This window comes from Vicugna pacos, chromosome 14 (assembly GCF_048564905.1).
Source record: "Vicugna pacos chromosome 14, VicPac4, whole genome shotgun sequence".
Taxonomy (NCBI): Eukaryota; Metazoa; Chordata; class Mammalia; order Artiodactyla; family Camelidae; genus Vicugna; species Vicugna pacos.
The window spans coordinates 69,330,131-69,401,803 of record NC_133000.1 but is presented as its reverse complement, the minus strand read 5'-3'; the positions used below and the strand labels follow the sequence as shown (position 1 = coordinate 69,401,803).

Genomic DNA, 71,673 nt, shown 5'->3' with positions numbered 1-71,673 from the left:
AACTGCCAACGTGGGTTGAGAGGGAGAAAGGACATAATGATGAAAGGCTTTCATACTCCAGTAACATAGGAAAAGGTGATGTGAAGACAGAACAGAGATTTGAAGATACTGGCAGAAGAAATGTGACTCTGTCAACACTTCGATTTTTTTTTTTTTAGGCATACTGATTTTGGATTTCTTCCCTCTAGGATAAACTTTTGTTGTTTTAAGCCATCCAGTTTGTGGTCATTTGTTCCAGTGGCTACAGGAAACAGTTGGAAAGAGAATGGGGCATTTATAGTAGAGTAAGCATATGTAAGTTGAAATAACACAGTACTTAGGATGGCTAGTAGTGATATATTTACCTGTATTAAGAGACAGAAAAATACGGTATGGCACCAAATGTAAATGTCAGTTAAATATTTTAATTTGAAATGAAATGGTGGGGAAGTTAGACAAGGATTTTCTTTCAGTCAGTGAGAGCTTGTTCCCAGTTGATAAGATAGAAAGCTGATTTAATTATGGCAACGAATTTTTTTAAGCTTTCTGGATATTCGTGATATGACATTGTGTGAGGTGGCAAGAAGGACAAAGGCTAGAAACAAGAAAGCTGCTGATGTCAGTGAAAAGATGGGGGCTTGAATTGATAAGGTGGCAGTAGAAACAGTACAGAGAGAATAGGTAAATTTGGTGAGTGAAAAGGATATACAGAGAGGGAAAGAAGAGGAACAAGGAAGGGAAAGCAAAGGCGTGGTAGGAACCAGGGAAGACCTGCTGCAGTCATGCTAACAGCCAGGGATCACCAGGCGTTCAAGGAAGACTTTCACAGAAAGCAGTGGATATTGAACAAGACAAACAAAAGAACTGACTTGAAGGAACAGAGCATATGGGATACAGAAGATTAAAAGAACCACATCTAGAAGAGTAATTTTTTGTGAAAATTTAAGAAATGAATGGTAAAATCCCGAAGGCATCAGGTTTCTCTTTTGTCAGTAACATCCATCTCACCACAGCTCAGGAGGACTGATTTTTGTACCTAGTATTTCATTTTACCTTAACTATCGGTTCCTTGAAGCAAATGTCTGTACTTTAGGTAAAACAGAATCTCAGAGATGTTATCTAATGTTAAAGTCCCCAAAATATATTTATATTTATATTGACTATAAGGATAATAAAGGAGAATTAAATTGAGAAGGGGGCTAGAGGGTGTGTGGTGGTATGAATTCTCTTTCAATGGGTAGTTAATGATGTCCCACAGTAATAGTATATATCCTAAGGAGGTAACTGTCAGAATAACTAAATAACTATGGTCCCTTGGGGGAGGAAGAGGAATTGCTTTTTTCAATCCTTCTGTTATTTTTTTAACCTTGTATATGAGTAACACTAATAATATAGTTTGCTAAGAGTCAAAACTAACTACATCAAATTTCTTAATTTTTTTTTTTACTCATTGTTTAAAATGGGACTTAACATTATATTTGTTATGGAGGGGAAGGTGCATCAAAGACTTACAATTGCAAATGGCAGAGTGGAACAGGAGGGTGTTTCAGAAGGTTAAAATGCAGCAATTCACATTTCCAAGTAGAGGCATGTTTCCTAATTGTAGTTTTTTTCTCATTCTGTCCCATCATTCCTATAATCATTCCCCATAACATTATTTCTATCTTTGGATTTTTTTTTGTAAAAATTCATATATATTGCAAATAGTAGTAGATTTTCAGTATCCCTGTTTGCTAAATAAACTGCTGTTAAGGACCTTGATCTAGAATTATGGACAGTGTAAAAGGAGGATGCTTAGAAAAGTAATTTTGAAAAAGGCAGCGTAAGATCTCCAGGGAAAGGGGGATAGAAGATACTGGGAGGAGTAAATAGACCCTTCTCCTATAATGCTGTATTTTGCTTTTGTGTATTTCATCTCACTAATCATTCTTTTGAGTGGGGTAAAGGTTGAAAGACTTTTTGAGACCCAACAAGTCCTGGATGTAGTGGCTAGGAGGGCCTGCCCCAGTGTGGTTGACTTTCTTTTGGCTTCCGTGATGTCCACCACATAAGGAGAGCTTAGTGTCGCTCATCTGTGTGAATACAAATGTACATACCCTTCCCCCGTCACTTGAAATAATGCTTTCTTTTGCATACATTTGAAACAAAAGAGGGGACAGGAACAATGGGTAATATTCTCCAGCAAATGGGGTCAACAGGAACGAAGCAGCATTTCAGACAATTACTGCAGAGCAAGGCGCGGGGGTTTGGAAGAATACCTAGCAAGTAGGGTGCAGGGTCAAACCGCTTACAGATGGATGGGCAGTTTTTCATCTCCTGAAAGTCACTATATTAAAATGAAAGATGACTTTGATTTTTCTCAACTAGTGCTTTTTTTATATATAATTTACTTTTATTGTCAAGATTTATCAATTCATCAAGACATTCATCAACTTCCAGTTGAGAAACTTTCTGTGACTTTCAGTTCAACATGGTTTTCTTATTTTAGAGCTAAAGTAACTTATTTCCTTCTTTGGTCATTTAGGCCCTCAAATATTTTTTGTTTGGTTTTGAAGGGTAATTTCCAGCATTTATAAAAGTATTGCACTTTACAGTGTGTTCTCTCATTATCTTACTTCATCTTGTAATTACCCTGTGAGATAATTGCTCTGTGATCATTTCATATATAGATATAAAATAAGGGTCACAGAAATTAAGATTTTTCTCAAAATTATTGAAGAAGCTTAAAGACCAGGTATGCACATCATAAAATTCTTTTTTGTTTTACAAGCCTTAGGGGTGTTAACTTTACAACTAGGGAGCCTTCCCCTCATATTAAAATTGCTAAAAACTTACTTTAACTTCTGAGTCTTAATTTTTATACCTATATTGTGTTATGATTCCTGTACGACGCAGTTTATTCCTTCCCACTCCCTTTGCCCCCTGGTAACCATAAGTTCTCTATGTCTGTGAGTCTGTTTCTGTTTTGTAGACACATTACTTGATTGACTTTTAAAAATCATTCCATTATCAAGTACCTCTAGTAACACTGTATGCTTAGCACCAGGGATAACACTATTAGCTATAGTCCCAAAGAAATTACAGCTCCCCCTCTAAATATATACACTCTTCAATCTCCTATGTTTGTAGACTTAAATGTGAGACTGAACCTTGCCTTTTTCTTTACTCAATCTAAAGGCAATTTCAGTGTAGTAGAAATAGTATTTTCTGTCAGTGAAGGGAATTAACTTCTTAAATCTTGTTTAATTTTTTGATTAGGTAATAGCACATGATTCAAGTTTGTTTTTAATAGCTACACAGTATTTTCTTTTATAGATCTTCCATAATTTAATAGTTCCATATTGAGTATTTGGGTTTTTCCAGTCTTTTACAAACCATGTTGCAATAAACTTGTTCAATTTTGCATGCATGCAAGTATATTTAAAGGATAAATTCCAGAAAATTAAATTGCTGGATAAAAGTATTACAAAATGCAGTTTAGGGTAAAGAGTGCCAAAGTACTTTTCATGAATTTCTCTTACTGGTTGACGTTGTGATGTTCATTTCAAACCCTTTACTCCCAAAGATTCTTTCTAATCTGCTTTCCTAGGTGCTGAGTTAGAGCCTTAGGGAAAAGTGAGTGTGGGGTGTTGATACAGGTAATAGTTTCCTAAGCACATGCACACACTCTGAACCTTTACCATATGCCCCGATTCAATTGCGTGTGCCATTCCCTTACCCAAATGTGTTCTGATTTATGAAAACTGTGGGTAAAGTAATTGTCATATGAATTTACTAATGATGAGTAGCAGGTAATTATTTCTTGTGTAATTATCAGTATCTAAACAAGAGAGAGGTCTTTTAAAACGGACCCTGACATACAAGTGGGATTTCAGTAGGAAAGCGTGGCATGAGCTACAGAGAGGGGGAGGCAGATAGAAAGGGTCATTTAGGAGAGAATAGTAGAAACAGAGTTGGAGCCAGATTATAGAAAGTTGTAAATACGCTAATTTAGGAGGTTAAGCCATATTCTGTGCACATTGGAAGTTTGAGGGCAAGAGAGCGCAGTGCTCAAGAAAGGTGAGGCTAGCAGCGTTGTATGGAATGGATTGAAGGGCAGAGACTGGAAACGAAAGCGTTTCAGGTCTGCAAGAGATGTGGGTCCCTGAACTGCAATGGAAGAAAACTCTAGATGAGAGAATATAAAGGAAGAATGAACAAGTTTAATGACTATTTGGTTGTGTCAAGGGAAAAGGTGAAATAAAGCAATACTATATACTCTTTGGGTGGCAGTAGGTAAGACAGAAAGGGCTAATTTAAGGTTAGGCTTGAAGAAGTTTAAATCTTGAACTTGCTGAATTTTGAAGACATTGAAGAAATTACCCAGTTGAATGTTCATCAGCCAGCTGGAAATGTAGTTTAGGAGGATGGTATGAGAGAAGATGTATCTCAGCTCTCTGGTGGGTTTTCCACCTTTTACAAGGATAGAAATATATGAAAATCCACTTTTCCATCTTGCCTGCTCATCAAATTCCCACTTTTTAAATTTTGGATCTTCTTCATCTCTGACCTTACTTGATTACACTGGATTCGCTCACTGCCTGTCTTTCACCTTTTATGCCTCATAATCCGTTAGCTTACACCCTCTCCTGCTCTCTATCCCTCATAAAGTAAAACAAACCTCTTTATGTGGTAGTGGTGGTGGGGTTTTTTTTAACCCCCACAGGATAAAATTTAAATGTTTTATGTTACATACCAGAATTTGTTACTTTTCCCATGTGTCCTGCCATAAACCCTGTAGTTCAGTCACACTGATTTTTATTATTCCTGAATAGAAAAACCTGTCACTGGCAACAGACATGACTGGCCTGGTGGAGGACCTTAGCCTTTTGAACCTTAGTGTGTCATGTGTGGGAGGAGGGAAAATTTTTAAGACTCAAGTTGAAGTGAACAGAAGACTGAATAAAGATAAAGTTCACTAAACCTACTATTAGTTTTTTTGATCGTCTAGGAAATTTCAGTAGAGTAATGGAGATGGAAGCAGTAAGTTTTTAAAATTTAACTTTGAGTGGAAATAGACATTTGAAGGATGCAGTGATGTTTTTTAAGATCAAGGAAGAAGACAACTCTGATAACATTAAAAAGTCAAGAGTTAGAGCAGGTTTTCTCAACCTTGGCACTATTAACTTTTGGGGCTAGATAATTCTTTGTTGTGGGGGGCTGTCTTACACATTGTAGGATGTCTGGTAGCCTGTCCTCTACCCACTAGATGCCAGGAGCCACCCCCCAGTTGTGACAGCCAAAATCACCACCACACACTACCTGATCTCCCCTGGGAGATAGGAGTAAAATTGCTGCTGGTTGAGAATTAAGGAAGTGAGCATGGTATCTTTGGGAAAGGAGAGACTTGATGAGGAAGGAACTCATGCGAATGGCTTGAATTTTCTTGGTAAAGAAGGGAAGTCTGTAGGGAACACAGGAAGGGATTTTGTTGCTTGAGACTGAAGGAATTGAAAGCTTTGCAGAAATTAATTATATTGGTGTCTGTTTGAAATTAGGTATCATTTTATAGCCAGCCAGGTCAGAAAGATTTCTTATTACTTTTCTCTCCAGAAAAAAATTTAGTATTCTCTTGGTTGTATATTGACAACATAATGTAGCTCCATTGGAGATTGTGTGTATAGTTTCTTGAATGCCTTTCTAATGGTACATTTAGTTTTGGTAATTAGTAGATAAAATGCTCTGAAAAATTCATTCTTTGATTCATAATTGAGAGTTTATTAATCTGGTGCACCGAAGGTGTAGATAAGAAAGTAGTAGAACAAAATGTATACTGATCTCTAGACATGGTTTGTAGAAACTTTGTTTTCAGAATGTTCAAGTGCATTCCTATAATTTGTTCGTATACTTTACATAAAAAACAAAATCAGGAAATGTAGGAATACTTAATTAAATTAAGGAGTTCTAATTCCTCAATATTTTTTCTTCTGTCACTTTTTGTGTCATCTTAGGCAAGTTTTCTTAAACATATACTTCTGTATGCTCCTTTTGGTTAACTTGCCACCTAATTTCCAAAACATTACTAATAGAAATGAAATTCTGATTTTTTACTTTTAACTTTTAGGCTGAAGAACAGTTGAGAATTGTTGAAGAACAAAGAAAGATTCATGAGGAAAGGATGAAACTAGAACAAGAGCGACAACGTCAACAAAAAGAAGAACAAAAAATTATCCTGGGCAAGGGGAAGTCCAGGCCAAAACTGTCCTTCTCATTAAAAACCCAGGATTAAATTGCAAACTCTGAACTTTTTACAAAGAAAAATGGAAAAACTTTGTATGGTAGCTTCATGTTGAAGTGGTTTTTTTGTTTCGTTTTTGTTTTTTTAATTTGGAAAATCTGGAAAGTTAGCTTGTTCTAATAGGGGCTATGCTCTGCAATTCCTTTTCCCCCCTCCCCCCACCCCCTTAACTTCCATTAAGTCAAATCCTTATCAGATCATTGTTATCTTCTAAAAAAGTGATATATTTTTCACCTGTTGGATTCTGTAGTAGTGGTCTGAAGAAGAGCAGATCACTTTGTAAGCTATGGATGGTCTGATAAGGCTTTTACTGACCCACTGACTTCAGAGTTATACTCTGTTTACTACATCATAATGCTGGTTTTGCTGACTTTTTGTTTTTTTATATATTTATAAAAAAAGAAAAAGTTGGTAATTGCATTGGAAGCGCCCAGGGTGTCACTGGACCTTTGTGTGGTGTATTGTTAGACCAGTGTCCTTGCGACACTGTTGCTCTTGACGTTCCCGACACAGGTAAGGAAACAGTCGGTCAGCTCTGATACACGATATATATACAGTGCAGTATTGTCTCTGTTCAGTTTGTTCTTATTTCATTGACAAAATCAAACCAGCATTCCCCATTGTGTAAATAAATGATTTTGCTGAATAAAGTAAAGTCTTAAATTCATATGTTGAAGCAATTTTTTTTAAAGTTCTGTTAAGTCTTAAAGAGGGTGGTTTACTTTTTGATGGTCAACAATCTAGAATTCCTAGAACTATGCTATATATTTCCTCTCATTTATACTTTTAACATAGGATTTATATGTACATTAAATATACTTGAGAATTAGTATTTAATGGCTATTTTTACAGATATTGAATTTATGCTGATACAGCAATTATGACAACAGTATTACCTTTAAGAAAGACTGAGTACCCAGAAAAAGATTTAAATTCTCAATCCTGTGCCTCTGTTTTAGGATATAAGTATTATCACCACAAATTATGCTTAATAAAGACAGAAAAATGCTTCTAAAAATTTATAGTACCTTAGATTATTTTCAAAGTGGGCCATCAGAAAGAACTTAGCTTTGTACTTTTACAAAAGGCTAAGGGTAGCCAAATCATCTTCAGTGTAGGGTACCTGCACGTTTATTTTTGGGACAAACACATTTAAACTTAGAAGCTTTTGTTTTTGCATGTAATATCTTATGAATGACTCTTATACACTAGAATCTGCCTCATTTATCTTTACATATGTTTGTTTGAAGTCTACTGGTATGAAAACATTTATTCAAGAAAAGGATATGGATGAAAAATGCTGCCTGAGATGCATAGACATGTCATCAAAGTAGAGAAGCTTTCCCCAGTATTTTTGAGACAGTTTGATCAGTCTTTAAAGTGAAAACATGAGTTAATGAGATGACTAAATGATAGATTATTTTTTGTGTGCATGCTAAGAAAAATGCTATTACTTTAGTTTGAGCTCTTCAATGAGTAATTGTGGTAAGGAACAATAAAATCAGTTTAAATATCTTTAAAGGTAGAATTTTAAATAGGCATGAACTGTAGTGAGAACTGACTTTTTAGTAAACATGATACCTGTTACTCTGAAACATTCACTTTATTTACCTAAAGAATTTAGGTTGCTTACAAATCTTTTTTTAATCTTTAAATTAGGTTAGCTCTAATTATTTCATGATTCTTACACTTTTTTAAAAAATGTAATCTTTTTTTGGTACAGATCCATTGTTCCTAAGTTGTGTATTCAAATTTTTGGAAATGTTTACTTAAAAATTGTTTTGCTATACAAGTGTTCTAGACATTGTATCTAAGAGAGTAGCCTGGACTTAAAAATATTTGAAATCAGCTATGCGTGCCTTTTAATTTTTAAAAAATTTCTTACTGCCACATACGGTGTGAAATCACAGTAAGTTGCTTAGTAACATTTGCAGTATCTGCTTGCTGGTGGAGACTCACATCAGATACTTAAATTGTTCCTGTGCCAGGCTGCAGGAAAGAAGATGTAATTGTCAATAAAATACACCCAATCTTTTCTGTGCTGCAACAATGTGTAGTGATTTGTTTTCTTCATTTGTTCTCACTGCTTTTGTGTACATTTTATAAAAGTTCAAATTCTTTCCCAAACCATTAGCAGTTCAGATGTACCCTAATTTATTAAATATGCCTTTATTCACAATTTGTTTTTTAAGGTTATTAATTCTTAATGCATTATAGAATTAACTAATGACTGTTTGCTTTTATTACAGTATTTAAATATGTAGTTATTGCCATTTATATTGTGGAGCTTGCAGAATTAAATCAGTTGTATAAACTAAACCTTTAAATTAGCTTGGTGTGAGGACTCTTCAATGCTTGCAAAGAGGGGAAGGGGTTTGTAGTAAGATTTACTGCTCCAGTTCTCTTAAGATGCAGCAAATCAGGCTGTCTCGGTCCTCAGTTCATTGTTTAGTCATTCAGTTGTGGTCTACGTTCATAGTTTTTCTGTATGGCCACCAGTGCCTTAATAATTGGCAAAAGAACGTTTGTACTTTTTAATTTTCTGAAGTTAAATGAGCACAGAATCCTGGCCAGTTGAACTCTGTGTATCATTTCTAATGTCTCATTTTATATTAAGGGTCCCCCTTAACTAACATTTCCCCAAAGCTCTTAATATTCACTAGAGCTTCTGTTTTCAGTTGTCTCAATTGTTTGCTCCTTTACACCCAGAACCATCCATCTGTTTTGTATTGGCCATGAGACATTCTGAAAACAGGATACCTTAATTTTTGAGACTTGCCACTCCCTCCAGGAGTCATATGAACACTCAAACACCAGTGTTATTAGTGAGAGGACGTAGAAGGACCACTGAAAGTCAAACTAGAATGGATGAAAAACTAGAATGAAGCACGGGCAGTAGGTCCCACTCTGATACGTTGAGTTGCCTCTCCTGGCAGTTGTACCTTCACAATCAGGTCACCTTTGTTAACATGTAATTTTTTTTGTTTACTCTTGTGTTTAGGGTTTTTTTTTTAAAAAAACATCTGTTGTCCATAGTCACTGAGTTGCTAATGGTACAGAAATACAGATTTGCACTTGCTAGTACACTGCACTATATATTTTGTAGCAGATTTACCATAATTGGTTTTTAAATGATTAGATCGCATTGCCTGTTCTATATTGTGTCTCTGTAGTTAGGAGAGTAACTGACTTGCAGCTAGGAAACAATGGAAGGGGGATACAGAGGACCCAGTGTCAATTAAAGCTGGTGTGTGTGATTGAAATTCATAGGAAGTCATTTGGAAAGATTGTTCCTTTCTTGAGCCTACAGTGGTTGACAGAGGATGTTGACAGTTTCGTTTTTTATACATACTTATTTATAGTCTTCGATGTCTGAAGCAGAATCAGTGATCCAGTAGTTTTACTCTCACTCAGGCAAAGGTGTGTGTGTTCAGTAGTGTCAGTATCTTCTAGGATTGATAAAACTGCTCCTTACAAAACCTGGTTATTAGGGTTAGAATTAAATGGGTTTGTTCTTTGCATACATTTGTGTAATGATTGTTGCCTTCCTCATTTTCCAGGCTTTCACTATGGATTAAATCAATGACAAGTAACAGGAATTAACAAAGGAGTATGCAATTGCAATATTCCAGGTGCTGTTGAATCTCTTACTGTAAAGTGGGATAAAGAAGGAACAAAAAGTTTTATGGACCCCATTATAGGAGGTCCATTATCTCCTTATGAGTGCTGTCAGTAGCAACCCTTATGTGTTCAGAGCCGAATTAGACTTAGGATATTACAGTATGTTTTCTGCTTCTTGCCAGTCCATAAAGTGGGAATCCCGGACACAAAGTGATAAAACTGCAGCTAGTTTATCTCCACCAAACTACCTAATCCAATTTGGAACGGTGACTAGAACTGGTTGGTCCTCTAAACTTGTTGGTTTGCATATAAGGAAATGAGGTCTTAGGCCAGGTGCCTGAGCTAGTTGGAGCCATAGCTGTATTCTTTCCACATACGCTGCTTTTGCATTAATAATGTTACAACAGTAATGATAGTTTGAGCTAGAGATTTAAATTATTACTGTGGAAGATAATGGTATTTTGGCTCTATAAAAAATGTGTTATGGTCTGTGAGGTATGAGTTGTGAAACTTCTGAAAAGGAAAGATGATTTTCTTTTCACCAAGATCCCCATGTAATGACTAATACTTTTCCTAGCAAACTAGTAAGTAGACACTAATTTAACAGCGACAGGGTGTAATACGAATTTTAGAAGCAGACAGGTGAGGTGCCGCAGGAGTGTATGGCAAAGTTGGTCTGTTTTATTTCACTCTTGTTTTGAAGGGTCTTTCCCCTGGAGTAAACTGAGCAAAGTGTCATTTGTGGAAGAATTCTAGACATATCAGTAATTTGTATGAAATAAACTGCACACGGTGCCAGGGGACAGAGTTTAGGTCTCCAGCTACATAGAAAGTTCGTAGCTTGGACAACATTTAATCAACACACATGATAAATTTCACTAATTTTTCTGTAATGTTAAATTTAGATAAGGCTTTTCTTTGTTTTTACAGAAATTACATTAAAGATGTCTTTTGAAGTACGTCTTAGACTGTACAAGGAATATATAAGAAACAACTATAAGTTTTAAAGACCAGTGTTTACTTAGGAATTCAAAGGGGCAGAAATGTGACTATTTTAGTAAGGCACATTTCCTTGGGCAAAATTGATCTTATTTTTAAAACTAGAATTCTCCGACTTACATTTGCCACTTCATTCTACATTTATACAAATTTATATCAACTTTAAAACTGACTATAACTATGTCTCTGAAGTCCCCACAATTTTTTTATTAGGCTTTTAGAACAATTGCTGAAATCTCATTTTTTGATGTGAGGTTAAATATGTGCTGGTAAAATTACAGAATTTCAAAAATAACCACATCTCTCCAAAAATTTGCTTGTAAAATTAAGTCCAAATACAAAGAAGTATTAAACTGACATGATTGGCATGCTTTAAAATTTCAACTTTTGTCTTGTACGTGCAGATGTTACTGATTTTTTTTTCCTCGTATGATATCCACACAATAGATAAGTGGTTTGAGGTGATCTTTTTAATGACTGAAATTTTTGTCTAGAAAGCAGCATGGGACATTAGCATCTTGGAGTTGCTACTGCTGACGCTTTTCACCTCGTTTCCACAGCTAATTATATTTACTGGAAGTAAGTTAAAGCATATTCACACTAAAGTTATACAACAAATCTTTTTGTGTAGGATTTTATTTTTTGCTCAAATATACACTTTGCTTATAAAAAGGAAGCAATTTAAACATGTACATTTACATTTTTCCCAAGGTAGAATGATTGGGGTGTGAAAATAATCTGATTTACTAAAAATGGAAGCCAGGGTTATTTTCAGACAATGCAAATTTCCTTTATTTCCTCTACTTTGCTTAGAGAGGATGTAGACACCAAGAGGTCACAACTTAAATTTCACAATGTAAGTTTGCTAAGTAAGAAACATGGTACTGAGATACTCAGCTCTTTTAAAAGATTATTAAGCTAGATTTATGTTAAATTTCAAGTGAATACCTTAAATGCTGTAAGCTTATTAAAAACGACTCTTGCTTTCGTGCAGTTACGAATAACACTGCCTGCCCTTTCCTAGTATTTTAGTTGCCTGGGAACCTGCCGATGACTTTGAATCGATTTACCGTCTTTGAGCCTTTAAAAAAAAAATTGCCTCCTCAAATTGGAGGCTTTAATTTAAAACTAGCAGTTGCGGAAAATAAAGTTTTCTTTTTTCAAAGATTTACTTGGAATAATATGAATATTTGCAACCGACCTCGCATGCCTTAGTGTTTTCAGTCTTAACAAATCAGTGTTAACAAATTTTTACCCTCCCAGTCGAAATGTACATTGACTTACGTTTAATGTTCAAAAAACGAATACTTAATGCACCATAAAAACCTTCAAAAGTTATAAAGACGAGTGAAAGAAAAAGTATTATATACATGAGATATTTTTGCCCCATACATTTTCTCTTTTAAATTTAGCTTAGTGGATAATTTGCATACACACACACATACACACACACACACACACACAATTTGTAGGAATACTGTCCGGTTCGTGCATTTAAAATATTAAAGGAATCTTGGCGTAGAAAGGATTCTTTTTAAAGCATGTTGTAGGTACACAGCATATTTTATTTATTGTTTCAAGCTGTAAAACAAGTAAATTTGAACTGTCCGCTGTTTCTGCCAAGCTCTCCCCGCTGCTGGTCTCAGCCAATTCTCCTTTGGACTTTCTGCGTGATTGGGCGCGCAGGTTCTGGTTCCGGGTGGCGCGACCTTCGTGCTCTCGCCGCGGAGCGCACACCGGCCGCTAGTGGGCGCTGTGGGTCCGTGGAAGCGGGTGGCGAGGCGGCGCTCGTCCCGGCCGCTCTTTGGGTAAGCGCTTCGCCGGAGATCCAATTGAAGCGTTCGTGCCGCCTTTCTGTTTCAGCGCTATTTGTCACCGTCACCCTTAAATTCCCGGTCACCTTGGGGAGGCGTGAGTGTGTCCCAGAGGCTAATTAAGGAGAAGGTCCAGCGGCGGGCGCGATGTGCCGGCGACACTTGGGGGAGAAGCGCTGCCTTCGCAGGAAGCGAGGCTCGGAGGTCGCGGGGCCAGGACGTCTGCGCCCTAGGAGTCGGCTGCCCCGCCGGCGCCGCGTTCCCAGGAGTCGTTTTGTATCTCCCGGCCCTACTGACTTGGGTCGGGGCCCAGCTTAGTCTGGTACCGAAATCAGATGTGAAACGCATCACTGAGAGGCCTGGTGGGGGCGGCGAAGGGATGCGCGAGCAGGGTGTGAGCCAGTCCCTGCGGAGTGGGCACTTCGCTTAAGGAAGAAGACCCACGGGAAACCCCCTTGCCTTTCACTCCGCAGGGAAAGTTTCGCCCTCGTCGCTGTCCCTCTGCTGAAGTTAGGGCACTTCCCGGGCAATGAGAGCGCGTGCTGGGCGCGGGGACAGGTGGTCTGTGCTATCCCGCTCCCCACTCGCCTGCCCCATCACCGCCCCGGCCCCACCGCTCGAGGGGCGCGGGGTGCACGCACAGGCCCCTCTCTCTCGCCGGTTCCCGGGCACTCAGCTCGCGCCGCCGCCCGGGGCTGGGGGCGGGGCTCACCTGTCAGCCGGCGCCCCGCCTCGCGGCGCCCAATGTCGGGCGGGGGCGGCTGACGGACGGGCCTATTGCCCAACCGGCTCGCGGCTGCCTAGTGGCGGGCCAATGGGCTGTGCATTGTGGGGCGGGGCCCCCCGTTTATAGAGCTCTGACAGCGCGCCGGCGGAGCTGACTCTCCTCGGCGGGGACGGCGGCGCCGGCTGAAGCGAGGAGCCGCGCGCGGAGCTGGTCCCGGCGCCCTCCCCGCACACAAAGGCCCGCGCGCGTCCGGCGCCTGCGGCGAGGACCGAGCCCCTCCTGCCTGCCTCGCGGGCTGGGAGCCGCGAGGACTGTGGAGGCTCCCGTGCGCCCGGAGGCGCCCCTCGCCGCTCGCGCTCCGCGCTTCGGGACATGGAACCGCGCCGAAGCGGCGCCCGCGCGCTCGGGCCGCTGCCCGCCCCCCTGGATCTATAGTGCGAGGCGGCTCCGCTCGGGACTCAGAGCCCGTTGCTCGCGCCGAGTCGTGTCTCCGCCTTTGTGTCCCGGCCCCGCGCCCTTCCTGCCGCCCCGCGCCCGGCACCCTGGAGCCGCACGGGAGCCGGCTGTCCGAGCTGCGTCCGGCGCGGCGCCCCGGAGCCCCGAGCCCGCCGCGCCGCCGCGCCACGCGCGTGCGCTCCCGCCCCGCGCTCTGAGGGCCCCGAAGGGAGCGCCCACGGCCTCGGCGACCGCTGGAGCTACTCGGCGCGCCCAGGAGCTGTCTGCGGTCTCCCCCTTGTCTGCCCCGAGGATTGGGGCTCCGCGCCCGGTTCCTCCGACGCCAGGAGTGCCCGGAGCTGGGAACGGCTTGACCATGGCCGCGAGGAGGGACTCCGTGTGGAAGTACTGCTGGGGAGTTTTGATGGTTTTATGCAGAACTGCGATTTCCAGATCGATAGTTTTAGAGCCCATCTATTGGAATTCCTCGAACTCCAAGTAAGTAGCGTCTGCGATCCCCCTCGATTGTCGCCCAGGGTCCGCCGCGCCGCGCTGTCCTGGTGGGAGGAAGGGTCGGGCCGCCGAGCCTCCGAGCCTGTTTCTGGAACCTCTGTTCGTCGCGCTCCCTTGCCCCCCACCCTTCCACGTTTTACTTGGTTGTGACTCCGGCTCGGCCTTGCAGCTGGAGCGTCGCCCTCCTCGTTCTCCTTCCCCAGTCAACTCCCCGGCGCTAAAAAGCCCCTGTTGCCTCGGGTGTCAACGTTCGGGAAGGGGTCCGATGACGATACCTGACTCTCACTTATTTTCAAGGACGGAGAACAGGGCTACAAACAGGGCTGGCCGGCACGCGGGGGCTGGCGGGCTCGGGAGAGGCGGGGATGCTGCGCTCCAGAGGAGCGGCGGAGCGCTGTCCGGGCCCCGCGGGCGGGCGGGGTCGGCGGGCCGGGAGCAGTGGAGCGCACCCTGGAGAAGGGAGCCTGTGGTCCCTGGGCCTCCGGGAGCTCACGCGCCTCAGCGCCGCGCCGCCTGCCCGAGGGTGCGCGGGGAGCTCTCCTGCTGGGGAAAACTTCCCTCCCTGCCCGGGAGACGGGCCTTAGGCTGCTCCCGAGGAACCCTATGCGCAGAGACCTCTCCCTTGGTTTCTAAACCAATGGCCCCGAACTCTGTGCGGTCCCGATTGTTGACTTGATTTTAAGGACGCTTTCTGCAAAAGCTTAATTAAGGCCCTGCCCATTCTACACAGCCCCTGAAGCCTTCGCGCTTGAGGAGCCTGGGCGGGAATGGGATCCTTGGAAACGACTTGCTTTTATCTACAGTGCAGCCGGGAGGAAGCCAGGCCTTGTGGAGATTAAGTTTCGGGGTGAGCTACCAGAGTAGTTTAGAATTTAGAAAAGGCCAACCATCCCGAAATATACGTGGCTGTGCCTCGTAATTAGTCATCTGTGCATTCGGTATTGCGTATTACCTCATTCTCGGGATGTAGTTCGAATCATAGCCCACAACATTTTACAGAATCGTGGAATTTTAACCTTGGGAAACTTGGGATGCGAAGTATGAAGACATTGGCCGTTCAGGAGTAAGCATTTGAGATCAGAAGCAAAATCAGTGACCTAATTGAAGTTGAACAAGTTGGTCATGTATTTAGGAATAAAGGGGCGGCGGATTGATTTAGAAATCACGTCTTAATTAAAGAATTATATCTACTCTTTTAAAAGTGGTAAATTTCGAATTCACCAACATGTTCACCACGAACTCCCCATTAAAGGGCGAAAAACGCCACAGCCGTAAATCGGATTAAACAGAAATTCTTGTAGGATGCTGGATGGCAGGTCCCAACACTGCTCGTAGGTAAAAGTTGCTGAATGCAGCCTCCTTCCACATAGCCCGATCTTCTATGGACTTCTTTTTTCTTTTTAATTCGATGTAAGATACTGTGTTTGCTGAGAAAGTAGTGGCGGGAACATCTTTATAGTCATGCGGGATCGTGAAGCACCGAGGGGTGCGGGAAAGCGCGGGGCTCGGACCTGCGCGCCGGGTCGGGCGTCGGCGAGGCCGGGCGGGCCGGGAGCTGGGCCGAGACCAGCCAGTGCTCGCTTTGTGCCTACAGAGGTCACTCTAACATGCGCAATGCTCGCGGCGCCCCTCTCCCCACGAGGCCGCCTGCTCTACTTTGCACTTTCACTGATGGACTGCCGTTGGGGGCTGGTTGGTTCCCCCTCCCCCCAAAAGGATTTAATTTTTATATTTATATCTTGTTTAAAGAAGTTCCCATTACTTTCAGCGTTCAGCTCAGTGTAGGTTATTTTCTTGTTAGCTACCCGCTCAGCGTGTATTCGGGAGGATCACAAATACCTACTTGGGAAAAAAAGGTAGAGCAGTAATTATTTCAATCTAAGATTTAGACATTAATTCCTTCTTCCCCCAGTGTGTTGGGGGAGGGGGGATGACTGATACTTACTCACTATCCTGATATGAGGATTAGGCTGTTTTTCTGAGCTGTGGCCACAGATTTAAAGACCTCCTGGAGGCCTGCTTTTGGAGAGGCCTGCCTCCCTGCACTGATGATGTTGCTGTTGGCGTGACTGCCCCGGTCTTTCAAGAGTAGAATTTCTTTTAAAATTCTCATGATAATGGCTGGCCTAGAGGGTGAGATAATTTGTCCCTGAAAAAGGTCTGCTTAGTAAAGTATGCAGCGGAATGCTAGCTTGAGAGATCAGAAAGATTTCCTCCTGGAGGAATGATATGAAAGAGCCTTTTCTAAGTTTGAGAATGAATTTTTTAAAAAAAGAAAAAAAACCCTGGTGCCAAGGAGTTGAATTTATTTGGGGGGAGGTGCGCATATTATTTCCAGGGAAAAGTTTCTCGGTCAGTAAATGTGACGTGGCAGGAAAGTAATCAGATGCATTGAAGTTTCACATCAGTTCATGTGAATTGTGGAACAATTCATTTGTAATGAAGCAGCCATCAGTAATTAGATTTGTTTCATTTGGAGGTCAGCTTTTTTAGCAGGTGGTGAACATAGGGAGCATGCAGCAGCTGTTTGGATACAGGGTCCAGAAAATCCTCTGTAAATTCACTGTCTCCATAACTACTTCAGTCACACTGTCTGCTGCTCCCATCCCCGAGAGTTTTTGCAGCAGTGGGAAGAAGTTCTGTGTGCTGAAACGTTAGTGATTGCATCTGTAGGTTCTGGAAGAGCTGTGTCAGTTGTAGCCCTTTAAGTTGTGTAGCTTTTTTTTTTTTTAACTCTGGAGAGAAAGGCAAAGCTTGGCTTTCATTTCTAATTAACATTTCAGTAGAACAGTTTTTTTTTCCAAGCATGATGTTTTTGCCAAAATAAAATAGTTGGCTCTTTTAAATATATATATATATATATATATATATATATATATATATATATATATATATTAATTTCACTTTAGAGTGAGCAAGTCTGTATTGGTGTGGTATCCTAGAGTGATTTACACCGACTGTGTTGGAAATTTCAATGGAGCATTAATTTCTTACGTCTAGGAGTGCTATTCCCTATGCACCACGTACTCGTTAGTTAACGAAGCATTTTGCTTTTCCCATGTCATTTTCCCGGACATAATACTGAATTCCTGATATTGATTGACTTGATACAAAAGAATGGCTGGATATTATCCAGATAACCTATAATACATGGGCTCCACCACAGTTGGGCTCTGAATAAATACGGACCTGTCAGAGATTGATAAAATAAACTACAATGGATAGTGCTGTTTAAACAGTCCATTCAATACCATATATCAGCCAGCCTGCCTTCCATTGTGTCTGAAATTCTTATTTTTGTAGGTAAACAAATGCACATTCAGCACTGATTGAATAGCCCCTTGAACTATGCTCCACAGTTTGCGTTTGGGTTAATCTTGTCGGTTTTAATATAGAGAGAAAAAAGCACAAAGCACCAGGGGTGGAATTGTGAGTGCTTTCACATCCACATTCCTCACATTTTGTCAGGATGATAAACTGTAGGTAATGGACTGTCGCTGTTCCCCAGGACAGCTGAGCCAGGGAGAGCACAAAGACGGAGCTGCGGCGACATCTCGCAACATGCCTGGTAGCCTTCTGTTCAGACGAGGAGAGAATTTATTTGGGAATCGGGTGTCCAGGGACTGCACTTTTTAACCTCAGCAATCACAACTCCAAGCCTCAGAAACGGGAGCTGGAGGTTGAGATGATTTGTTAAGCTCTAGGTCCTCAATCTTTCATAAAGTGTGGCTGTTGACAGTTGTCCTGCAATGCAAAGAAATGCAAATGACTCCAGCGTTCCTCAGTGTTCCTGACAGCCAGGCGAAAGTAGGGGGCAGGTAAATTAGGCACCGTCCCCAGACCAGCCGAAAACTGCCCATGGGAGTGGTTCCTCCACCTGGAGTCATTCGTAGATTTGGATTCATTATCGGAAAACCTCTTATCTGGCAGTTTGCTCAGAGAAATCCTTCAGTGGGTGGGTCAGCAGGATAACTGCCTCCAGAGGGGCATTGCTGCCTGGTCCTCCACTGACAGGCTTCAGGTAGCTCCCGGGAGGTGGAGGTGACACCTGCCTTCCAGCAGCGTTTCACAGCGCGTTCACCTAAAGGGAACCGGTTTGAGATCCCAGCATGACCGCAGTGACGCGTCACAGGAATGGGAGTGGCGGGGGAAGGAAACACAGCCTGGAGACCCCCATCCAGGAAGAAAAAACATTTAAGAAGGATATTTCTTTCCCATCTTAGGAAAACTTTATCCTTAAACCCTCCCATTGCCAATTAGACAAAAAAGCAGGGCTCCCTAAGAACCCTCCTGGAGATGGTACTCCTGGCCGCAGACACACACAGCTTGTTTTTCAGGTCACTTATCGGACATCTACATAGATTTGCTTACAAGCGCGCCCTTTGTGCATGGGGTAGAGCCTCAAATAGGAGTGTTCAACTGTTTAAAATATTTTGATTAAAATATGCAGAACCCATAGAACTATAAGCTGCTAGTCAGGAATTAGCTCTTTCAGGGAAGAGCTCCCCCACCCTACCCCCATCTTTTTTTTTTTTTTTTTGAGGGGAGGATTTAGAATGGGGCTGGGAGAGGAATATAAGAAAAGCAAAGAGGGAAGGGTAGGGTATGGAACAGTGTTCCGAACAGCTTGGAAAAACTCCTGTGGCTTCATTGTCTCCCTAAAGCCAAAGAATACAAAGACATGAGCCGTTCAGCCCTACTCCCATGATGGAAAGTGTAGGCCGTGGACGTGGCTCTCCTGTTTGACTTGTTTAATTCTCATTTTAAATTCAGGACTATACTAGCCGTGTGAACTCTGAAGATTTCTTTAGTAATCCATTTTGTCGTTCCGAATCAAAAACAAAGTGAAAGGGTCTGACACAATTTGCTTTTATTTTTAGGCAAATCAACCCTGGTCATAGTTAATAAGAGGATTACAACCCAGACTGGGTCTTTACAGATGTAATGTAAATCAAGGGCAGAGTATAAAGAAACTGATCTCTTTTGATTGAAGTGTGGTAAAAAGGCATAGAGAAACTAGCAGCCGTAATCTGATTGTATGGCAATAAAACCACCATTTTCTGTCTTTCAGATAAAAATAATGTGGTAAATCCATGCAGTTCATAAGATGTAAAGGCAGATAAAGGGGGACGCCATGGCAACATATAGATTAGCTTGAAGTTGGGAATGACACGTCTCTGAAAAGGGTGCAGAAAGGAAGGCCCTTGCTCCAGGCTGTTGGCTATTATGTGAGAACCACACAGACTTGGAAACTCGGATTAGAAAGTATGAAAGCCCCACTTGTGGCCCCGGGATGGTTGAAGCCGCAAAGAAAAGATGCTCAGTTCTTGCTCATTGGTGGTGGATAATACAGCAAAGGTGGATTTCATTGACGGCCTTTTGCAGAGATGGAGATTGGGGCTGATTAAAACTTCAGATCGCCGCAGTGGTGAAGGCCTGCAAGGTTTTCCTTTTTAACTCCTGGCCTGACAGCAGCAGCCCGTCTGCAGGATTAGCTGCACTTGGCGGTGCTTGTCTTCATCTCCGTGGGCCTCAGGCGGGGACCTGCTGGGAAGGAACAGAGAGCAGGGGGATAGGTAGGGCCCGAGTTATCGGAAAAGAAAACACAGCCCTTTTGATTCCGGCCACCTTTCAGCCCCAGCGCCATCTCACGCCGCGTGGGAGAAGCCGAGGTAAACATTTTGCATCGTTCCCCCTCCCTCAGCCAGAGGGCTCCACTCTGACCTTTGTCTCTCCCACCCTGGAAAAGAAAATACATAATAAAGTAAATAAAGGGGGGAAATTTCGTGTTCATTCACATCAGTAGTGATCCAAGTGCCCAGACCAGCCGATGGGCTGTGTCTAGATGAGATTTCACTGGTAACCTTGAGTCGAGTTGAAGGGGGTAGGCCCCCCTCGTGGAAGCCACAGGGTTGTAAAGGGTTAGTGCTGCCCAGCTCTAAAGTTCAAAACGAAAGAGGCTCGCCAAGCTCTCGAATCTTACTGCCCCCTGTCCCGAGCAGCCTGGTAGGTGAGCTGGGCTTTTGTTTCCACCGTCCGCACTTTCCATGTTGGGCCATTGAGGCAGGGACTGGGCTACATGCGGAGCGGCATCCGCCCACTGGGTCAAGCCAGAAGGGAGAGATTTGCTGTATTGCCACCTACCTGGCGCTATAGAAGAGTCTCAGCATTTGTGCAGGACAGTCTGAACTCTTCAGATGTTGACAACACTGAAGGCTGCAAACACCCCAAGTGTCTGTCTCTCTGGAAAGGATCAAGGGGATTCAGTGCCGGTCTTTTAACAGCAACCTGGGACCTTCCTAGACTGACAGTCTGTGTCTGCAGACCCTCCCTGGATCCTAAACAGTCGTTCTCAGACCCACTGTGTTGATTTTGTTCCTAATTCTCAGAGCGCTGACTCGACTCTTCAGGGCTATAGATTCATTTACTGCATTTGTTGCCTGTTTTTCTGGTCATGACTGTGTGGCTCTCACCATTTAAGGACGTTCAAAAATGATCGCTCAGAGATCTGCCATACCCAGTGCCCTGCTCCCTGACCTCCCTTCCTAATTTAATTCAAAAATCATATCAAAAGATCCAGTGCACTGGTCCAGATTCATCAGAGAGGGGACCCCCCCCTCTATTCACAAGCTGGTCACATCCAAGCACCTTGCATTCTCCATTTGACAATGACTGCTAATGGCCCATTCAGCTAAAGTATTTTCTTGTTAACAGGGAACAGAGCATGATAAATGTCCAGCAAGCTTGCGGCCTCCTTCAGCCTTTCAAATGCAGACTGGTGCATATTTATGGCAGGCAAACGACAAAAGGAGACGCTGAATTGCCCTGGCCTCCAGCTTTCTATTAGGAACAGGGTTAAAGTGATTAAAGAAGTGATGCTGAAAAGTCCTGCCACTCGTTCACCGACCAGCGTCCCACACTTAAGGCTTTGCATCCTACCTTAGAGAAGAGTGCACAGTATTCAGATAAGGATGGTTGGATCCGGCCACCCAGGGAAAGGAGTAGGTGATCAGTTACGAAATGTTTTCCACGCACACTGAGTGCCATGTGCCCCCATTTCTCTTGCTCCTGCAGAGAATCTGCAGAGGCTCTTTATTTTCCTTTTCATGGATAAATATCAAATATGTAATTCTAGTCCACAGTCTTTTGTGGCTGGCGAGGGCATATGTGCTGATTTCAAATAAAAAAACATAGTAGGAGAAAGCGCCGTTAAAGAAAAACAAGTTGTTTCTGCCCTTTGTAATTCTCCAAACAACATATGAAGGGAAAATTGGCAGCAGTGAAGTGTTAATAGTTTGCTATTTCCATTCTCCAGAGCATGGGTAGGTGAAGGTTCTAACTTCTCAGTGGTGGGCAGACATTCAGAATGCGATGAATGAACCCAGCTCTGAAAACTTCAGTGTCTTCATGTTTCCTTTCTGAAACGGTTCAACAGTCCAGTTCGTGTTCTCAGTGTAAGTTTGGTTGCACCCAGTTTTAATTACAGCCCTTGGATCCTTCTACCAGTACTTGCTAGTTAAGCCTCTGTCGCCCCTGAGGCATGACTCCCATAGCCCCCCACCCCGAATAACGAGGAGTGCTACCCACACACCCCTGTGCACACCAGGACCTCTGGCCTGCAGAGCCGCTGTCCAAAATGCCACCCTCCGGCATCTCGCCAGCCTCTTCCGTCCCAGCTGAGGACCAGGAGGCCCAGCGTGGGGTCACCCCCTGATGAAACGCTTCTGAATCTCAGTTCTTGCTCTTCCCACCCGTTAAGCTGACTCCCTGTGGCCTGAAAGCGTTTGTCCTGAATGGTAACTGCCTGATGAGTGAGTGGGGCCTGGCCGTTGACGTTCCAGGCCAGCTCAGAATGGATCTACCCGCAGAAGAAGTTAGAAAATGTCCGTATTCACTTGGCTACCAGAACTTTATTTGAGGGTACATTTTAGATAAAAACAAGCTCGCTGAGCCCTGAATCCCTCTTTGTCTGTGGGAAAACAGACTGTCCTTCAAGTTCACAACTTCCTCTGAACAAGTGCTCGCTCTCCCCATGGTGTGGATCAAACATAATTTCTTTAACCCCTTTCTCTGTAATCCCACAGCACTTCAGTGAAATACCCAGGGCAGAGGGAGGACATTATTCGCGGCACAGCCATGATTCATAGGCACATCTTAATCCCCTTCGCCACCCTGCCCATCCCTAAAAGACAGGGACCAGAATTCGTTCATGTCATCAATCTCTGCCTGCTAGCATTGACATCCAGTAAGTATTAGCTGAAAGAGGAGACAGAACCCAGATGTCAGTTTATGGCCGCCCGCCCCTGCTGTGTTAACAGATCACCTGCTACTGGAGATACACCTCCAGCCCAGAGGTTCTAGGAGTTTAGGGCATCAGAATCACCTGAAGGGCTTGTTAAAACAGGATTACTGGCCCGTCCCCAGAGTTCCAGATTCCTAAGGTCTGGGTGGGCCTTGAAATTCTCATTTCTAACAAGCTCTCAGCTGATGGGGGTGAGACCACACCTTGAGAACTGTTGCCCTAAATCTGCTTTTTTTTCTTTTTGGAAAACAGCTCAAGATTAGGTCATCATCCTCTTAAAGGCTGCCTTGGATCTCTGGAGAAGGCCTTACCTCCCTGCTGGCGGCCTCCATTCCTGCTTTGTTGATCGCTGACGGCAGATAATTCATTGATTTGTTCAACAAGCATTTGTTACCTGTGAGGTCTGTTACATGAGGCTCTGAGAGTACAAAGAGCAATCTCTACCCTCAAGGGACTTAAACCCTAAAACAATTAGGGAGGGGATTCCTGGAGGAAGCAAACGCGTTCTGTGCAGTGGTTCATGGGACCTGTGTGCAGGAAGGGATGGCGTTCCTCCCCAGGGGTGGGGAAACTGAGTCAGGAGAGACCACAGGCAGGGTCACGGGAGATCTCTGAGAGGAAAAACACCGAGCAAGTCAAAGGAATACATTTCAGCTGAAGGCAGCGAGCACCTGTGAAGCGGCCGTCTGTAACAACCTACGTTGTTTGACGCGTCTGGGCAGAGCTCAAAGACAGACCCCACAAGTGAAACAAACAGACCCCGTGGGGAGAGCTAGCCCCGTGACTCCAGCCCCCTTGTTCTTATGAGAGTTAGCACCGTCTGCTGGTTCTCGGAGTGTCTGTGCTGATCGTGGGAAGGCCAGGCAGTTCAGCTTAGCAGAGACAGCCGGGCAGGTGCTGTTCAGTTAAGAGTACATGCTTGGGAATCTGGCTGTGCGGGTCCGCTCCCGGTTAGTCATTTTTCAGCTCTGTAACTTTGCGAGCATATCCTTCACGTCTCTTCATTCTCCCAAACCTAAAGTGGGGACAGTAGTCTTCCAGGACCAAGTGAAAGGGTGATACGGCCGTGGTCAGGAGGCAAAGACTTGAGCTCTGTACTTGGCACGATGAACCAATAAATGTCAGCTGCTGTTGATAAACGTTAAATGAGTATCTACCGTGTGCCTGGCTCTGTTCAGTTTGTCTTCTACATACAAATGCAGGATAAAGAAGAATAAAACGTTCAGGTGATAACATGGCACTTGCGCCTTTGGAAGTCCTTGATGTTACGTCGTGCCTTGTTTAGCTGCCAGGCTTCTCCTCACTCTCGCTACATGAGGCACCTTTTCATTTCCCTTCCCCTGTCCAGGTACGTGCTCCTCTTCTGCTTCTTGTCCCTGATGCTTCGTTGTCACGTTTATAACCCTGAATTCATTCACCTTCCCCTGGGCTGAATCCACTCGAGGCACAGGGTAGAGTAAGAGATGGGGTTGTTGAATGAATACACGATGGCAACCTATAGGGACAGCAAGGTGGCATTTTTGCATTAATGTTACATGCTGTTTAGAAGCCTACTCACCTGAGGGACAGTTTCTTTTATTTAACAACTGTTGTCTGTAGCACTTACTGCATGCCAGTTGCTGCTGTAACTGCTACACAAATACTGACTCATTAACCTTCATAATAACCATCTGAGAGAGGTGCTTTCATGATTCCCCATAGACATAGGCATAGACAGGTTAATTACCTTGCCCAAAGTCACGTAGCTGAGAAGTGGTACCGCCTGCATTTGAACCTGAGTATTCTGTTCAGGACGCCTCCTCTTAGTTTTCCGCCTCTTTTTCTTAGGCTGTTACCTGGAGTGGCTAGAAATCACGTGACTAAGGTAAGCGTGCGTTTGCTCCAAGCAGTACATTCGAGGCAGCTGAAAAGGAAGTTTTGGGCCTAACTCTCCCCTGTTCTGTTGTGATTTATGGTCTTTCCCGTGATGGGCCTGCAATTCTAAATGGAGCCTTTGAATCTTTGATAACAAGGTTCTTTACAAAGGAAACCAGGCAGTTATGAAAGTGTACAATATTAATGCCTTTATTGAGTATTATTCCATTGACTATTAACTTTTGCCTTTTAAAAATTTAAACATTTGATTCGTTTCCTTGCTGGGAGAAGAAAGGTCAGGTTTTCGAGGAGTTACGTTTGGTCCGATGCTGAGCGCGTGTCAGGCGAAGGAGGTAGTGTGACATCTCTTTTAGAGCCTCGTCACAATTAAATGCCATTTTATTTTGGATTTTGGGACCTGTGCCAGCCTCCAGCTTGTCAGAGCTGAGAAGACTCAAATCAAGTCCAGGCCTGTTTCGGCAGCAAACTGGGCTTCTGGCCTCTTGCCTGTGGATTCATTCAGTCGAGCCCATCTGGCTTTTGATGTTCCGCGAGTTTCGGAGCAGTTTGTTTCAGGAAGCTGGGTGGGGAGTGCCGGTGGGCCTGGGGTGCTCTGACTCCCGGGTGAGCCTCTGGTTGCATGTCCCTGGGGCTCAGAGCCCGCTGAGCTCCAGGGCCAGATCCTTACTCCTTTCTGAGCTCCGGGCTCAGGACACCGTCTTCTCTCCTCCTGTCCAGCTCCCCTCTTTTAGCCTAGGAGCCGCCTGTGCCAGCAACTGAGGGTGTGTGATTTTGTGTGTCTGTTTTTGGCTCAGACTAATCCAGGCTGCTTGTGGTGACCGAGCAGGAAAGATGTTGTCCACAGAGTTACAATGGTGTGCCTCTCACACTTTGGGGGCGATCTGACACAGTCTGGGGGCAATCTGGGTGGAGGGCAGTCCCCCCATCCAGCTCTCCTCCTTTTCAGTGTTCACGGCACAGACCCGGCTGTTGGGATGGCTTCCTGGGGGTTGTGTGGCTTTGTTTTTCCTCTCTCTTCTTCCCCTGTTCCCTGGGCTGTGGCCCAGCGGGAGAGGGGGAATGTCTCCCGTCACCCATCCACAGTGGGCCCTGACCTCTGTGGAGCCAAGACCAAGCAAGGCCCAGAAGGTAGCCACACAGGTGGCTGTGAAGCTACCGCACACAGCCTTGTCAGTTGTGCCAGCAGACGTGATGCTTGCCTGGCAAGGAGACTCTCTTCTCTTTTTGAACCTTACTTGTGGACATGCTCCTTCTGTGATGCAAGGCACCTGTGAGCAAGGCACTGGGGTGGGGGGCCCGGGGTCCCAGCCTGGAGAGCAGGGTCACATCCCCTGGATGTATTCACTTCTTCTCAGTGCTGTTTTCCCCACCACAGGGGACTGGTTTCATTCACCCATAAATCATGGGGGAGTTGTCTCTCTCAAGAGGCAAAATTCTTTGAAGTTTAAAAAAAAAATACGGATGGAAGTGAAAGGGATGAGGAGGGTGGATGGGAGAGGTGCACCCAAGCTCCAGCTGGCAGTGCTGTGCTAAGATCTTCATTCCATTTCTTCCAGTTCTGAAAATGCCAGCCCGTTTCTGTCTGACGTCTGTGTGCTTTTCCTCCCGGTGATGGCCCCTCCCGGTGATGGCCCCACTCGGGGAGGTAAGCACATGGATGTCCACGCTGATGTCTGAAACAGCAGAGAACCCGCTGGAGATGCCCTTCGAGTCTCCTTTAGGAAAGCCACTTTTCATAATGAGAGTTCTACCATCCTTTGTAGATACTGGCAAAGAGCGTGGTTGGAAACAAGACCGTGCAGGTGCAAACAGTTGGGAAAGAGGCTGACACCGTCTCTTGCTTCTGTAGGGTATGAAATCCCTGCTTCCAGAGCGGAGCCAGCGTGGTTGGGTGGCAGGACAGAGGTTGTCCCTGGTGATTCACCTCCCAGCCATTTCCCACTCACCGCACATCACAGCCTCCCAGCCTTCCTTTTCCAGCCCTCCACCTCCCACTTTTGCCTCAGCTAGCTACAGAATTCATGGCATGATTTTTTTTGTTTGTTTTTGGAAAGTTTTTGGTGGGGGGTGGTGTTTAGATCAGTTCCATAAATAAAGACCTCTGTGTTTTTGTTGTGAGGTTGGTGGCTGATTTGTGTTAATTCCATGCCAGAGATGAACTCGGCTCCTGAACCTGCAAAAATAAAATGATACCTGTGCGTCACACACTTAAAGGCTGACTTTCGAGGGGAAGATACCTTTTTCAGCCTCAGCTCATCATAGGCTGTCCTTCTGCGAACTGGAGGGTTTTGTAAACGGTGAAAGTTATGGGATGGATAAAAATTAAGTAAATACTTGTGTTCTTTGCCTGAAAGAAAATTTAAACCATGAGAATCTTACCTTTGAGCATTCAGAAGTACAATTTACTCTAGCCACCAGCGTTCTGGGCATTACCTCACAAATAAAAAACAAGATTAACATCAAAAGGAGTCAGCTTTCGTTCAGTTGTGCAGCCTGGTAGGCTGTGAAATTTAATATGATTCTGACTTGTACGGTAATTGTAGGATGACAGAGGGAAATGGATTCAGTTTAAGTAAAAAGTGTACATTACACAGCAGCAGACACCGACTGCTGAACGCAGGGTGAGGTTGGTGGGCTGAGAATGGGGCATCTGAGCTCTGCCACTGCAGGTGGGGATCCTGTAGGGAAAACGTGCCTTTAGACGGCAGCTTACACTTTCTTGAAGTGTCTGCAGAGGCCGCCTCCCCTGGAAGAGTTGCTAAACTGGATTCAGTGCGCCTAGAGGCTCAGGCTGCTTTTGAATTCGTGTGCGGCTCATCTTTCCTCTCCTGGAAAAGATCTCGCTTGTCCTGGCTGCGAAGTTTGAAGTGCACCCTGCCCCCCGCCTTAGCGCTCAGATTGAGAACACTTTCATGGCCCCATATTGTACAGCCTACTTTTTAGGCCTCTTTTCTTTGCCTTGAGTAAATCAGTTTCATGTTGCAGATGATCTTTGCTGTAGGAAAGTGTGAAAGAAGGGGCCCCTGCGAAAACGGGCAGCTGTTCCAGCGCCCTTACATGCCAGCATCAAAGCAGAAAATGTCAATTAAAGCCTCCAATTACTACCTTATTTCTTGGAGGTTTAAAGCCACCGAGACGATAGCAATGTCCTGGCTTGAAGTTTTAAGGTAATTATTTGTTAGTCCAAGCGTGGTATCTGGTAACCTACTTCCGTGTAAGCCTGACACCCTGTAGCTGCACCCATCTCTCTCTGGTTTCAGAGGAAGTTTGTGCAGAAACTTGTTCTCATGTTAAAGTGCAAAAGGGGGCAGTAAAGTGCTGTCCACAAAAAAGGGAAAATTTTCCCCCAAGTCTTTCTCATGGTAGATACTGCCTGAGTCTTCCCTGGGCTCCGCTTTGATTCGTTGATCACAGAGTCTTTGGTGGGGGCACGTGGAGATGATCTCGTTAAGCCACAGCAGCAGCCCAGCGTTAGACAGAAGTAAGGCCAGGCTGACCCTCCTGCCTGTTTATGGAATGGGCCAGCAAATTCACACACTCATGAATTCAAGTCATTTTTCTGGGGGATTCATATGCCCAAGTGCACAGAGCATTTCGGAAAGGAATCCTGGGCTTTGGTGTGAAAGCTGTTTTTGCTCCACGTAGATCTGGAAGGCCCCGAGTGCGTGGGGAGGTTACAGGTCAGGGGTTGGGACGCATCGCTTGCAGTGAGCATCTTTGTCCAGAGGGGCCTAGGGAGATGAACCACTTACAGCAAAGCTGCAGCCGGCTTGTCCTCACTCAGAATTTCAGCTGAACCTACTTACAAACTGTTCTTCTTCCTTCAGCCTTTGACATTTAATTAAAAATAAAAGCATTTTATGGGAAAAGTGCACATTCCCCAGAACGTGCTAAACTCAAAGTGGACTTCAGAACCCTGGCTAACCAGCAAACCTACCCTATGGTGCGATTTTTGGGGTGCCAACTGCTAGGGAAAACTCGTGCCCAGAGCTGGGATTCGGGGTCCCTGCAATGTTAACCAGCTCCCAGATCTGTGCAGTTTAGTGATTAAGCATAAACTGTATCCCATATTTTTCATTTATTTGAATAAACTTGTGGTACTTTATTACAGCTTTTGTGGACTCAAGAATTGATGTGTTAAATAAGCCACAATTCAGAGAATAATGATTTTATTTAGTTGGCATTCTAAGGAAATGCATCACCAAGAAGTTTAAAAGTCTACAGGCCTTAAGTATTTTGTTTTAAATCAGAGTCAGGAACAATGGCTCAAGAATATGACACAGTTTGTCTCTGAAACCGCCCCTTGAAACATAATTTTCCAGTCTGATCACAGAAGCATTTTATGTTTATTGCAGAAAATGCTGAAAAACACAGAAAGCTAAAAATCACCCCAAGTCCACCATCCAGTAGCCCAGAGCAGTCTCAGGAAAGGCCCCACGTTGGACCATCTGTGTGTGTGTTCTCTGTAACGTCGGCAAAATAAGCAGAGTGACACCCCGCACACTGTGTGGGTGTGGATGTCTTCAACTGAAAGTAGCCATTTACTTACAGTTACCATATACACTCCTGATGTAATTTTGAAATGAAAGGAAAAATAAAATCAGTTTTCCATGGAAGAGTCAAGTCTGCTCATTCAAACATGGAATCTTTTGCTTGGCAGTTTGCTCCAAAAATAGAGGGAGATCATCTGTAGGTCTCTTTCCCCCCAGTTTGTGCATCGACAGAGTTTGCATCAATCCTGTTACATGAGTAACACGGTCCCATTTCTCAGGTGGATGACACCTGCTGTAAGTGTGTAGGAAATACTAGCTATTTACATAGATACTTAACTTGCATGTGCATAACTATACACAGACACAGCTCTGGATCTGAGCTGACACTTTTTCAGTGAGAAGCACTGTGGTCACATCTGTCTGGAGGGGGTTTGCATGATCCAGTTATTTGGACCCAGAAACTGGTCACTCCTGCCTATCTCCTTTTATTCTGGTCTCTTTCATTTGGTGTCAGCTTGATATTCTTGCATTCAGCTACAACATACAAGATTTGCCCTGGTCTGGATGTAGTTTGGCATGCTCGTCCACCATTTACCTCCGGGGGGACCCGGGGCTTCTATTTCCTGTCTGCTTTCACAGACTGTAGCAGCATCGAGAGGCCATAGTGATTTGGCTGTTTTTCCAGGTTAACCTACATATTTCTGGCAACCTTGAAGCAAAGTGTGAGAAGTGATTGCATGTTTGTCCTGAGGGGCATGTGTTTTGTCCAGAAGTGGGAGGAGCAGAGAAGAGAAGCAGGGAAACTGGGGCATCTTTAGGGGGCTGGGGGTGCAACTCTGGTGTCACTACACAGCCCGCCCTGCGCATCTCAGCTCCTGGCTTCCTGGGGACCTCACTGCTCAATTGAGCCAGGCTCACAAGTCAGCCAACAGCCATTGCCTCCCGCGGATTGACCTGTGAGACCTGGGAAGGCAGTCCTGGCCACCAGAGGGGTCCAGACTTGAGATCACAATGTGTGATGTTCTGGTCTGTCAGAGAACACTGTGTGTCGTGCCCCTGAACTCTTGACTGGCAGGTTCATGTTTTAAATGCATTCTGCTAGTTTTTCAAACAAGCATGGGTTCCTAGTATGGATTAAAACTCTGAAGAATATTGTTTCACATAATGGCTGTGTCATTTGGTGGTGGGGGGGAGGAGAGATAATTAGGTTTATTTATTTATTCACTCATTATCACTTTTTTAATGAAGGTATTGGGGATTGAACCCCTGACCTTGTGCATGCTAAGCATGCTCTCTACCACTGAGCTATCCCCTCCCACCATGGCTGCATTATTTTAAAATCTTCTCCAGTAATGAGTATGAAGTTGAAATATCTAATTGAGAGTATTAGAGATCTAATTTAGATTATCACATATTAATGCTTAATTTCGGTTGTTAGAGTGACTTGAAGTACTCCCCATGGAAGTGTCAGAGTCCGGTCTGGTGAATAACTTTTAAGAATTTGGGTTAAGTTTCATAGATAATCAGAATATAAAAAACAAGTTCTAGTATCATTTCATTTCAGGCAGGGAACCTTTGGAAACCCTACTCAGAGTTTCCATTTCACTCCACATTATATTGTCTCTGTATCTGACCCAGCGTCATTGCATCTTATTGTCTTGCTTGGGGATGATTCATTGGGAAAAACCATGGGAGTTGCCTCTTTCTGCCCAGCACACGCGGCTCCAGTGGGCACCCCGAGGAAGCCCTCCCGTGAGAGATGCAAGCCACAGCACCGATGCCCAGGAAGCAGTCCTGACCCCGAGCTCTCCTGACGGGGAGGAGGATGTGGCCTCCCTCCTGCCGGAGGGCAGCGGGGCCCGGAGGGGATCTGGCCCTCTGAGTCCTCTCTCCTACACAGAACAGGAGACACTGTGAGTCTTCTTTGTGTTCTGTTTTGAAATAAAAACCAGCAGATGTTAGTAAATAAGAGCTCTAACCACTTTCTTTTTGGATATAGTTTAACAAAAACAGCCTTCCCTCTGTGGTGTGAATTACAAACATGGGGATTTTCCTCTGTGCGTCTTTGGCTGCAAAGTGGACGTCGTCTCGTCACCCAAAAAAGAAATCTGCATTTGATATTCACTGTGCAGAGTCAGGGTAGTCATTTAAAATTAGCTAGTTGTCACCACCATAATTATTCTTAAAAAAAAAATAAATTCCGAAGTCAACAATAGGACACATACATTATTGACTGTTACCGAACTTTCAAGGCATAGGTGTGCTGTGTGGTCTGACTTGTAAAGATCTGTGAGCAATCTTGAGGTAACAGAATTCACGTAAAAGTGACCTGGCTTCAGAAATTGAACTCTGTGGTCACTGATTTGATTTTAACCTCTCAGACATACTGTTTTCCATTCGAAAATGATATTGTTAAGAAATTCATCCTGTTTTCTTTTCGCATACATTCTGCGGTTCTCATAAATTGTCTAGAGTCCATCTGTAATATCATATTTAAAACACAAGCCCATGTGTGGTCAGTCTCTCCCTCACCCTGTGGTTCCTGGCCTCCTAGGGCACCGCAGGCGTACCAGATGGCCGCCCTTGTGATGCTCTCATGCCTGTGTATGGATTGACTTTCTTTCTCTTGATTTGCCTCAACTTCATGGCTTATCTCTGAAGAGCTCAATTTAGGAAGAGATGCGTTTCCCCAAACCAGATTTATGCTGTAATGTGATGCAGTGAGAACTGGGAAGTGTGCAGGGAAAGGGGCTTTTCCTGTCTCAACTTGGGTTTGGCACAGTGCGTCTTCATCTGTTTTGCGTGTTACGTTCGTGTGCGGTGACAGAACAAGACCGTGTGGTGGAAGGTGCTTTGATCAGTGCTTAGCAAAGAGTAAGTTCTTGAAAGCAGCGGTGCTTCTGGTGTTAGAGCTTCTAGGGGTGGTACATGGCCTTGCATTTTAACTAGGGATGGCAGAAAACCGCTGACACTCATAAATCCAGAGAAAACGGGTCCAAAACCCCATCTGCACCGCTCCCTGCTGTCCGGAAGTGCCATGGTGCCGGGGGCAGGCCACTCCGCTCTCGGCACACCCCTGTCCCCACTCCGGGTCGTCCTGACTTCAGAATTCCCTCCATGCCTCTGATCTGCAAATTAGTTTGTGGCACTTAATTTGACTTAAATTTATGTGTGTGTCTCAGCTGCCATTTGTCCTTTCATGTTTTTTCCAAAGAACACATTATTCATCGAGCATCTACCAGATGCCAGCCCTTGGGCACTCGGTGTTGAATCAACCACGCATGGGACCCGCCTGCCCTCAGGAAGCTAGACTGTAGCTCTGGCGATCAGAGTCCTCTGCTCGTCTGTCACTCAGAGCGTCTGGTACGAGCGCGGCTGCCTTAGTTGTTACGCTCTCTTTGCTCCCATGTTGCCTTAGAAACTGTAAAGGCACGTGGATGGGCCTGGAGGCCATGAGGCTTTGTGAAGTAAGTCAAGAGAAAGACAAATACTGTATGTTATCGCTTATATGTGGAATCTGAAAAATCAACAAACTAGTGAATATGACAAGGAAAAAACAGGCTCACAGATGTAGAGAACAAACGACTGGTTCCCGGTGGGGAGAGGGGAGGGGGAGGGGCCACATAGGGACAGGGGATTAAGAGGGACAAACCTCTATGTAGGAAATAAATACGCTGCGAGGGTGTATTGTCCAGCACAGGGAATACAGCCAGAATTTTATAATAACTATAAATGGAGTAGAACTGTAAAATTTTGCATCACTATGTTGTACACCTGAAACTAATATTATATTGTAGATCAACTACAGCTCAATTTAAAAAAAAAAAACTGTGGAGTCTCCTGAGAGGCAAAGGGACTTCTGGGTTCGATGCACCTAGTTGTAACGTCTGTGGGAAACCCGTGATTTGGGCTCTCGGCTCAGCCTCAACCTTTGTCTCCAGAGAAACCATAATCTCATCAATTAAAGAGACTGCTGTGCTAACCGGTCTGTGTAGCTATGTGCCCATGTATGCTTAAAAAGTAAACCTCTAAAGCACTCAAGTACTGGGTCCTTTTGTATGGATTTAAATAAAGAAGCAGCAGTGTGTGTGTGTTTGTTTAGGAACTCTTGAAACCATTTTTCAGAGTAAAGGATCAAATCCTTGCCTTACTCTTCGCCGCAGTGTATTCTGAAAAGTGAACTGATGCTTTTGGAAGCATTAGGAATAGTGGGTTTTGTCAGAATTTACTCTTCAAGGGCATATCAAACGTGCTTGTTGAAATTAGCGATTCCGCCCCTTCCCTTTCATTCTGATAAGACATCCCTTGGGTTAGTCTCTCCCCATACGTGGCTCCCACATCACCGACCAGTAAAGCTTTTTATGTGGTTTGTACCTTCGGAAAATATGGTCTGAACCATGGAGAGCCTTCTAGCCAAACCAGCCCATGTGCCCAATGGTCTTCACTTCACCCCATCAGCACCAGCAAAAACTAGAACTTGGATTTGCTGAGTGAAGAGGGAGTCACGAGGAGGCTCTTTCTTGGGCAGGGAGGAAATCCACAGAGAGTCTTGGTGAAGCAGGAAAGAATAATCTTCATGAAGGAAACAGGATCTTGGTAGCATTTTGAATGAAGAAGGAGCTGGGTGAGCCAGACTTGAGACGTAGGTGTGATGTGGGAGAGTTCTGAGATGTGCAGAGATGATCTGCAGCTTGGGGGCGGGGGGAGGCCTGATGTATTTTCTTAAAGGAATTGAACGGATGGACAGGAAGATGAGTCCATCTGTCTGCTGAGGGTCCAGATGTCTGAAGCCTGGGCAGACCCTCGGGGAAGGTGGTCCGTGGCCAGAGTCGCTCAGGGTGAAGATCAGAGCTGAGAGGAGGCAGGTACCAGTGCCCGGCTGCAGACTTCAGTTGTGATTTAGGAATCCTTTTAACAGTGGCTAATGCGGGGCACTCACTCTGTGCCAGCTACTAAAGGAGCAGGTTTAGAATAGAAAATGTTTGGAGTGGAGTGGGGAACCCCGGGCAGGAGTTGGTCTCTGGTTCTGGGATGCAATGAAGGTTTCTTAAGATGGAGGAGTAAGAGATGAGAAAAAAGGATGTGTCAGGAAGGTGAGCGATGTGGTACCCTCACTGCCGGGCTTCTTGCCCCCACTTCTCAACCACATCAGAATCACCGTGGGGCACAGGGGTAAAGACTGAAGGGCCTCATCCACAAATACTCGGACTGAGTCCTTCAGTCTGTCCACCGGAAGCCGGAGCAGTGTTTCATCCACAGAGAGCATGGACTCGAGAGACTACACTGGGCCTCGGGACGTGGGGGACAGCCCTGGGCTGGAGCTGAACTTTCAAAGCACTTCCCCAGAAGACTGTAGAAATGGCCAAGAAGGTCACAGAGAGGTTCTTGCTCAGTGGCGAGCTACATTGACCAACAGTTCCAGAGAGTTCTACGAGGGTGCACACATGACTGTATGAAATTTGTCATAGTAATAAAAAATATTTATTTTGAATTCTGCTTCACAGTATTTGGTTAGGTGATTCTCTTCCACTTATTTCTTTTCTCCACCCCTCCCCTCTTTTTTAAAAATAAATGTCATATGTCCTTGCTTTTTAGCAAGCTCAGTTAAAAAAAACAAAAAAGAGGAAAGAAAGGGGGACCACCCTCCCTCTGGGATTTTGAAAGACCACGTTTTCAGGGAAGAGTGACGAGCCACTGTCTGCAACGTGCATTTTTTTCCTGCCCTAAAAAGTACTGGGTTTTGATATAAACCTATAACGTAGTTTCTGTTGTGTTCTGTGATATTTCATAACCAACCTCATGTACTGTTCAGAAAATTCATACCATTCATTAGCATAAGTCATCATCTGTTCCCTCAGTATCGATTTGAAATTGGGGGTGCCTCACCGTCCTGTTTTTTCTCTCTCAGTGAATTATCATCCATTAATCGTCGTGGCCGGTGGGCGTCCCTTGGTTAAACAGAAGGTTGGATTGGAAGGGTTCCGACGTGATGCTTTGTTCTCGGGCTTTAATATTTTAATGAGCCTGCAGGCTTGGCTGCTTCCGAAGGAAAGAACAAGATGCGATTTCTAAGTGTGTTTTTAGTGTTAGCACTTGTAGAGGATGTTCATTAGGAAGCTCTTGTTTCAGTTCCTCAGAGAAGCTCCCCATTAAGAAAGATCTTTCAGCAGCGTGGCTCGGAAGAAAGAGAGGGGTGGAGGGAGGCATTAAGCTGTAAGCATCAGGGGGGTAGTGTATCCGTAGTTTTAGTTGTGAAGATTTGCTTCTACGAATTAATTGGAGAAAATACATCTCAAGGGAGGGGGAAGAAAAGGTTTGTGGGGCAAGGACAGTGGTTGCTGTCCTCCTGAGTCAGGGACTTTTCATCTTGCAGCTGAATCAATACCTCAGCTAATTATTTCTGGTTATCTTTTATGGGTTTGTAAGACGCTTCTTTTGTTCAGTGTAATAAAAAACCCATTGTTTGATCAGTGACTGACTAATTATGATAAGTAATTTGAAACATTCTTGATGAAACTTGTCTGTTAATTAGCATCAGCAGCAAATGGAAACTAACAGGACAACAAAGAATCAGTGCACCCACTGTTCCCGGAGCTGAGGCCGTCCTTCTGTGGCATGCCCAGTAAACCCAGGCTGCCAAAGGTTAAAAAATAACAAACAGGCGGGAAGGCGGACTCCCCTCCAAGGAGAAGTTACTGTGTGAAGTTACACAAAGGAGAACTGAAGTATTACAAGCAAGGGGGTGGTGAACTGTCAGCAAGTTGACTGATCCTACTGGATGGAGTAAGGAGAGTGGTTTCTTTCTCCCTCTCTTGCTTTTTTTTTTTTTTTTCCTCTAAAGCATAATTCCTAAATTCTTTCACCCCATGCCGATCTGAACTAAGTTACTTTTGATAAATAAAAGTGTGGGTCTATAAAACTGTAGGTTGAAATTATTGATGTTGTCTGGCTGTACTGTCATTATCATGAATACTGTTCATTTTTATCAACTCAATGGTGTTTTTTTTTATACTTTTAGATTTCTACCTGGACAAGGACTGGTACTGTATCCACAGATAGGAGACAAATTGGATATTATTTGCCCCAAAGTGGACTCTAAAACTGTTGGCCAGTATGAATATTATAAAGTTTATATGGTTGATAAAGACCAAGCAGACAGATGTACTATTAAGAAAGAAAACACCCCTCTCCTCAACTGTGCCAGACCCGACCAGGATGTGAAATTCACCATCAAGTTCCAAGAATTCAGCCCTAACCTCTGGGGTCTAGAATTTCAGAAGAACAGAGATTATTACATTATATGTAAGTATAATTCTATTCCTTTATTTTATAGACATAGAATAAGCTAAATAGGTTTGTATCAACTTTTGTTTCCTTAAAGTTATTATTGTGGCAAATAATTTGGTGGGAATCTTTGCTGAAAATTGTCCTTTTTTTTTTTTTTTAAAGAAACCTTAACTGAATGAGGGACCCGGTACTAATAGTACTCATTAATATAAATACGCAAAGAGAAGAAGCCTCCTAGAGTTTTTGGAGTATTGAAATAAGTGGATGTATATGAATATACTCAGCATTTTTACTGACAAAACCATTTTTAAGAACCATTGGTCAGATTTTGATAGGTAAATCTTGTGTGATGACTTCTCTCTCCACTCATTAATTAATCCATCCATCCATCCATCCATCCATCCATCCATTCATTCATTTAGTATTTACTCTGTGCCAGAAACTGTGCATAAGTGCTAGGGATTCAACAGTGAACAAGATGGTAAAATGGTACCCAGTCCTCATGGAGCTCATAGGTTGGAAGGTTGAGGGTTACTGCCAAACACAGCTGTCCGTGGGCATATTAAAACCAGATTTAGAAGAATAAGAGAAAATTTGAGTTTGTTCAATGAATTACTTTCTCTTCTATCTACATAATCATTTGGCACGTTGTTTTAGGAACAGATACCATGTATCCTTCAGGTCATATCTGAGCTAGTGTCCACACCCGAGGCTGTGAAACCAGACTGTGCCTGTGCCTGTTAGGTGCAGGCCACGTGCTGGCACGGAGCTAGGACTGTTCCAGGCCCAGGGTTTGTCAGAGTGCAGTCTGGGTGACTGAAATCGCTGTTGCCGTCACCGAAGCAATGAAAGAGTTTTTCTCTGTTTCTGGGATTGGCGTCTCCACTCCCTGGTCCCGACGGGCTCCAGGTCGTCGGAGGTGCTGAGCCGCTGTCCGCTGGGCGTGCTCTGCTGTCTCTGGTGATCAGATTGAAACTCTGGCTTTCTGCACCTCCTCGCTGCTCTGGAGAGTACACAATCAATAATTCATTGAATACTTACTAAGTACTCAATAATATACTATTTTCTATTTTTCCCTCCATTCATTAGTAATTAAAACAAAGACAGTCATAGCTGTGTCATTCCTGTCCTTTGCTGTGACTCTGAAATGCCACAGAGATTGCAAGCCTATTTTTAAGCCAGCTTGCTGCGTGGAAAGTGGCTTAGCAAGATAAGTAGCAAAGGAGAAGGGAAAGTGGTGAATTATAGATGTCAGAGAACAGTCATCATGCCATGAAAATAAAAGCATTTTGAGGGAAGAGATAAGCAGGTGGGTGAGAAAGCATACAAAATAAGAGGAATCTTTGAAAATGTAAAATAGTTATTAGGTAAAATAAATGAAAACCTTAAGCTTTTGGAAGCATAACAGTGTATTCAAAAAAAAAAAAAAGGAAAGACTTTTTAAAGTAAGACTGCTTACCAGGGTGCTAACGTGTAGCACACCATTTATAGGGCGCTGAACCCAATGCTGAATTCATTACAGAGGCCAAGGCCCCTGGGTAGGGTGGGAGAAGGAACATGGGGGTCCCTGGAGAGCAGGTACCCTGGGCATTAGAGGTTCCTCCGTGTTAAGTGTTTGTCAGCAGCACAGTGCCTGGAGCCCAGCCTTCCACCTGGCTCTTCGTGGAAATAAGCCAACAGACCCAGGGTCTCTCCTCTTCCCTTAGTTTATGACTTCATAAAGATGGCTTTGTTGAGCCCAAGTTTCCACTGGGCGCAAGTTGGATTTCAGCAAACGTTGCGGGTTTAGTCTGAAACCATACGCAAGCAGTGCAGGTAAACACGTGGTTAGTCAGCATCTCTGTGTTCAATGCAGTGAGCATTTAATAACGACTTGCTATCCACACACGACAGGTTTGTATTTAGAAGAGCAACTTAATTTATAATTATCGTCTGAATCCACACAATAATGGCATCGCTCATTTATCCTCCCCTCAAAACTCACTGTCGGGTTCAGGAGCAGGTGCCCTGGCACAAGGTGGTGAGCTACGCCGGCCTTTCGCACCCTCCTGGAGTTGTGGTTTAAAGGCAGGAGCATGTGGTGGTCTGGGATGAAAGAAGCGCTCTTAAAAGTCGAGTTGAGGGATTCCAGTTTGAATGCCACTGGTTGACTGATTGTCACAGGCCAGGGAAAGGGCCCAGGGCCGAGGGGTCTGCCTGAAGCCCAGGAAGGCTCAGCAGAGAGCTGAAAGAGCCCTGCCGTGTCCCAGACATAGGAAGACACTTCAGACATTGGGAAAATGCAGGCACCAATTTCCCACCCACCCTATGGCAAAGCCAGTTGATGGACAGCTTTTCCTGCAGCGGAAAGGAAGGGTGAGAAGCACAAATTTCTAAAAGTTTAAAAGTTGATGTTGACTTTCCATCGCCTCTTCAGGAATCCCAGGGCTCCAGAACAATGAAGAGATTTTTGAAAGCCACCACTTTCCACATCAAACAACCCCTCCCACGTGCACACAGAGTCACACCCTACTTAAAGCAGTAACTACCCCAGGTGGCGCCATGGAAAGTACCTGAATTCACATGTATGCGCGTCACGCTTCGGACTGTCCCCTCCCTTGGAGAGAGAGAACAATACGGGTATCTTCGAGTTGCCACCATGTGTGTATTACATGTGTTTAACTCCAAATCCTCTTGTCTGGTTAGTAAGCACCTTCTTCATGCCTGAGAGTGTCAGCATGCACGGCCTCCTTGTCGTGGGCTGGCTTCTTCCCACAGGAAGGAAAAAGAGAAGCGATAGTTTGAAGTAACCCCCCAGGGGAACAGTCCAAGTTACCTGGGGAGGAACTGGTGTTGGGTGAGTCCCTAGATGAACCGATTTCAGGAGCCACTGGGACGAGAGCCGGAGACCCGGGTTCTAGTCCTGCTTCCTGAGGTTAATAAGAAGGTCACTTTATTTCTCTGAATTTTCAGTTCTTCTCTAGAAGCTGCTTTTGTTGCTGCTCTTCTGGCTAGAGATGGAAGTCTTCAGTTCCACACCACTCTGTGGTTGGACACACTCAGCCAGGAGGGGGTCTCTTGTTAGCGGGGCTCTTCTGCAGCCGAATGAACGGGATCCACCGTGATTTGATCGGTAGTGTTACCAGGTGTGAAATACAGGCATCACACTTATAAGGTTTAGAAGTGAATACTGATTTTTCACTGGGAGTGTATTTTTGAGTCTGCTGAGTGTCCCCTGAACTCCCCTAGGAAGTGACCTGACAAAACGCTGCCCGTTCTCATTAGTTTCTCTCGTAGATGATGATTTGCTTTGACAAGTGGCAAGATGATATATGTGGGTTTCCTTAATGTTTAGAGTTGACTTTTTCAAGTGACCCGGTTCAGTAATTAGCCTTGGGTTTCATATGCGTAATAAAAGCTCCTAATCTTAAATGATCCAGAGGTGGGGGGTGTTCTGACCATTTGGTGTGTTTCTCATTACATTCAGATTCTTAATTGCCTTAAAAACACAGTAAATATGTTATATACCCTACAGTTATTTTTATGTCTTTAATTTCTTTTAAGCTTATAAAATAACTATCTGTTCTAAAGTTGCCCATTGTCCAGGGAGGCTCTGGCTTGGAAAAACACTCCAGTTGGTATAAGGAAAGCTTTCCTAACTGTGTTCTCAGCCTTCATCATATTTGTGTCAAAACCCTTTCCTGGAGATGCTTTCTGGTGCTTGGTTTCCAGTTCCTTTTCAGAAGTCTAACCGGGAACTGAATGAGTCAGCAGTTGGGGTGAGGATGGAGGCCCTTTGCAGTGTCCGCCCCAGCGAAGGTCATCTAGCCTCACATCAAACCTTGCAAAATACCTACAAAGAAGTTTTCATCACACGACCAAAATTATGTGAGTCAGCGACAGATGAAAATGGACGCCACTGTGTTGATACTTTATAAGCGAACAATGGCCTGGGCCCAGCTGTTGGACAGGACGTCATGCCCGGGGCACTTCCCGACTTAGCTGTGTGTGGCTTTTACGTTATTTTACCTCAGATTCATAGCCAAGATGTGGACTTGTGGAACAGCCTAAAAGTCATTACTTCTTTCTTCCTTTTTCTCTATGGGGGTACTGGGGACAGAACCCAGGACCTTGTGCATGCCAAGCATGCGCTCTACCGCTGGGCTATTAACTGCTTCCCCCCAAGTCATCATTTCTAATGACTGTTTGATTGAACGTTGTTCTGTAGCTGTACCCTGCTGTGTTCACAGTGGTCCTTCCAAAAGCCACCCCTCACTCTCCTTGCCTGGGAAAGTCTTCCTTGAGAAACACTGAATGAGTTCAAGTGAGTCATCATTTCATAGGCCCCTCACTGATTTCATTCTCCAAAGCACTTAAAAAAAAAATTATCAGAGGATGTGAAATTGGAAAGCTCTGCAGTCAGCTTTGCTATTTCTTCGGCATAAACTCTGCTTCTGAGCAGAAATAAAATCAATTAAAATGCTTGCACACAAATATAGGGAAACACTGTTCTTAAAGAATGAAAACAGAAGAACAGCAGATTCCATCCCGTGATTTCTGTTGAGTGTTTATTGTCCTTTTTTTGTTTGTTTGGCTTTTTCTTTTAGGTTTTAGACTTGCTTGTTTCTGGGGAGGAGGTGTGGCAGGTGGCATGCAAATGTACTGGACGCACCGTGAGCCCTTTCCCAGCAAGAGAGTCCAGGGAGGCTTCAAGCGTCCCCTTACACGCAGACTTCTTCTAAGAATGGGAGGCCTCTGCAACGTGATTACATGCTTTAGGTGACGAATTATTTACACGATAAATGTGGCAGAAGGGACATTTCCATCACTACGCGTCATCAGGTTCAGAGATGGCACTCACATCAGCCTGTCACTTGTGTCCTCGGACTTTGGGGTGGGATTTATGCCTGAGACCTTGCAGGTCATTGCTGAACCCAAGCATTCAGACACATCTTTCCTTTCCACCCACAACTGCTGGCTTTGCGACAGGATTATCATCAGGGTCCTGGGTGTTTGGAGGATTTATGGAGGCTCCACTGACAGCGACAGAGGCACGTGGCAGTTACTTGGGAGTCTGGAGTCAGGCAGAGCTGGTTCTAGAAGGCCCTTCGACAGATGGCTTGACCAGTCTCTCCTCGGCCCCTGCTTCTACATAGCAGTGGTGACGCCAGTACCCGCTTTCTCCGCGTGATGTGTATTTCAACAGGGTAACGTTTGCAGAGTGCTGGCTTCCACGCCCGGCACCAAATACACACACCTGAGGGTCCCTGTGGGGCGCGGGGGGCGGGGCGGGGCGGGGGAGCTGCGAGGCAGACCCCTGCTCTCCTGCAAGCTAGCGGGCGGGGGAGAGGGGCTTAGAACGTGTCATTTATCTGAAAACCGTCCACAAAATGAAACTCCAGAGGCACTGCAAGTTTCAGTAATGCTGCATAACCTAATTATAGGCTCTTCCCTCTTTTTTGTCTTCTCAAAGTGTTATACAAGTTCTTTTGTCCTTGGGCTTCCTTTACCAAGAAACAAGCATTTATGCCTCTTTTTGCTGGTGGCATTGCCCAAGCTTGTTAGCGGATCCTCCGTGAGACCCGGAAGGGACAGCCTGGGAGGAGGCTTCCACAGGGACAATCATCGCCCACTCGCCACCTCCCAGCCTTGCCAGGGCTTTTTCTCTGTGCCCTGTCACCCAAAGTAGATGCTGTACTTTTTATTGATCATTTCAGCAGCATTCCAATGTAGTATAAATATTCTTCTAGAGAAAAAAAGATTTACATGTCAGAGCTGCCTTGTCCCTGAAGCTGGCTGGGGAGGTATACCATTTCATCTGCCTGGTGATTAGAAGCATCATTTCTACTTTTTTTTTTTAACATAACATAAAATCCTTTTTGGACTGGATTGAAGGCTCTCTCCCAGAGTGTATCAGTAAGTAAGGCTCCTTGTTGAATTTAATGTGAACCAAGCTTAAGTTCTTTACACTGTGAGGAGTAAAATCTCAGCTTCCGCTTAATGGGACCTTCTGCCGAGAAACTCCTGGCTCACAGATCTGAGGGAGTCACGGCCACGGGGATGTTTATCCCGTGTCTCCGGGAGTTCAGGAGGATCAGGCTGCTGGAGACTGAGACTCAGGTCACACTGAGTGGCGTCACCTGGGCAGTAGTGACAGGTTATCTCATTTAAGGCTAGACAGGGATTGCCCTGTGAGCACTATTCCTTGTTCCCAAAAAAAAAAAAAAAAAAAAACCCCGTGAATGAGTAAGAGGACTCTGGTTCTTAAAGCAGTGGGGAGAGACTGAATAAGACCAGGAGCAAATGGGGATGACGGCGACTCGGGCACAGGAGGATTGTTTAGGAATCGCTCAGAATAAAACCACCCCTACTGGTTTATAGGATGCATCCCAATATCTCTAGCTCCTGTGTTTATAGCTCTTTTTAAAGTTTACTTAGACTTGTAAATAACTGAACAGTGCTGGAGACCTCGTTCAAGCATGAGAACGAGTTTCCTTCTTAATAGCTTTTAAATATTTATTGGGAAGATCAAAATTTAAAGCAAAATAAAGCACTTTAAGAAATAGCCAAAAGGCATTAGACAGACATGAAAAGATTACTTTGCGAAAACTTACTTACATAGTTCCTAAGAGGCACACGTTTGCTCCTAACATTCTGAAGTCTCAGGCTGGGTGTTTGATCCCTTAGAGGCGAGTGTGGTGGTCTGCCACATTCTGTGTCACTTTGTAGTCTGGGAACACAGGTGACAGAGGAATTTTTAGCACTGTGAGGAAAGAGAAACTTGCAAAGTGGGATTAGTTTAGTACAGTTCACACAGCCATGAAATTTCAGGGGAAGAAGTCAGACCAGGGCTGTCAGGCCCTTAGACCAGCATCATTAGTTTATGACGGTGCCCCTGGCTCACCAAGTGTATAAACATATACAGAGCAAGAGGAAAGATGGTGTATGTCCACAGCACACCACGTACACAGTGTAGTAAGGAGTCCGCGTCCGCACACGCCACATACGCGGTGACAGTGGAGAGGGCATGTGCACACACCCAGTACAGATGCAGTCATCGCAGGGACCCAGCGAGCGCTATGCTGAGTCAGACGTGTTGGACCAGAGGTCCTGTCTTGTGCTATGTCTCGTGTAACCAGCCTCAATCATGGCCCCCGAAGCTGACCTCAGCACGTTGTGCAGCACAGTAGGAGAGGGGAAGGGCCACTGGTTAAAGGTGGTTGTCATGGCAATTTGTCAGGTCTTCTGAATTTTTTTTTCTGTTTTGATCTACTACCTGTTCATTCCGGTTCTTCAATAAGACTACACTTTGTGTTTTGTCAAGTACAGTTGACCCTTGAACAACATGGGTTTGAACCCCTTGGGTCCACTTACAGGCAGATTTTTTTCAGCAGTAAATCTTACAGCACTGCACCATCTGCTGTTGGTTAAATCCTGGAATATGACAGAACCGTGGGGACTGAGGGCAGACTGAGTTATATTCAAATTTTTGACTGTGTGTGGGTCGGCGTCCCTAACCCCCGTGCTGTTCAAGGGTCAGATGTATTTTGCACCCCTCAATACAAAGTTGCTAAGTCGTAAAGTTAAAAATAATAAAAATGTTTCAAATGTACAAAAGAGGTAATAAGAGACTTCACATTTCCTTAGCAAAGGATTAAGTGCTACGGTTTGTGTGGATGGATGGGTGGGTGGACAGCCAAAACCTCTGGCAGGAGCATAACTGATCACTTCACTTCACAGAGAAGCCAGACTGTGTTGCTGAAAGACAGTCCTGCCTCTCAAATAGCTTTTTGCATCAGTGAAGTAACCCAGTTTCATTGTTCCTGATGTTAAGCCAGGAGATGAAGGTATTCTTTTATTGAAGCAAACATGTGGAAAATTGCTCCGGATTCTTGGAGTAGAGAACATGTCCCCTGAACGGAATTAGGTTCATGTGTAGGGCAGATTCAGACAGGGCGCTTTATCGGGGTTACCGCTGGCCTCTAGACGGTCAAAGCAAATAACATCACGTCCATCTCAACTATAATGCCATTAGAGTGGCGCATTTTCTCATCGGCAGTGTTATGTTCTAAACTGTCAGCAGACATTAATTCTGTCACTGGTGAAGCCCTACCACCCAGAGATGACCTCTGCCTCAGATGGAGGGTTTCCACTTCAGTGCTGCGGTCTCCCAATTACTGGGTCATTAATATCATTGCATGTGATTAGGGACGGCAGAATGAGCAGGAGGTCTGCGGGCTGTGTGCGCTCCCCACCATGAACTTTTTACTCCGACCCTTTGCTATCTAGACTTTTCCACATCTCCACAAAGCTATTTTAATGATGAAGACCGTTAAAAACTCAGGAGTGGGCTAGAAATTGTGTGCTAGAAATAATTCACTCAAACGCACGCTTCTTCATGGCTCAGAATATTTTTATTAGATATTATCACCATCTCTTGACCAGGAAGTCTCATTTTTAAAGAATCGGAATGCTTAAGTAAAGCTGCTGTGGACAATGGGGGATTATGTTTTATCTTTAGAACTCTGACATCACTCCTTTGTTTTGTTTTGTTTTAAATGTGAGTTTGGTCATTATATTGAAGTGGTCATCTGGCCACCTATTTTTAAATAATTCCTCTTTCTTAGTAGGTTTTGGTGCATAATGAGGTTGACTCTCATATATAAAGGTAATTGTTCTCCTACCATTGACTGTCACGTTCTCATGATGTTAACTCTGGATCGCTGTGACAAGATGAGCTCCCTGAAAGCACACTAGATGTACAGTTTTTTTAATGAAATCTGGTTGAAATTATTTTCCCTAATGAGAGACTCCACCTGCATGAATCATCGTAACTTTTAGCCATAAAATTTTAGACTTAGAAAGGGCCGTTTTCCCTCAACAGAATTGATTAAAAATCAAGACATCAAGGTGTTGCAAGCAGTATTTTGAGGGGGAAAAAGGAGAAGCCACTCACGAATGATCGCATGTGTTTATGCATGTGTCTTATAGAAGGAGGGGACAGGTGATTTATTGCCAGGACAGTTTGCTCTTACTCAGGAAAGCATCAGTACATGCTGGGAGGTGTTTCTGTCGTGACATGTACCCTATGTGTGCACACACACATACACACGCACACGTTCAAGGCTTCTCTACCATTTTTTCACTCTGGTTGTATGTAATCAGTGACTTTCCAGGGCTAGTTCATCAAAGGTCACTATGACTCTGAGCCTTCAATGATTGTCACTAACTTGATCTTTGGGTACAGTTGTTAATGGTAAAAAGATTTTATGAGTGAGCTGTGCTAGAATTTCTTACATTCTAGAGGTAGTGTTGATTACTTTATGTTATTACTGTTCTCTTGATAGGGTGACCTGCAGTGTCCAAGTCTCACGTGGTAGATGATACAGGAGAGAAAATAACTTACATTGGCTCCTTTAGACTCAGTTCTGCCTAGCTTCTTCCTCTCTCCCCTCTTCCCAAAAGAGTGATACAAAAGTGGCAGTGTCATATGTCATTAAATCTTTTAGTGAACTCACCAAGAGAAGCAGTGTACTAAACTGTTTCAAGGTTGTTACATTTTTAAAAACTCTTATTTTTGAGCTGTCATTAGCAGATCCAATCATTGTTCATGGTGAACACTGAAAATTGAGGAAATAATTCTACCGTTTTGTTTAAGAGCATCCATTTATACTGGATACCTGGTGCCTTTACTCATTTAATGCCAGAATATGGGAGGAGGGTCTGGTTTTTAATTCATTTTTCCAAATCATTCTGTCTACTGGAGAAGCTAATGAATTACTTTGCACAGAAGTCACTGGGGCTAAGCCAGTTACTACCTTTTAATGCCTAATTTACTGCTTTACAATGTCAAAACGCAGCCAGGGTGATGTGGTTTTAATTCAAGTGTTTCTTCCTGTCCCACTGGCACAAAGTTTCCTGGGGTAAAAAGCACACCTATCCTGTATCTTCCTTTGTATTTTTCTTTTTTCCAACTGAGGCCATTTTAAGAAGTATTTATAAAACTTTTACTCTAAGATCAGGCATTCTGGGATGAAATGCTATATGATTTGAAATAATGCTTTTTTTTTTTTAAATATTACACCAAGCAAAAATAGCGAGGCCCTTGGAAAATCATGATGGTATATATTCGTCATTTCTTTGACTGTAAATCTACAGAGAAACACATGAAAGGGAAGAAGTTAGAAGAAGTGATTTTTTTTTCATCTTCCTTTTGGCACATCATACAGATGTTTTTGCTCCAGACGTTTTTATTAATTTTTTAAAAAGGCATTTATTTTTAGCATTCAGTGAGTATTATCATTTCCATGTTTAGAATTATTTCCTAAGTTAGTGTCTTAAAGGGTAATCGTGATATTCAAGGCATTAAACTACACTGAGTTCTGGAAATGGAATTCCTGTTTCCTTAGTGCATATCTTGAATGTGCACCCCACATTTTCAATTTGAATTCATGTCAGGGTGTTAAGTAGGTAGATCTTAACTTCCTGGTTGCATGTTCACATTAAATAGTTATATTTTTATCAGCCTTCTGGTTTTCAACTTACATATGTCATTTCATTTTTTTTCTTTCCTTTTAGACACTCAAAGATTGGCTAGCCCTGCTAGAAGAAAACAGTAACAAGTTTATGTGTCATATTTATTTTAATGTCCCAGCTTTACTCTTTGTGTTTATGACTTGATTCTGTTGCTTTTGGCTCCACAGTATGCCAGGTTATACGCTTTTGAGCTCTGAATTGAGTTTCCAGAGACTGATGTGTAGAAACACTGGCCTGAGAAATCACAATTAGCAGGGCCAGTGGATGGTGACCTGGAGGAAGAGAACAGCTCTAGGAGGATGCTGCTGATAGAGGGTTTTCATAAAATGCTCTTTGTTTCATAATCAAATAAGAGCAAATTACACCATGGGCTGCTTTATAGGAAGACAAGGTTCTTACTCTTACGAGAAAGCTGAACTCTCTGGTTTTCCTGACTCTGTATGCTCAGTATTGTCTGTGTCTCTTTGGTGGACCTCCTTGATGAAGTTGATAAAAAATATTTGCTTTTGAGTGTCCATCAGTTCCCCACCCTGTCCCGGCCCCGTCCTGACCCCATCCCAGTAAGTCGCATCTTAAAATAGTTTGTTTCTGTTTTGTAAATAAGTGTGTCTTTTTTTTTTTTCAGTTTTGAGATTTGTAGATACTAACTACAATATATATAAAATAGATAAACAGCAATGTCCTACTGTATAGCACAGGGAACTCTATTCAATATCTTGTAATAACCTATAATGAAAATGAATATATGCATGTATACATATAACTGAATCACTACGCTGTACACCAGAAACAAACACAACATTGTAAATCAACTCTACTTCAATTAAGATAAACTTGCTTGAGTATTTTACTCAGTTCTCTGGAGCAGGAGTATAAGCTGGTGTTCCGTGCTTTCCATGATAACCTGAGTTCTCCTTCACAGTCATGCTCTTATTCTGTAGACTTTTTTGTGCTGCCCTCACTCTTTGTGCAGGGGACCCATCTGTCTGCACAGGTCCGGCAGGTGAATTCTTCATCTGATTAGCACAACTCTGCCCAAGTGATAGACTGAAGTAAAAACAGCCAGGTCCCCCCGCCCCCTCTCCTTGGGGTGCAGAGCAACCACAGCTGGATGAAGACATGTCACAATGCAGCATGACTTCCTCTCCATTGGCCCCGTCTAAAACTCACAGCCAGAAAATATCCTTGCCTTTTCAGGCTGCTTGGCTCACGGGTTCTCCTTTTTATCTGCTCAGATAACCAGTGTGCCATCCCCAGTGAGGAAGCACTGCAGGCAAGTTCCTGTGCAAATACACGGGAAACCACAGGTGCTGGCTGAGTAGTTTCCAGACGTGAGGAGAACTTTTAGGCCATGTGGACTCAGCGTGCTTTTTTCTTGCTGAGCAATGATCTCCACCCACTTAAAATCAGGCCCTGGGGGAACAATGTCGAGATCCCAGCACACTGACTACATGCAGTTAGAGCCCGGAAGCAGAAGCCTTCAAGAGCAGGTGGTGAAGTGCCTGCGTTTCTTTCTGAAACCTGTTTTCTAACTAGATGGAGATACTTTTCTAGTAATTTTTAGTTTTATAAAGTCTGTTTTTTCCCCTGGGCCAAGGAGGGGGTAAAAATGGGCACTAAAAGCTTAGATAGAACAGTGTTATTTTTTTCTAGTGAAATGATTAAATGCAATTTCATCCATTTAGTATAGTAGTAACAGGATTGTGGTGGCTTTAGATGATGCTGGTAGAAAGATACAAAGAAAAACTAATATAATGAGGTTAACAATTTATTTTTACTCTTTCTCTAAAGTTAAAAATTCCTAATACATTCAAATCAATAGTAAAATAATTGCAACACTGTCTCCTGAAATGGAGGTAGAGTTTATTCTCCAAGCATTGGCAATTTCTTTTTGTATTTCAAATTTGGCCACTGAGCCTCTTAAATAAAGCCTCTGGTGACTGACTGTTGCAGCAGAAATAAGAATATTAATCTTGGGGCTTTATTTCAGAGTTCACTGCCGGTAACAAGGCGCCATCAGGACAGGACACTTAAGGCTGTGCCATTTCTCAAGGCAGGAGGAGCGGGGAAGGAGAGGGGGACACCCCTGGAATTAGGCCCACACTCCCCTTCCTAAGTAGGAGGTCATGGGGAGGAGAGACATTCATTTGTACTGTGGGATCAAATAGAAAGTATGTTGAAGTTACTCTGAGTTATTTTATAATTAAACTTTCTATGACATTTACCTTCTGAAGAAGCATCAGTTGGTACTAACATCTTAAAACCTGGTTTCCCTGACAGATGAGATCATTCCTAACTTAAGGCAAAAATCTTTCCTGGAGGAACATCTAACTAACTGTATGTTAAAATGTAGCCACTTTTGAAACAGCCAAGTGTTGGGGATGCTATTTCAAAGTTAGTACTAAATTTTTCAGTATCTTCCAATAACCTCTGCACCTTCCACACTGACTTAAAGGGGGAAGACGCAGAGCCCAGAATGCAGAGGAAGCACCATCCTCACCCAGTGGCCTGCCTCTTGGCCTGCCCTCCCCTTCACCACCCCACCCCGCCCCACCAGCAGTGACCTCTACCTCCAGGAACTCAGCAAAGGCAGCGTCTGCAAATTTCCCTCTGCATCTCCAGGGCTTGAGGTTTTTTTCTCCCCAAGGAATTAAAAAAAAGTTCCAGCTGTGAAAGATGCGAAGCACAATTTTCTTCCTACCATGCACAGCCTGTGGATGTTAGGTTCTAGCCTGCAGTTTATGTTGAATTCTTTTGGAGCTCTCTACATCTGGGGGCTCTTCAGGCATCACTGTGAGTAAACCAGAGGGAGTTCCCCATGCAGGCGCTGGTATTCAGGAAAGGCACTGGCCTGCAAATTAAAATCAAAAGAAAAAGCCACTCAAATTAAGTGCACCTCCAAACTGGCAAAGGAGAAGTTTGTAGCTTCTGCCTCTGCAGACGCTGTTCTGAATTACATTTACCAGTGACTCTTCTCTGCCTGCCTTGTCTGTCCTTTCTTGAGGTTTTAAATTTATCTTTGCCCTTCAGACCTGAATCTTTGATCTTTTTACCTCAAGGTTTAAATAAATAAATCTATATTCCTCCCCACAACTTTTTTTTCTCGGTATATACCCTGCAGATCTTATTTTTATCACTCATCAGCTTAGTGTTAACGTTTTAGCAAGAAAAAGTCAGTCATTTAACTGTGCACTGGGGTGCATTCATGTGTATGTGACTGAGAAAACATGGAGATTCCACTTGAATTAAGTCAACTAAACCTTTGAAACTAGCAGCCACACAAAGACATCATTCTTCCACTTTTTTCCTATATAAAAACATATCCTAAATTTTGACAAAGATCAGATGAGAAAACTCTAAATAATTAAGTGAGATTTTAGCACTGCTCTGAAATGAACCAGAGAGTGCCAGCTCGGAGATCCCCATACTGTTCTAAGCCGTTATGAGGGAAGGATGCTTTGAAATTGAGGAGGAAAAAGGGAGAGAGGATGGAGAAAATGGCGAGAAAAGTTTTTGGGTTTTTTTAGAGTCACAGAAGCATGTGAAGTTCTCAGGTATTTGTTCTAACTTATCTGCCAAACATTTTTTCAACAATCAACAAGAAGATACTATCTACTTTTTACTGTAAAAGAAAAAAATTATGGCAATTTCTGCCCGGTTTCCCAGGAGAAACTCAGTGTCAGCAATAGCAGAAGCGTGAGATACGACTGTGAGACTGGACGTTAAGGAAACACTCAGATAAGCAAAGAGCTATTTCTACACACGAGAGGCAGCCATTGTTTGTAAGAAAAACAGTGAAAGTACAAGTCGAGAACTTGAGACCCAAGGCACGTCATTCCGTGCCTTGTTTCCCAGCTGATGTTGGTATCCACAGCCCGCATATTTCTCTGCATGAGTGTCTGCCGCCCCGCCACCTAGAAAACAAACAGCTCATTAAAAGAATACCTTTGGATTTATTTTACCAGAAAGTCTATCCCTCTTTCAGGGCTTTTAATAGTGTTAGTAGACAAGACTCTGATAATCAAAGTAGAGAAGGATTTACATGGCAGAAGCGTATATGAAACACCTGTGTTCCTCGCTCCTTGAACTTTGGAGGAAGGAAAATGTCTAACTCGCCACTTCCTTTTCTCTTCTGGAACTCGACCTGGAATGGAAAGCCCGTTTCTCAGCAAGGTGCCGGGTAGCCTGTCTTTCTACAGCTTTAGTTATAACACTATTCAGAGAACTCAGCATCCTAATGACATAGAAGAGTGTGTTTCAACAAAGCAGAGCATAGGCTGTTTAAAAAAATACATACTGAAAGTGGTCAAATGTTCTGTCCTCCTCCTCCTCCTCCATCTTGAGGTGGAAAGGGAGTCAAGCTGGTGAACTGGAGGCAGGTGGCTGCTGGAGGTTGTCCCCCTATGTCCCGGGCTGCCCCAGTGCCCTCACAGAGCCGTGGGCACATGTGGTTCCCTCTGTCCATCCAGAGATGTTCTGCCCCAGGGAGCTTGGTTGGGGTTTGGATTTATTTAACAAGGTCGATATTGGTGGTAATAACACATCCCTTCTTTCGGGTGGAGTACCAAATGATGGAGAACTTCAGAATTTGAAGACCAGAATTCTACTACATCTCTTCAGCTCAAAGAAAGTTGAGGAAAGACAAGGGGTGAGGAGTCTCCTCTTTTGAGTGTTTACAGAACTTGGACTCTTGACAAACAGGGAGCATCAAGGTAATTGTTCTCAAAGCAGGAAGTCTGTAGTAGAGGAAGCAGGTGTTGTGTGATGATTACTACATTTTGAAATTACCATATTTACTGTCTTGCTCCTTGGAGGTTGACCCCAAAGTAGTCAGTAAGCTTTCTGGAAGATGCTGGCCCTTTCATCTCCAGACTCATGTGAAATCCCTTGATCATGAAGGGAGGAGAGAGCACTTAAGTACACTGGAAACCAGAGGTCATCCGTCCGGCAGTGTTGACACTGTATCCATCTTTCTTTCTTTCTTTCTGTTTTTCTTTTTTTGCCTTTCAGCATCCCATACGTTCAGAAAACTTGTGACTAAGAGTGAATTCTTATTTTTCAAATTGCTTTCAGACATTTCATGTTCATGTAAACTTGGCTTATTGATTTCCTGATTTTTTCTTTATTTTTTTGTTTTGTCCATTTTATTTTTAATCAGCTACATCAAATGGGTCTTTGGAGGGCCTGGATAACCAGGAGGGAGGGGTGTGCCAGACAAGAGCCATGAAGATCCTCATGAAAGTTGGACAAGGTAAAGACCGCCCGCCGCTTCACGAAGCCACTGTAGCCGGCTTGAGCCCCCAGCGAGAGCGGCGCCAGCATGGCTGGCGCGCGCCTCCCCTCGCTCTCCAGTGTAGTTTCGAAAGCAAACCTTTCTCCATCCCTTGAGCCACTGACACATTTCCTCCTTCAGTTGATGTGACACTTCTTTTATTGGAGACAGTTCTAAAAGTTGAGGTCGGCCAGGTACAATGTCTGTTGCCATGTACGTATACACAGATAGATGCTTTCTTCTTAAAAGCAAGACACCTCTTTGGTTCAAAATTTAAATATCCAGAGCGATAACTAAGTTTCTGCCATTTTGCCCATTTCTGCCTCATGACTACAGAAGACATGTGTTCACTGAGCCTCTCCACCTAGAGGTGACCTATTTTGCAGAAAGAATTATTCTTCTAATTAGAGACTGGGATAGTATAGTCAGTCAGCTTGCTCAGTTAAATTGAAATGTCATCTGCAACGCTCTGCCTGCCAAATTCAAGAATCCCTATAGCTTCCACAGATGGCCTCACAATCTAAACCTCTGAAATAACTAGTATAAGCGTTTTGTTTTAAAAGGAAAATTATATTCCTACATCTCGCAGTACTTTGCATAAAGAATCTTATGCTCATTGCTATTCATGCCTCTTGAGATACACATCCAGCTCCTAGAGCTAGACCCCATCAGCTGTCTGGGCTGTGAGTAATCGTTTGTTTTTCACATAGATGCAAGTTCCGCTGGGTCAACCAGGCATAATGATCCAACAAGACGCCCAGAACTAGAAGCTGGGACAAATGGAAGAAGTTCAACAACAAGTCCTTTTGTCAAACCAAACCCAGGTAGGGCAGCGTGATACGCGCGGGTCTCGGTCGGTGTGGGCCACCCGGCTGGCGCTGTAGGGGCAGCACGGGGTCCGAGTGCTTCTGCGTCAGAGGGTCACCTTGTAGTGAGGAGAGTCAGTGATCTTTGCTCTTGGTTGGTTGCTATTAATTACTCAGTCAGAACAAAATAACTCGTTTCCACAAAAGTCGTACACTCAGAGAGTCAAACTCATCAGGTCTAAGTGCTGATTGTTCACGCTGCTCTTGCAGATCAAAGTCGTTTTCGTTGGCTGACAGGTTACTGCTCTGGTTGCAACGCTAGCTTCAAGTCAGTGTTAATGTATATATAATTAAGGTTCTAATGCCTCATCTAATTATACCTAATCCACAAAGCGCCTGATTAATCCTCTTCTACGTTTAAGATGGTAATGTCTTAAAACATTGCACAATACCACATTTTTTGGGTGGTTTCATAGAAGTTCTTTTTTCACATTTTCAGTATAAGATAAAATATAAAGCGAATTCCTGGCAAAAGTTTAAAATACAGGATACAGTTGGCTGTCATTTAACTTCATTTTTTGCAGTCTTTGAACAAATAGCTATGTATTTGTTACCACACAAGTGAATTTTCTATGTCGTGGCCGCAGAGCAGACGTCAGCAGCCGCAGCCGGGATCCACAGGCCTGGCTGGTAGTCGCACGAACGTAGAGTCTGCAGCAAAATTCCATCTCTTTCCCAGCGTCAAGGAGGGAAGTTGTTATTTCTAACTTTCAATGACAAGATGTGTCAAATCCTTATGACAAACTGATAAATGGGTAATATAATGATGCCAGGCAATTTTTTAGTACTGAACATTTGGGTTGGCAGTCTGTTCTGTGTGAGAGTTTCTGCTGCCTTCCAAATATACTTTAAGTGTAAATCAAATAATACAAACGAGTTTCGGGTTGAATACTTTCCCAGGCCCCATCCTCCCCGTGAGTCCTGGAGCGGATCTGCGGGTAGGCAGGGCTTGTCTTTAAAGGCAGGTGGTGTGGCACTGGCTGCTCCCCACCCTCCTCCTGCTCCCTGTGGTGGCCACAGGCCAGCCGACGTGGGTTAAGACGTGAGACAAGGTCAAGGGCTGGCTGTCACAGCCCGTCCTCGAGGCTGAAGGATGATGACGTGTAGAAAAGAAGCCGTGGGGTCTGCTCTGACCGGGAGTCATGTCTCCCATATTTCTGGCTTCTGCATTTTGCTCTTAAAGGAGGTGCTCGGTTTGCCAGCATCTGGCCGCCAGGGAGGTCTGGAGAGGCCCTGCTCAGCGTTCCCGTCTGAGGGGCCCTGCAGGCAGCCGGCCAGCCCCGGGCTCAGAGGTGACTGCTGTGCTTCCTTCTTCCCGCCCCGCAGGGTCCAGCACAGACGGCAACAGCGCCGGACATTCTGGGAACAATATCCTCGGTTCCGAAGTGGCCTTATTCGCCGGGATTGCTTCAGGATGCATCATCTTCATCGTCATCATCATCACGCTGGTGGTCCTGCTGCTCAAGTACCGGCGGAGACACCGCAAGCACTCCCCGCAGCACACGGCCACGCTGTCGCTCAGCACGCTGGCCACGCCCAAGCGCGGCGGCAACAACAACGGCTCGGAGCCCAGTGACATTATCATCCCGCTGAGGACTGCGGACAGCGTCTTCTGCCCCCACTACGAGAAGGTCAGCGGGGACTACGGGCACCCGGTGTACATAGTCCAGGAGATGCCCCCGCAGAGCCCGGCCAACATTTACTACAAGGTCTGAGCCTCGGCGGTGCCTTCGCTTTCCCGGAGGAAACTTACTGTCCCGCTGCCGCCCGCGGGGGGTCGGGGCCCCCTGTGCCTGCGACGGACTGACTCACAGCGCGGGGAGAGGACAGGCCTCCTCGCAGAGCCCCGTGGGGTCGGACAGCTTGCTAGTCTGTAGCGTTTGGGCCGTGGTGACGACGATGCTCACCGACTGCTGGCGACTCGTGTAGAAGACGCGCACCCGGACCGGCGCGCCGGGCACCTCCCCTCCGCCGGGGCCACGGGGACGCAGAGCGCGTGGTGGGCGGGAGCGAGAGCTGGCAGCCCCCGGGACGGTGGCCCGGGCCGCCAGGCCTTGGAACGTGGCCCCCCGCGCTGCACCCCGGACTTGGCGCACAGACTGGCTGCGTGAGGCTTTCCGCGGGCGCGAGCTTTGCGTCCTCGCCGTTGCACACACGCCTGTCAGCCGGGGCTCTGCAGCCCTGCACACGAGGTGCCCTCTCACGCCACACTGCATCACTAACGGAACACTGCTACTCCGAGTCTCCCGCTCCCTCCGTTGGCAACAACAGCTGCAGCCGAACGGGCCACACACTTACAGAAGCCCCGTTTGCCCGTCAGGAGCCTTCCAGCCAGACCAGGCTGTCGGCCGAGGAAGACGAGGAGTTCTTGGAAGGGGGGGCCCGGAGAAAGGGCTGTCTGCAAATGCAGTTCAGTGCTGCTGCCTCTGAAACAGAGTTGGGAGGGAAAACCCCAATTAGATAGCACAGCACTTTGGTTTCGCTAAGATTTTCAGACACACACAGTAGATTAGGGTGCATTTGAAGGAAGTCACTCTTATCAAATAGCAATGCACAGGGGAAAACAGAGTTAGTCCCTCCATGCTGGGTGGAACACAGGGGCGTTGTTGGGAGAGGAGCAGGCTGGGAGGGAAGGGAGCGGGAGGCCGCTGGTGGCGGATTCGGGCAGCACTGTCGTGGTACCGGCAATAAGGTGGCAGCTCGGAAGCTGCAGGGAAGTCGGTCTGCTCTGGATGATGTTTCCAGCAGACTCAGCTGCTATACTTACCACATTTTACTAAACACAGGGAAAGCATTTAGGAGAAGAGCAGAGAGCCAAATCTGACCTAGAAGTTTGAAAGCCAAAGGTCGAACAGGCTGTGATTCCATCATCACCGAGGTTATTAAGGAATTCTCATATACACAAGGTGGGTCAGACACCCCGGCCCCCGGGCCCCTTCCCCGCCCCCCTCCCCATTGAGCCTTACTGACACTTTGGTTTACAGCGGTGCTGTCCCGGCTGTGAGGGCCGAGGGGTAGGTACTGAGCGAGGCCAGGGCTCTGCATCCAGGCGAGGAGCACCTGGCAAACCTCTTAGAGTCCTGAGGACCGAAATAAATTATGATGTCGATGGGGAGAAGGAAGGTAGGATGTATTTATAATAGGTATATAGAACACAAGGGATATAAAGTGAAAGATTTTTTACTAATATATATTTTAAGATTGCACACAGTCCACACCAGAAGATGTGAAATTCATTTGTGGCAATTAAGTGGTCCCAACGCTCAGTGCTTAAAAAAAAAAAAATTGGACAGCTACTTCTGGGGAAAACGTCACTCCAGAAATAACAATTATGGGAGCAAATACAAAAATAACCAAGTCCTCTGAAGGCATCTCACGTAACTGTAGATTAGGAAATGCAAGCCCCAAATACCAGGAAATCGGTGTTCCTGCATCATGTATTCGACAGTGACGTGTGCCGGCATTTCTTTTCTGTGCTGTGTTTTCCCCTTGCCTTATGGGCTGAAGTGTTCGCTAGAATCCACCGGGTCACATCGAGGGGGTTTCAGCTGAAAGTTCAGCTCGAGCCCCTTCCTTCCTCCCTCCCCCGTCCCTCGCCCCCTCCCTTCTGGGAAACGAACCCAGTAAACAGGAAACCTACTTTTTATGTGCTATGCAAAACAGACATCTTTAACATAGTCCTGTTACTATGGTAACACTTTACTTTCTGAATTGGGAGAGAAAAAAATGTAGCAACAGCATTTTAAGGTTCTCAAAACCTCCAGTGAATACCTGCAAAAATGAATTGTCGTGGAAATTATTCTTCTCTATTTCCTGAACCTGAAAATGATGTTGGTCTAAAGTGCGTGTGTGTATGTATGAGTGGGTGTGTGGTATACATGTGTACATATATGTATAATATATATCTACAATATATATTATATATATCTATATCATATTTCTGTGGAAGGTTGCCATGGTGACCAGCCACAGTACATATGTAATTCTTTCCATCACCCTAACCTCTCCTGTACGTGCGTTCATACAAGATTTTCTTGTAAGCCATCAAAAATTACCTTTAGGATGGGGGAGAGAGGCAAGAAGGGGGAAAATGGGAAATAGTTTGATTTTAATGAAATCAAAGGTGTGTCTCATCAGTTGGCTACATTTTGGTTATATGCTAAACTGTGAAAAATCAGATGAATTGACGAAGCGTTGCTGCAAGCAGTTGAAAAGTGTTCTGTGCGTCTGTATTGTGTCTGGTGCAGGATATGACAATCTACCAACTGTCCCTTTCTTTGAAGTTGGTTCCGCTTTGGAAAGTTACTGTAAATGCCTTCCTTGTATTCTCATCCCTAGTTGCCCGATTTTGGAATTTGCACCATAATGTTTAAAGTGAAGATGCTGTAAATAGGTTCAGATTTTACTGTATATGGATTTGGGGTGTTACAGTAGCCTTATTCACCTTTTTAATAAAAATACACATGAAAACAAGACAGAAATGGCTTTTCTTACCCAGATTGTGTACATAGAGCAATGTTGGTTTTTTATAAAGTCTAAGCAAGATGTTTTGTATAAAATCTGAATTTTGCAATGTATTTAGCTACAGCTTGTTAAACGGCAGTGTCATTCCCCTTTGCACTGTATCGAGGAAAAAAAATGGTATAAAAGGTTGCCAAATTGCTGCATATTTGTGCCGTAATTATGTACCATGAATATTTATTTAAAATTTCGTTGTCCAATTTGTAAGTAACACAGTATTATGCTTGAGTTATAAATATTTTTCCTTTCCTTTGTTTTATTTTAATAGGCTGTCCTAGGTTTTTGATCTGCTTTAGTTCCACATTGCAGTTAGCCTCCAGAAAATGAAATCCGTGAGGTCACATTCCACGTCTGTTTCAAACTGAATTTGTTCTTAAAAAAATAAAATATTTTTTTCCTATGGAAAAAGCGCCTTCAAAGTATTTGCCTTTCCTTTTTTCCTTTCCTTTTTCTTTCTTTTTTGTTTGTTATTTTAATTTGCCTGCTCCTGCTGTTTCTCTGTGATTACACTTATCCAGAGCCTCTGCCCACGGGCATGTGTGTGCCCGTTTTTCAAATCAGACCGTGCATGCACACAATGTGAATATTAGTCTTGCAAAGAGTGATGAGTCCATTGGTTTGCTCACAAAACTACTGAACTCACATTTCACAAATTATATTGTATCATAAACTTTTATAAACTCATCATCCCGAACAGAAAATGTCTACAGTTAGACCAGCTCAGTCTGAAAGTGGTGACAGGAAGAAAAGGAGGGACTCCTGCTTTTATCTCCACCCTCAGTTCCAGGTTAATCGAATTTCCATTCAAGCAAACCAGTTTGCTATTGACAGCTTCATTTTTCTTCACAAAATAATCCCAGAAGGAAGGAAAAAGTCATGTGTTCTTTGTAACAATTTGACATGGATGAAAGCGTGTGTTGTGGTGGTGGACAGAGGCAAGCCACAGGCCAGTGGGGAGTGCAGCCACACTCGCACTGCTGGCCTTCCTGGGGATAGTGACCCAGTGCTCCGAGTGTTTGCCCTGCTCTCCTGGACTCTGTGTCTTGAGACTGATCGTCAGATTCCCACCCTCATCATCCTTTGAGATCTGAGGGCAGAGCTGTGGTCAAGGCAGAAGCAGCGACTGGTTACCAAGAAGTGCTCAGATCTCTATCTGCATTAACTGTGGTTAATCCTTACCTTAAGGAGTGACGCATTTTAGGTTGGGAGGTTGAGAAAGGGCCCCTGAAGTAAGGAGCCAGATTCTCCAGCCCAGACTGATTTGCCCAAGATCACAGCCCCAGTCAGTCAAGAATCTATGTGTTTAAAAGCCCCTCAGGAGATTCTCATCAAAGGCTGGTTTTGGAAGCAGGTCTCTCTGCAGCATCCTCCTGGCAGACCTGAACTAAAGGAGTGTTTGTCAAATAAATGCTCTCCTTCCAAAAAACAAAACCAAAAAAATTCTCCAGAGGCCCACAGTGTCATTTGGTGCCAGAATAGTAGTTTCATCTTCTCCATCACTTTGTTTCACTCTGCCTCTCGGTCCCTCCACTGCAAACTCAAGTTTGGGGACATAATTCACAGCCACAGCACTGAGCTGCTTGCTCGACCCCACACACCGAGGATCATGAATGATTAGTCTGAGTAAAACAATGATGAAACATTGCATTTTCAACTTTGACTTGGTGACCTCTGTTACAATTTAAATGATCAAATACACAGCATCATTTTTCCCTACCTTGTTTTTGAAACCACATTTTCCAAACTGAGTAAATCCAACCTTAACTAAGAAAAATAAAATGTGCCCAGTGGTTATTCTTTTCAACCAGCAAGAAGGAATCGCACAGCACAGAAACCTCTTGCGAGCTTGTAGGTGCAGATGCTCCTTGCTCCACCTGAAAGGCAAACCCGTTGTTGTGACAACCCTGCGTTGCAAGGCTAAGTGTGGCCTGGCCAGCTGGCGACTCTTCGGAACGGCTCTCACTATTCAGTTTCCTCTAACGTAAACCGGTTGCCCATTCAAATACTGTGATAAACGTTCACAATAGAAATAAGAAAAAAGATCAATAAAATACCACTTGCAGGACTCTGCAGCTGGCTGTCAGTCTCTGGACCCAACCCAGAGAAGCATCAGCAAAAGAAGAAAAGAAAAAATCCCAGAGGAGTAAAACTGACTTCCTAATGTACGCAGAAAAGGACACTCACCCTACTTCTTGGCTGGGTAGAAAACAGGGCTTCAGATGGGTCAAAAGGAGACGTAACTGTCACTAGTACAAAGGACCTGGCTTTCTTTTGTTTTTATTTTCAGTGACTTTGGGATTATGTTGCGGTATTTACACCACAGGCATCCTTGAAGGCAAATCTGCTGCGTTGTGATAGGGGAGAGCAGTTCCTCCCCCTCATTTTTCCAGGTAGAGAATCATTTATCAATGATCGGGGGGGAACAGTAAAGCTGTATTTTTTGTAGTAAAGTCCAGCACACCAGCTAGATGTAGAAATTTTTTTAGTGATCAAACTGTGCCCCAAAAGCTGAAGTAATACTCTTCTCAAGATTTTTAGACTGGAATCAATGAATTAATAGAATCTCTTAAAAATAAGTCTTCATAGAAGTCAACTGTATTTTAAAAACAACCAACCCCCTTGTAAAAATTCTCCACAGACAGCTGTACACAGCACGAAGGAAACCCTAATACCCACAGAGCGTGTGGCCGCCGTAGGGAGCTGGGAAGCGCGGTAATGAATGAGAGGGAGACCTGGCTCCCTGCTCTCCTTCTGAGCTATGGGCCCCATGGCCTTTCAGCATAGCCCTTTATGTTCTGTGCCCCGGCAGCCTCCCCTGCAAAGTGAGGGGTGGGCCTCGAACGCACTGGAGGTCACTTTCAACTTTCTGCAGGATCTGAAGCAAAGCCATCAGCCTTTTCAGCTGTACAAGTGTCTCCGAGCAGGCTTCTGCTTGTCCCGGCATCCCACGGGCAAAGCTCTGAAGACCCTAGAGCGGTTCACAGCCAAACCCCCTCCCTCACCCCCGGCCCAGCTCTGAGCTGCACTGGGCCACTCACCCCTCCCTGACCAGGAGGGCACACCCGGCTCAGAGCGCTGCTGTTCTCTGCACCTTCCTCGCACTGAAACTCACAGAGACCCAGTAACTAACAATTCACATGTCCTGATTGGACTGGGAGCCCTCTTTTGTGTTTTCAACCTTTTATCCATAATTTTTAAATACAGGCACACATACCTCAAAGGTATTTCAGGTTTGGTTCCAGATTGCCAAAACAACGCAAATACTGCAGTAAAGTGAGCCACGTGAATTTGCTGACTTTCCAGTGCTATAAAAGTTACATTTACACTACACTGCAGTCTAGGAAGTGTGCGACAGCATGATGTCGATAAACATGTACAGACCTTAACTTTTAAAACGACTTTATTGCTAAAAATCAAAGATCACTGATCACAGGTCACCATAACAAATATAATAAAAAATTCAAAATATTAGGAGAATTTGCTGACACAAAGTGAACAGATGCTGCTGGAAAAATGGTTCTGACAGACTTGCTTGGAGCAGGGTTGCCACAAACCTTCTCAATCTGTAAAGAACACACTAAAGCAAAGTGCAGTAAAACGAGATACATCTGTAAATCTTTTTCCTTTATTTAAAACCATTGTCAGGTCACCGCAAGCAGGCCCCAGCTTCTATTTAAGCATTTCAGGAGGGTCCACTAGAGGCAAGGAGATGTGTTAGGTGTTGGTGATGTTCTTGTCCACCAGCTGATTGAGCCCAGCCTCACTCTGCCTTCCTGGCATTTGAGATTAATTTTCTTAGCAGTTAATTCTCTTCACGCTGGACCACATCCTTTTACTGACACCTCCCTCATTATTCATACCTCTCATGCTGTAGTCTGTGGCAATGAACTGTATGACTGGAAAACATCTTCTGGTTGATAAGAGAGCTATTATTTCCTAAGTGCCATTCATGCTTAATCAAGAGATTAGAGTTTTCGTGTGTGTTTTGTTTTTAAAGCCATGGTGACTATTTATTCTAAAAAATCCAAGAACAGGAGAGGAGATAAAAGTCATCAAAGAAGACTGCTTAAATCGACTGAATCTGAGGCCAAATGCAAGATTCCTCTTGAGGTATACCATTTTTGTGCAGTGGCTTCGTTAATGCAACATTAAAGGAAGACCAAAAAAGTAGTCAGGATGAACGTCTAGCTCTTGGAATCATCAAATTGGGGGAAAAACCAACATGACAACGCTACAGAAAAAGCTCCCAGCTGCTCCATCTTTTACTCTGGTCTGTGAGTTATTTGGTCCCTAACCTTAGTTTTTCATCATGTGGGTAATCTGCATATTACTCACGATGCTGAGAAAGATGTAAACACAGCTCCAAATTTCTTTGTTTTACATGTGCAATTTAGTGTATCTGGATTCCTTAACATCCTTTTGATGAAGTGTCATTTGATTCCAAGAGAAAGCATCACCCACAGAATTGGGGACACCTGTCCGGAACTTCCGGCTCCTCGTACGACCTCAGGCAAACCTCACAGCCGCTCCTCCACCAAGGCCAGTCCTCTGAATGTGCGTTCTTAGGACTCAGACCTAAGGTTTAACTCAGTCACACACATCTAACTGTGAAGCATAGCTTATAAAACACCACAAATCAAAACCAGTATCTCTGCAGTGTATCAGCAGTGAACACTTAGAGGTTAGTAGGCGGTAATGACAGAGGCAGAAGAAGCCATCCTTGGCTAGAGCCTTCTCAGTGCACCGGTCCAAGACACCAACAGGGGGCCCACCCCAGCAGACTCTCCAAATCTAGACGCTTCCGTCCAGTGAACACACACACTTAGTTTGCCCACTTAGCCATCATGCATCCACTTAGCACTTAATATATGCCTGGCAGTGTGCTGAGCACTGGAGGTGCCGGCGTGAAAGACAAGATTCCTTCTACTGAGGAGGTTACGATCCAGGCAGCCATTCAAAACTTTCATGAATAAAAATTAAGTGTCTCAGACATGTGTAAAGAAACGAAATAATGACAATAACCACTCTCTGTCTTAAACATCTTCCAGAATCTTTAAAAAAATATTTGTCCATTAGTAGCCTCTATCTTTTTTACGCTGTTGAATTTCTTCCCTTTTAAATCTTTCATTACGTATATGCCAACCGGCTGGTTCAGATGCTAAATTTAGTATAACTGTTCTTCAAAACATTAGGAGTTTGCCTGAAGTGCCTGTCTCTGGCCTTAAAGGGCGAATCAAAATGTTTCCAATTGGTTTTCAGCCCACATTACAATGTGTATGTGTACTTGAAAGACTGTTTCTTGGCTATAATTGGTAGTTTTCTTGTAGCTAGTTCTGAGGGAAGAATTGCAGAGAGCTTCATGTCTGCTAACAGTAGTTAGCACTGAGCTCAAAAACAGCAGGGAAAAAAACCAAGCCTGAGCATCTGGGACGTTTGCCAGAGTGACCTCTGAGTTCCGTGCCGCAGAAGCATTTCAGCCAAGCAGACACAGGGTTCCTCCTGCCCAGACCCCGGCTTCTGCCTTTTAACTGCTCTCCTTGTAAAGGAGAGAGAGAAGATAAGGGGCTCCTGTTAGCTCCCTTAAACATCTTAGAAAAAATAATGCCTGTGTTAATTTCACTGTAATTTACACACAAGTATTCCTCCATACTGTTGGCCGAGCATCAGGAACAGACAGGAACACACCAGTTTCCAGGAGCAGTATTCACCACCCCAAAGGGGACCCTATAGTTCATTTTGTCAAACATTGAAAAATACAGGTGGATGGTCCCCTCTTTCAGCCCCAACGCCACCGCACCGTGGGGAGAGAGCTTGGCGACAGAGAATTGCCGAAATGCGGGAAACATCAGAGTTTGTGTGGGACGTGATCGGCAAGACTCCTAAACCTTTGTATGTGGCATCATTAAGGCCACAGGGAGAGGCCGCCTCCAACTAGAATGCCAGCAAACCTGCCTCCCCAAGAACGACCTGGAGGGACATACTTTCCCAGTGAGTCACCACCACCTCAGCCGCGGGAGAGAATGGATTACAGTCATAAGGCTTTTCATCCCCTGCGCGTTGTTTTAAAGAGTCCCATTTATGTTCACTTCAAGAACAGATTCCAGGTAAGTATTTGAAACATGGCAACAGAATATTTTGAACAGCATCCTCAGCCAAGCAGGTACCATGACGACGACAGGGATTAAGCAGTTCAAAGAGTCTGGTTATGCTTAACAAGGTTGCCCAGCTTTCCACAGGCCTGGACAGAAATCCTTTAAGAACTTCTGCCACTGCAGGCCATTGTCACCACCGTTCCCTGTGATGTGTCTTGATTTCAGATTTTGATGCCTGGTTTCTGACGTTTAATATGGCTACCTCTGAACACCATCTTACATCAGTCCTAAGCGAGAAAGATGGGAGATCTGCAAACCTCTCTGTTCTCCGGTGCTATGATTTTTATCATTTTGTTTCATTTAATTTTCCTCAGCTTTTTACTCTGAGAATTTTCACGTATCTGGAAAAGTTGAAAGACCAGAACAACAAACTGCTATATATCTACCACGCAGATTCAACGATTAACGTCTCGCACGTGTGTGTTCTATGTGACCACACAACACACACACACAATTAACTGGCTGAAGCATTTGAAAGTAGTTGCAGACCCCATGACACTTCCTTCTAAAAACAATTCTGCATCTAAGAATAAAGATCCCCACTCATGCACCCAGAATACCATTATCAATCTGAGAAAATTACAAATTTCAGAAATATGATCAACTAGTGTGTTAGATTTCTCCTTACCTTTCTTATTTTAGGTAAAATTAGTACCGTGCTCCACCTGGTAAAAACAATGTTTCCTTTCCCATCCCTTCATCCCTCAAAGCAATCAGTGTAAACAGAATCTTGTCTGTCTGTTCAGAAAAATACTATATGTATATGCTTGCGTGGCTACATGGTTTAAAAAAAAAAATGACGTCCCTAGGGAAATCACACTATGCTCATTGTTCATGCTTTTTTGGAAATTATTCATCTTGGAGCTCTTCCCTCTTTGGTACGTTCAGATTCACCTTTTTTTTTTTAACCACCATGTAATAGACCACAGTTCATTTACATCATCACCCACCAGCAGAAACTGGTTTCTGAGCTCCTGTATATGACAGAACACGTGTATCTCCTGGCTAGTGGCGGGGAAGGTGGGGCTCACTGGGTCACTGATGTCCTCCCCTGTTTTTCTCACCTTCATTTGCAAACAGGTTGAGGCCAATGGGCCACGGTGGGAATGTCGTGGGAAGAATAAGGGAGCAGGGATGGGGTCCCCATGCTCCCCTCCTCCCGTGGGGCGGCGATGAGGATGTCACAAGTTCCAGAAGGTGCAGCTCAAAGGCAGGGGTGGCTGTCAGCCTCGGTTCTCAGGGACAGTGTGGGGCAGAGCCTCCTGCCACTCTGTCACTCACTGAGCTCTGTGAGTCAGGACTCACATCCGCCTGGTAAACCAGAGGATCTGGGGGTCTGCCTGTTTCCATGCTGTGTGCCTACCCACCCTAGTTTACACATGCTTACCGTCTCGAGGTGTTTTTCCAAGTATACCCTTAAGGTAAATTCCTAGTAGCGACATTGCGGTAAGAAAGGGAACACACATTTGAAATTCGGATAAACACTGCCAGACTGCCTTCCAGTTTCCTTCCTCTTTTCTTTTCTTCCCACCTGATTTAAATATGTAACTTCTGCTCCACTGCATTGCCTCCCTTCTCCAGTTTGCTTACATCTTTATCCTGTGATGTGCTTCAAAACCTTCAAGAGGCAAATAGGATGAAAAAGACAAATACCACCGGGAGCTTTTTGTTTGCGTGTGTCGCTGTATTTAAAGTACCATCTCTTTAAGTACTGATGGTGCAGACACTATATATTGCTTTGGTGCCCAGCTCTGGGAATTAGAAGTGTCACATATACATGTTCGTTAATGTGCTCAGAACTAACATAGGACCCAGTTTGTGCCAGCGTGTCCAGAACCCGCGGTCTTCGGCTGGGATCATGATGCAGACAGTTTGCTTCTAGCAAGAAGATGCTTAGAGAGGGGAGGGTATAGCTCAGTGGTAGGGTGCATGCTTAGCATGCATGAGGTCCTGGGTTCAATCCCCAGTACCTCCGTTAAAAATAAACAAACAAACCTAATTACCTCCCCCTATACATTTTTTCTTTTGAAAAAAGAATATGCTTTGATAGAAGCCACTTAATCACAGTCCGTTATCTTGCTAATGCAAACTGCATTAAGTATCCAGGATCAGATAAAAATTTCGTCCAGTGGGATTTCGGTAGTAATCCTCTCACGAATTTGATCTATTTTTTACTTCTGTCTCTGTTTTGACTTCACACATGACCTGAGATCTAGAACCAGTTAGATTACCAGATGTGTTAACAGTTCTATGGAAAGACCTTGAGATGTGGGCTTTATTTAGCTCACCCCGTGTTTACTGGGTGTCTCCCCCAAATGTTCCTCACTTGCCTAAAACTGTGCTGGAAGCTTTGAAAGAGAAACAGAAAGCTCCTAAGATAGAGGTGCTTTGAGAGTAGTGATTACAGCTCAGTGCCTTAACCTGAGTTTTCAAGAGGAATATATTTTTAGGAAATTATTTTTGTTCATTAAAAAAAATTGTGGGACAGTAAAGAATTGTTCTAAGAATTATGACTCTCCACTGACGTAGTTCTGTAAACTTTGATGTCCCATTTTAAAGCAGAGCTTCCTGCACCCGAAGGCAGAGGTTCAGACTCAACAAGGACTGACGTGTGGCCCCCAAATCCTTTCCCAACAAGCGTGAACGACTGCTCACATGCAAACGTCTGGTCACACCTCGGTGTTTTGTCTCTCGTGGGGGGCGTTTCCTTTTCAAACAGGCCTCAATCTCTTCAATTAAAGGACATTAACTCTCTAACATAATTCCAGTTATCAGGCATGGTTACCAAAGGGGAAAGGTAGGGGAGGGATAAATCAGGAGTCTGGAATTAGCCGATACACACTACTGTATATAAAACAGGTAAACAACAAGGACCTGCTGGCGGGCACAGGCAACTATAGTCAGTATCTTGTAATAACCTTGTAATGCAGAAGAAGCTGAAAAAGAGTATCTATGTGTATGTATAACTGAATCACTCTGCTGCACACCTGAAACTAACACAACACTGTAAATCAACTACACTTCAATAAAAAAAAAGACGATAAGGTCACCTGAGCAGTTGGCAAAGCGAGAAATAGTCTCGCTTCCACATGGTTACACTTCTTAAATCTTGCCTTATACTGAGTACAGGTTTCTAACTGGGTCCGTGCCTCAGTTTCCTCATCTGTAAAGTGGGGAACTAATAGTACCAGTGTCCTAGGGTCATTGTGATGGTAGATGGGTTAAAAAAAGGAAAGTGCTTAAAATAGCATTGTCTGTAGCAAGACTGTTAGCTTCTATTGCTATTATTACTGTTGCTGTATTTCCACGCAGCAGAAAGATACAAACATTTACTCAGTCCTTACTGACACAGTAGTTTCTGGTGCGCAACATAATGGCGTTTAAAACCATAGCCCAGGATGAAAGCTTTGGCTTCCTTATATTCCTCATTTCAGGGCAGCCGTTAACAATCGCACTTACAATGCCTAACAGTAAATTAGCAGCTCCCGTGGGGTTTGTCTTAATAATCTTTACCAATTTACAACTGACACCATTTCCCAATCGTCTATTATTAGCACAATATGCCAATGAAAAGAATATTGGCAAGCCTTGATTTTATAGAAACCACAAGTTCCATCTCAGTTATGAAGGCCTCCCCCAACGCCTCCCCCAGCTCTGTTTTGTGTAATGGAACTTCAGGGCAGCTGGAGGCGAGGGTCCAGGATTCGGCTTCATCACTCACACTTGAGGTGGGACCAGGCCTGGGCCTGAACTCCATCACCGTGGGGCCTGCACGTGCCCGGCGAGATGGCCGGTGGACGGGGCGCTGGTGCCCCAGGCTGTGTCTGGGAGAAGCCGGGAGTTTCTTGGGAAAGGATCACCGGAAAGCCAGCAAGAGACAGGGCTCGTCGGCTCAAGGCCACGTGCCAAGGTCCAGGGAAGGCCTGATTCAGAACCAACGCTCTGCCCCCTCCCCAGCCCCCGGCCCGAGCCCTCACGTGCACCTGAGCAGGGACTGAAATCAAGGCCGTGTACAAATGAGAACAATTTTACCAAAATCTCTGCTGCCTGGTGAGAGCACAAGGCCTCGTTTCACTTCCAAAAACAGCTAAGCCTGCAGACCCCCCCGGGCACGGGGTAGGAGCGCCCCTGAAGGCCCGGCCTCGGCACTGCCGGGCGGTCACTGACACAAGCAGCTGGGCCTCCGTGCCCAGGTGGACAGCACCGCGGGGCCCCTCTCATGCAGCGGCATCGCCCTGGGCACAGGTGTCATGCGGTGGGGACTTCGGGGGACACTGGGCCACTCAGCAACAAGGAGCTGGTTCACAGTTATCCCGAGCTGAAGCAGGAAGAACGGTGACGGTCTCCTGATCATCCAGAGGAATCTAGAAACGCACATCAAACCCTCCCAGGAACCACACTCACTGAGGGGAGTTTAAACACACTTACGAGGGAGGGAGACCTGCCAGGGAGATAGCGAGTCATGATTGGAACATTACCCCCCGCCCCAGAGCAGAAGGATCCCAGACATGCGAGCTACCTTTCCAATCGTCCACGGCCAATGTGAGACCCGGGCAGTCTGGAGGATATAACACAGGAATCTGTGCACCCAAACAGAAAACCAAACCAAGCAAACCTCCATCTTTATTTTCACTAACCTCAGACTGAAACTGAGTACTTCCTTGCGTTATGCGCAGGAGCATCGTCCTTTGCGGGAGCGACTTTATTCTACGGCCCCCTTTGTTATGTTAGGATGTTGAGAAGCAAAGAGACAGGTCGGGGGGTGGGGGTGGGCAAAACAGGTGAAAGGGGTTAAAAAATACAAGCTTCCAGTTATAAGATAAGTCAGTCCTGGGGAGGAAACGTACAGCCTGGTGACTTTATAGTTAATAATACCGTGTAGCATATGGGGAAGTTGGTGAGAGAGGAGATCTTAGAAGGTTTCACCACAAGGAAAAAAAAACCTTCATAACTGTGTGTGGTGATGGGCAGTAACCAGACTCATTCAGGTGATCATTTCACAACATAGACAAATACTGAATCATTACATTGCACACCTGAAACTAATACAATGTTATATGTCAATTACATCTAAAAGAGAGAGAAGTCGGCTTGGTCAGATAAGTTATTTCTAGAAAGATCGGCTGAGTCAAGGAGCAGGCAGGGAGCAGGAGCTTTGGTAGCCAGGAGTCAGGACCTTCTAGGTCCAAGCTGAGATGGAAACACACCAGACCTCAGAAATGGAGATGAAGGGGAGGGGGTCAAACAGTGGCTGGGAACCCAAAGCCAGAGTGAGACCAGGAGACGTGCACGCGGAGCCTGGGGTTTAAGGGGAGGCCGGCGCCTCACCTGTCACTTCCCACACTCCGGGCACAGGGGACTCAGTTCCAGGCGGGGCGGTGAAACCAGCCCAACTCCAGACCCGGCCGGGCCCCACCCTCTGGCCACAGAGGCTGCCTCCTGTAGGGACACGCGCATGCTCCTTAGAGAAGGAGGAGGAGCCAGGTGCCCATTTTCAAGAAGGCTGTTCACAGCTGAGAAGGACTGATGTCTGCCCACAAGAGGCAGTAAGAGGGGTTTACCAGTTTTTGAGCCAAAGACCCCTCTAGCAATCTGGTGAAGCTTAAGGATCCCTATTGAGAACGGTATTTTAAAACCCATACCATGAAAACACAGGAACCAATCAGGTGGAAATAGAGTTACCAAAGAAAACCAAATACCAAGAGATATCAAGAGTTATCAAAATAAGAGGATGGTTGTGACATAGCAATACCAGTGCCTCCTCATTAACTCGTTGAGCAGCAAGAGCTGCATGTAACTCGGAAGCCGTGATGAGTGGCGATGACATTTCGAGGTATTTGCCCAACCTCCGATGCGCTGGGAAAACAGCTCCATTTTCCACCAGTGACAAAGTGACACTTCATGTCACACATTCTTTCAGGGGAAGGATGGCGTGTTTGCCTGCTTCCAGAACAGCACGGCGCTTACAGCAGGCCGTTCACAGGAAGGCAGCGTTCACTGATGCCGCTGGTGCACTGAGTCGCATCAAACGCCCCATCTTCCGAGGAGGAATGTTACTGTACAGTAACACTAAAAATGGCTGGAACGTTCTGTTTCTGTTAAGAGTAAGGACTCTCAAAACTATACAATAGACAAAGAACTGTCTCTTCAATAAATGGTGCTGGGAAAGCTGACAGTTACACGCAAAAGAATCAAACTGGACCACTGTCTCGCACCATATACAAAAATCAGGCCCAAGTGGATTAAAGACTTGAACGTAAGACCTGAAACCATGAAACTCCTAGAAGAAATCCTAGGTGGTAAGCTCCTTGACATCGATCTTGATGATGATTTTTTGGGGGTCTGACACCAAAAGCAAAGGCAACAAAAGCAAAAATAAGTGGAAACACATCAAACGGCAAAGCTTCTGCACGGTAAAGGAAATCATCAACAAAATGAAAAAGCGAACCACTGAACAGGAGAACGTATCTGCAAATCATATATCTGATAATGGGTTAATATCCAAAATATATAAAGAACTCACACAACTCAGTAGCAAAAAACAAAACAGTCCAATTAAAAAATGGGCAGAAGATCTGAGTAGACACTTTTCCCAATTAAGACATACAGATGTCCAACAGGTGCCTGAAAAGATGCTCAACATCATTAATCAGCAGGGAAATGCAGATCAAAACCACAGTGAGATAGCACCTCACGCCTGTCAGAATGGCTATTATCAAAAAGGCAAGAAATAACAAATGTTGGTGAGGATGTGAAGAAAGGGGGGCTCCCACTGTTGGTGGGAATGTAAATTGGTGCAGCCACCATGGAAAACAGCACAAAGGCTTCTCAAAAAGTTAAAAATAGAACCACCACATGATCCAGCAAGTCCACTCCTGGATTATTTATCTGAAGAAAATGAAAAAAATAACTCAAAAAGATACATGCACCCCCATATTCATGGCAGCTTTACTGACAACAGTCAAGACTGGAAACAACCTAAATGTCCATCAGTGAAACTGTGGTGTATATACATAAAGAAACTGTATATATATACACACATACACACACACACACACATATATATGGAATACTATTCAGCCATAAAAAAGATGAGATCTTTCCATCTGTGACAACATGAATGGACCTTGAGGGTGTTATGCTAAGTTAAATAAGTCAGACAGAGAAAGACAAATGCCTTATGATCTCACTTATATGTGGCATCTAAAAACAAAAAAACCCCAAGTTTATAGATACAGAGAACAGACCGATGGCTGCCAGAGATGGGTGGGGTGAGAGAAGTGGGTGAGGGGAGTTAAAAGGTACAAACCTCCAGTTATGAAATGAAAATAAATAAGCCCTGGGGATGTAACGTACAGCCTGGTGACTATGTTGCGTATTTGAAAATTGCTATGAGAGTAGATCTGAAAACTTCTCATCACGAGGAAAAAAACTTTGTGTAACTACAGATGGTGACAAATGTTAACTAGACTGACTGTGGTAATCATTGCAAACTGTATACTGATATCAAATCATTGTGTTGTACGCCTGAAACTAATTTGACACTGTATGTCCAACATACCCCAGTGTAGATAATTATCAGCAATAAACAGACCATGGGCTTTACTGCCTGACTGAGCGCTGCAGCCCCAGCTGAGCTACTCACTCCCTCTGTGACCAGAGAGGAGCCCCTTTCCCTCCCGAGCCTCGGTTCCCCCTTGGGTCACACAGGGCCCCTTCGACAATCGTTATGAAGAGCTCATGAGACTATGCTCCGAGGTGCTTAGCACGCAGCTGGGCACCTGCGACACACCCAGTATGACTTACTGTTTTATTGTCTACTAGTCAGGTAGTAAGCACACACTGCACAGTGAATGAGCAAGAATTCAAGGGGACTGTAATTTGCTTGTAAATTACTACATGGGCAGAGAGGGTCTCTCTAGGGGGGCGGGTTATTGCTCAGTAGTTCAATCCCCAGCACCTCTATTTAAAACAAACAAACAAATGAACCTAATTACCTGCCCTTCAAAAACGGTTTTTAAAAAA

The 71,673-nt window shown here is 44.5% G+C and overlaps 2 protein-coding genes across 2 annotated transcripts in view; both read left to right on the top strand.

The window, feature by feature from the left end:
* The window catches only part of ARGLU1 (arginine and glutamate rich 1), a 24,395-nt gene extending 17,472 nt beyond the window's left edge, over positions 1-6,923 (top strand). Inside the window, exon 4 of the mRNA XM_006215529.3 lies at positions 6,083-6,923. Within this exon, the coding sequence (XP_006215591.1) occupies positions 6,083-6,247 (165 nt within the window). The 3' untranslated portion in view covers positions 6,248-6,923. The remainder of the gene's footprint in view (positions 1-6,082) is intronic.
* A 6,652-nt stretch (positions 6,924-13,575) lies between these two features.
* On the top strand, positions 13,576-55,054 carry EFNB2 (ephrin B2). The gene is made up of 5 exons (XM_072976524.1): positions 13,576-14,350; positions 36,054-36,337; positions 51,996-52,088; positions 52,820-52,933; positions 54,302-55,054. The coding sequence occupies exons 1-5, from the start codon at positions 14,229-14,231 to the stop codon at positions 54,688-54,690; spliced, it is 1,002 nt and encodes a 333-aa protein (XP_072832625.1). The 5' UTR covers positions 13,576-14,228; the 3' UTR covers positions 54,691-55,054.
* The last annotated feature ends 16,619 nt before the right edge of the window (positions 55,055-71,673 follow it).

Bases quoted from the DNA above. Each gene is read 5' to 3' on its own strand.
- EFNB2 (XM_072976524.1), top strand. From the start codon at position 14,229: ATGGCCGCGAGGAGGGACTCCGTGTGGAAGTACTGCTGGGGAGTTTTG. The intron at 14,351-36,053 runs GTAAGTAGCGTC...TTATACTTTTAG, and splicing joins TGGAATTCCTCGAACTCCAA to ATTTCTACCTGGACAAGGAC. The intron at 52,089-52,819 runs GTAAAGACCGCC...TTTTTCACATAG, and splicing joins CCTCATGAAAGTTGGACAAG to ATGCAAGTTCCGCTGGGTCA.